This window comes from Diadema antillarum, unplaced genomic scaffold (assembly GCF_040938485.1).
Source record: "Diadema antillarum isolate AM-2024a unplaced genomic scaffold, OU_Dant_1.0 seq00001410_RagTag, whole genome shotgun sequence".
Lineage (NCBI taxonomy): Eukaryota > Metazoa > Echinodermata > Echinoidea > Diadematoida > Diadematidae > Diadema > Diadema antillarum.
Genome location: NW_027272164.1, coordinates 370972 through 431919, shown reverse-complemented (window position 1 = coordinate 431919; position 60948 = coordinate 370972). Strand labels below are relative to the sequence as shown.

The 60948-nt window shown below is 40.2% G+C and overlaps 5 protein-coding genes across 5 annotated transcripts; all 5 read right to left on the bottom strand.

Moving 5' to 3' along the window:
• Positions 1-1261: 1261 nt before the first annotated feature.
• LOC139709138 (tubulin alpha-1 chain-like) lies at positions 1262-7127 on the bottom strand. The gene is made up of 3 exons (XM_071621098.1): positions 7019-7127; positions 3053-3275; positions 1262-2537 (listed from the first exon to the last, which is right to left on the bottom strand). Exons 1-3 carry the CDS (start codon positions 7019-7021, stop codon positions 1405-1407), a joined length of 1359 nt encoding a protein of 452 aa, XP_071477199.1. The 5' UTR covers positions 7022-7127; the 3' UTR covers positions 1262-1404.
• A 3839-nt stretch (positions 7128-10966) lies between these two features.
• LOC139709152 (tubulin alpha-1 chain-like) lies at positions 10967-13334 on the bottom strand. Its single transcript, XM_071621110.1, has 2 exons — positions 13094-13334; positions 10967-12099 (listed from the first exon to the last, which is right to left on the bottom strand). Exons 1-2 carry the CDS (start codon positions 13332-13334, stop codon positions 10967-10969), a joined length of 1374 nt encoding a protein of 457 aa, XP_071477211.1.
• Positions 13335-24581: 11247 nt separating this feature from the next.
• Positions 24582-27731, bottom strand: LOC139709136 (tubulin alpha-1 chain-like). Its single transcript, XM_071621097.1, has 3 exons — positions 27628-27731; positions 26290-26512; positions 24582-25958 (listed from the first exon to the last, which is right to left on the bottom strand). Exons 1-3 carry the CDS (start codon positions 27628-27630, stop codon positions 24826-24828), a joined length of 1359 nt encoding a protein of 452 aa, XP_071477198.1. The 5' UTR covers positions 27631-27731; the 3' UTR covers positions 24582-24825.
• Positions 27732-36318: 8587 nt separating this feature from the next.
• Positions 36319-39214, bottom strand: LOC139709135 (tubulin alpha-1 chain-like). The gene is made up of 3 exons (XM_071621096.1): positions 39009-39214; positions 38275-38423; positions 36319-37903 (listed from the first exon to the last, which is right to left on the bottom strand). Exons 1-3 carry the CDS (start codon positions 39127-39129, stop codon positions 36920-36922), a joined length of 1254 nt encoding a protein of 417 aa, XP_071477197.1. The 5' UTR covers positions 39130-39214; the 3' UTR covers positions 36319-36919.
• A 12555-nt stretch (positions 39215-51769) lies between these two features.
• LOC139709134 (tubulin alpha-1D chain) lies at positions 51770-56200 on the bottom strand. Its single transcript, XM_071621095.1, has 3 exons — positions 56123-56200; positions 54095-54317; positions 51770-53702 (listed from the first exon to the last, which is right to left on the bottom strand). Exons 1-3 carry the CDS (start codon positions 56123-56125, stop codon positions 52570-52572), a joined length of 1359 nt encoding a protein of 452 aa, XP_071477196.1. The 5' UTR covers positions 56126-56200; the 3' UTR covers positions 51770-52569.
• Between the last annotated feature and the right edge of the window lie 4748 nt (positions 56201-60948).

The following is a 60948-nucleotide window of genomic DNA, read 5'->3' as shown; positions in this document are numbered from 1 at the left end:
TTTTTTTGGAGGGGGGAGGGGAAGGAAATCTACACATTCCTGCTCCTTGTTAGAGACATACGTTGAGGGTAACATGCCCCCTGTTCCTGAAAGAGGCAAGTCAAGTGCTCTCCTATCATGCTGGGAAAGCAAAAACGTGATGAATTTACTTCATGTTTTCTTTTTATCGTTTTCCATACGTGTAAGAAAAAACCCTTTTTACTTTTTTTAATATAAAATTGCACATTTTATGAATTATCTGTCAAACTTGACGAAATACTCGAGTCAGGACCGGCAACATGACCTCATCTTATTTGCATATACGTCATTGCTACAGTTATATCATTAGTTCGAGAATTCATTCAAAACTTGAGAATTTCCTAACTTGTATAGTTTTAGGGTTACTTTCATGAAAAATTGAGTATTTGTTCAAATGATCTAACACTTTGAAAGCCACCATTAACATGGTATGGAATGACATTTTAGTTGTAATATTTGTATATGCATATATGTGTGTGTGTGCTCAATTGTGTTTTTACAACTCCTTTAGCTGGTTGTATTCTGAGCAATTAGCAGTTTCACTGTCTGTATGATTTTACCGAATTGTCAATGTTTTGTCACCAGTAACACCATCAGTTGAGTTGAGATTGCTTTTTGGTATAATGAAAAGTATATCGAACTAATTTGTCCTAATGAATCGCCACATCAAAAGTGCAACATCGAACATCGTTGGATTTACTAGTGACCTTTTACAAATGGAATGAATTGCGCTAAAATCCAAGAAGGGGTATCATGTCCCCAAACTACTACACAGTCACACACACGGCTTCATTTTCCTTTGTTGTGAACACGTTTGAATGAAATTGAATTTGTCATGGACATAAAGAAATTTGAAATGTACAATCTTTCTATGTAGGCAATTATTGTGTCAATTCTTGAAATCCTGAAAAGTGCTTTTAGATGTGACCGCTGAGCAGCAGTATCTGAACGGAGCAAGATTACTTGGCACCGATGGATTTTAATGCCTTTCTAAGGGCTAATCTAATTAGAAATGAACACCGCAAACACACATGAACACACACACGCGCGCGCGCACACGCACACACACACACCCATACACTATCATACAAACGTACGGTCATGCACGATATGCGCGTAAACTATCATTTCCTGCAATTTCATACGAATGACAAATCCACTTTAAATGCTGCTAAACAGGAAAACACATTGGAAGTTGGAACAAATATTGATTACACTTGCGTAACTTTATTTTCTTCTCGGTCGTAGAATCATTGTTTACGTACGCGACCACCTCCGTATTTTTTATTTTTCAGTTTATGGAAAGATTTCTGCCTCTGTTTTGTAGTCATCATATTTGTGATGAGTTCTGGTTGAACTTGAAGGGCTGTGGAATTCAGCTGTCGTCTAATACTCGTCACCCTCTTCCTCCTCGCCCTCGGCATCGACGGAGTCGACACCGACCTCCTCGTAGTCCTTCTCCAGGGCAGCCAGATCCTCACGAGCCTCGGAGAACTCTCCCTCCTCCATACCCTCTCCCACGTACCAGTGGACGAAGGCACGCTTGGCGTACATCAGATCGAACTTGTGGTCCAGACGAGCCCAGGCCTCGGCGATGGCTGTGGTGTTGCTCAACATGCACACGGCACGCTGGACCTTGGCCAGATCGCCACCGGGTACGACGGTTGGTGGCTGGTAGTTGATGCCGACCTTGAAACCAGTTGGGCACCAGTCGACGAACTGGATGGTGCGCTTGGTCTTGATGGTAGCGATGGCAGCGTTGACATCCTTGGGGACGACGTCACCACGGTACAGCAGGCAGCAGGCCATGTACTTGCCGTGACGAGGATCGCACTTCACCAACTGATTGGCAGGCTCGAAGCAGGCGTTGGTGATCTCGGCAACGGTCAGCTGCTCATGGTAGGCCTTCTCAGCGGAGATGACGGGAGCGTAGGTGGCCAGAGGGAAGTGGATACGAGGGTAGGGCACCAAGTTGGTCTGGAACTCCGTCAGATCGACGTTGAGGGCACCATCGAATCGCAGAGAGGCTGTGATGGACGAAACGATCTGGCCGATGAGACGGTTCAAGTTGGTGTAGGTGGGACGCTCGATGTCGAGGTTGCGCCGACAGATGTCGTAGATGGCCTCGTTGTCGACCATGAAGGCACAGTCGGAGTGCTCAAGAGTGGTGTGAGTGGTCAGGATGGAGTTGTATGGCTCGACAACAGCCGTGGAGACCTGAGGGGCGGGGTAGATGGCGAACTCGAGCTTGGACTTCTTTCCGTAGTCGACGGAGAGACGCTCCATGAGCAGAGAAGTGAAACCAGATCCGGTGCCACCGCCGAAGCTGTGGAAGATGAGGAATCCCTGAAGACCGGTGCACTGGTCAGCCAGCTTCCTGATCCTGTCGAGGACCATATCGATGAGCTCCTTGCCGACGGTGTAGTGACCACGGGCGTAGTTGTTGGCGGCATCCTCCTTGCCAGAAATAAGCTGCTCAGGGTGGAACAGCTGGCGGTAGGTTCCGGTACGGACCTCATCTGCATATTAGAGGAAAAAAATAGGAGTGTGCCCCTGCTGGATTACCATTTGTATAAACTTGTTTCTCATTTGCAACTCATTTGTGAAATTTTTTGATGCCTCTGCCAATTGCATCACGGACGACTGTTGAAATTGTACAAAATGGACTTTAATTGCACATAAATAAAATCTTTAAATATTTTCAAGTTGCCTGATGAATGATTCTGAAATGACACCAATTTGACATTCAATTCCACTAATGAAATGATACGCAATGAAACACCAATTTTTCTCTGTGACCATATAAAATTAAATGAAAACGATGTATTCACAAATGTAGGGTACATACGACCACGAGGTTAATTTTGGCCCTTCTTCATATCGACATTGGCATAAACAAAAATACCGAAAATACAGGTACAAGAGACATGCCACATGGTACACCAGTTCAATCAGTTGTATTGTCATCCTCAAGATACAAGCGGTACTCCACCACTCCCTCCCCAATGACAATGATTCAATGGAAAGGTCTTACCGACTACGGTCGGCTCGAGGTCGACGAAGACGGCACGGGGAACGTGCTTGCCGGCTCCAGTCTCGCTGAAGAAGGTGTTGAAGGAGTCGTCACCTCCTCCGATGGTCTTGTCCGAAGGCATCTGACCATCGGGCTGGATGCCGTGCTCCAGACAGTACAACTCCCAGCATGCATTGCCGATCTGGACACCGGCTTGTCCGACGTGGATAGAAATACATTCACGCTGGAGGGAGAAATTTGATAATAAAAAAATTGGCATTTTAAGGAAATGAATAAAAAGCAATGTTGATAAACGACTGTCTTGTGCAAAATGTAAAAATGAGAAGGCAAAAGTTTTGTAATTTACACTGTACATGTCGTAAATTTTTCTGACTTTCTAATTTAGATCTCAATGACCTGGATGACACTAGCTGGAGCGCTCCCTAAAAGAAATTCCGACTCGTCTTGCCTTGCCATGCCTTGTGGTTGGAAGCAACTCGTATTACGTAGATCCTTCGTTATTCTTTTTTTAACATCCTACATCTTATCCTCCCTAGACTCGAATGAGTTGGCCTATTTGTTTCAGAAAAAAAAAACAACCCGGAAACGATGGAGCCACTTAACTTCCTTGTCAAAAGAGGTGACAGGAATACCACTCCCAAGTATCGGTCAAACCCAATACTGAACTGGAGCATCTTAAGGCAGTAATGATCCATAGGTCATACCTGGTTTGACATCTTTATTCAAAAGATTGTTTTTGTGGGTAATGGGAAGCGATCAATATTGCATACATAGTTGCCTCAATGGACATGTATTCAACTTGTAGTTTGGGGATCGCCTACTTCATTGTTTTTCTTTCAAAGGGTCAATGTACGCATGAAAGTGACTTGCGGAATTAATTGTAAATACACATAACATGCGTCCACGGCCGAGATTTTGCCCTACGACCTGTTCAAATGAGGATTGCAATATGCGAAGCATCCTCGATTACGCTGCATGGTTTTGAGGAAGGCGGTATATCACACACGCGATACCACCTTGGTTCGAGTCCCACACCCCCGCAGTGATCTCCCAATAGTTTACACTTGCCGTTTAATTACGAGCCCCTTTCTTCGCTCCTATCCAGATATAATTCAACTCGCTTCGAGACGAAGCTTACATTAAATTACCTTTTGCATCTGAGACAAAAACACGCATAAAGGGACTGTACAATACTGGTTGAAGTAGGGATCCATGTTTCGAACATTCCTAAGTGAAATAATGAAAAGTCTCTTATGAAATATGAAAGAGCATGTAATTTTAAGAAGAATTCAACGTTTATTTGATGAAAATTGGTTTTCAAATGGCTGAGATATCCCCCCAAAAGTGCAAATAATAAAACGCGACATGCCACAACTTTATTAGGATCTCTTTGTTTCACCTAAAGTTATTTTTGGATATCTCAGCCATTTCAAAACCGATTTTCATCGAATAAACTTTTGATACCCCTTAGAAGTGCATGCTCTTTTGACATCTAATGGTTTCTGAATATCTCGCAAAACGTTAAAAGCTAAATCTTTACCTCGACCAGAACTGTACACACCCTTTAACATTGAGGAAGAGTTTCTCTGATATCAAGAGTAAAATGCAATTGGACTTTTAGTTTTTGTGTGCGTTCCACGTGTGCGTCGTGGGGTAGGAGACTTCCGGATGTTTTCTAGACTTGAGCATTTCAACGTCTATAAATCGGTCTTACTATACTGGCTATATATTCACACATCTGAATTTGTAGATCTAGTCTAGTGATTGGGGTGACGAACTAGAATGGTTTCATTACAAATAGTTATGAACGAGGATGACATAGCAGCTTCACATAATGTCATAAGAATGCAAATTGGGCCTTCAAGGAAGCAGAAAAGAAAGCGTGCATGAATTCTACACCAGTGAAACTGTTTTAGGAACTACGAAAGTGGTATTTTAACAGTAATGGAATTGCCTTGCCAAGAATATGTGAGCCTCCTAGTCCTATGTCACCATCCTTGTTCAGTGTATCGTTAATATTTTTTTCCCAGAGTATCGGTTTAACTGCTGTAGGACCACAGCATATTTCACAAATGTATAAACTATAAATTTTACATGGCACCATCGATTTATGTAGTAGGGTCTACATGATAATTATGTTATTTAAAAAAAAAAAATCGTCTGGAATGTCCCTTTAATACGTCGAGCGGGCTTACAAATACTCCTTCACATACCAATTAACCTGTCTGTGCCAGCTTGTTCTCTGCCAATCTAAATACACTCCACAAAAGGGTGGGGGAAAACATAAAAGAAATCCGAGTGCTCCAGGCAAACAATACTTTTAACGCTAGACATTTTCTCACACTCAGAAAGAAGGCAAATATTTTCATACCGGTAACTGGAAACTTGTGGTAAATGTAGCACACTTTTTATGATTCAGATTTAGCGGAGGTATCTCCTGCAAAGAATTTTCTTTTCTGGGATGAATTACCTCTGCCAAATATAAAATATATAAAACATGAGCTACATTTAAACTTCCGTTTCCTACAAATTTTCAGTTAATAAAATTGAATTTGAATTACTGGTAAATTTATAACTTTATTTTAAGGGTGGTTGATAGGACTATGATAAAAATAATCAAAGAAGTTATCTGTAAAGCTTTTGAGATAATCTTCATTTTTTCCAACAAATTCATACCAAGAAGCTGGAAAGCAAAACTTAAGCTTCAATTAGTCCATGGGCCAGGCCAGATATTGGTACCACCCGAGGTGGCAAAACCTTTTTGCCTTTAGTGTCATTTTGTTTGTCGGGCATAGATATGCTTATCAAGCTATGATAGCATTTCCAAATGAGTAGCTTAGTCATAATAAATGAATTTTAACCAATTTGGTCTCGTTGTTATATCCCTATACTTCTGAATCGAGACTAACCGGTATACAAAGAAGAGCACTGTCAGCAGGTATTCTGTTGTAAACGCCGTGCGCTTATTCTTTATTCAACTTCAAGGCAGAGAAGGGAATATCTAAAGGTTATGATGTCCACAGCGTTTAGACTTTATTCAAGACGGCGAAGGGAATATTCAAAGCTTATGATACAGTGTAGACTATATCCCTTCATCTGAAATAATAAAAAGCAATTCCTCGTGAATTTTACCGTATTTTTCAATTATTTATCATTTTCCGGAGAAAACGCTACGGTGAAAACGCTAATACCACGCCAGTACGTGGAATGTCGCTTTATTTCCATCCAACAATGAAAGATAATGCAAAAACAATGTACCGGTACACTACAATACATTAATTATAATAAATAATATTGTTAATGAACAGAGTGATTTTTGTTTAAAACTGATGTATTTGTTTAGAGGGTAGTATAAAGAACAGTATAGTTAATCCCTTTTATTATTAACTTTAGATATGATAACGGTACATTGTTCTAGATAAAGACTAGGTCTAAGCGGACCGCGTGACAGCTGTGGACATCATAACCCTTTGGATATTTCCTTCGCTGCCTTGAAAGATTAAGAGCACAACGTTTACGGGTACAGAACACATGTGAACATACAGAAGACTGTGCTCTTTGTTGTTGTTATTTTAATTTTTTTGGCGTGTATCACTCATTTATGAATACATGTGTATTTACGCCTTCTTCTTTGTATAGCGAATAGTCTCGATTCAGAAATATAGGGATATAACAACGAGACTAAATTGGTTGAAAATTCGTTTATTATGACTAAGCTACTCATTTGGAAAAGCTATTCATCGCTTGATAAGCATATCTATACCCGACAAACAAAATGACACCAAAAAGATTTTGCCATCTCAGGTGGTACCAATAACCCATTTTCGGGTCTTGGCCCATGCCATGGTCATGGACTAAATGTAGTATAAGAGGACACATGGACTTCAAAAATATCTTTCATAATCCCAATTTTCGTAATGCATACTTTCTATTCCCTTTCGCAAAATAACTGACAGTCAAACTTACCATTTTGGTTGCTTATGCTGTAGAAAAGCGTCGAGATATGTTGAAGTGAAAGGCAGCAAAGTCCACGAGAGAGCTCTTCTGCTCCTATGTCGATGGTAGGGCCGAAAAGAACCTCAGTGGGTTTCTACCTAGAAACCGTCTGGCTTATATCCGTTGAGCTTGTCGTCTCGCATTACAAAGAAAGCCATATGCCCCAGCGCGCCAATCTGAATGAGAATGAGTTGTGCGTGCCAGGAAAGGGTGTGTCCATAGGTTTCTACAACGTGCTCGCTGCTCAGTACATGCGTTTGATTTCGTACAGGTGGCTTCGCGGTCAAGAGCGCCGGATTGATTTTTTAAAAAATACCGCTGGTATCGATGGTTGCTGTTTATTCTTTATTGCCGACATACATTCCATTCTACAAATTCTTCTTTGAATATGCAAGCAAGGCCGCCAATCTTCCTGGGCCTTGCCCAACTCATGAGGCTCCTCCCACTATAGGCGGGATTGCCTATATAATTATGCAAATTCAAATTTATAGATGGGTGCTATTTTAGCGAATTAGTCGGGTGCACGAGTTTCTAATGAATAGAGTATTGTGAATCAAGCGTGTATACACGAGTCGTTGCTGTGACTACCAAAGCAAAACAAATAAACAAACAAACAAGCAACAACTTGGCGCGAAACAGGTGAATTCATGATTTGAAAGCACAGACAGACATGCAGTGAGGAATGCAAGGGGGAAATAAGGAAACAATTCAGAGTTTACCAACGGTGATGTTACATAACCTGTAATGATTTATCCAGTAGTTAAAGGGGCCCTGAAATCCAAATGCATGTTGATCTGTGTTGATTCATAATACCCTCAACATCACTTTTGCGTTGAAACGAATATCTAGAAACATTCCATATATTTTTAATGATTTTTTTCTTCTATTTTTCTTCAGATTACTTGGGAACGCCCATAAAAAGAATCCTTTCAAACCAATCGATATTCATATTCTTGAGATGACATCATTTGTCAATCATTGCTAAAGTGTTGAAATGTTTAACAAAAGCCATTGGAATGCACCTTCCCCTCGACTCAGCATAACTTGCATGTTTCAGTCGTATTAATGTGACGAACAAAAGACATTGCGAGGGAACATGTGCACATGGACTTATCCCAAGCTCGCTTTATTTGAGATGTACATTTATAGCCTACATAGTTTTGCCTGCTGCACAGGCTAAATGGGCCTAATCTGACAAAACTACATTACTTTACTAACGTACTTCTGTCTAAAAAAAAAAAAAAAATCCGAATGGTCACCGAACAACGTATGTCAAGTTACGAAGTTTTTTCCTGCCTAATGACCTCATAATTTTCTTTAGGTAGGCCTAGATAGAAATTTACGAGTCTTTTAATCTACAAAAGTTACTACACTAAACTACTACACTATATTTGGACATTCTTGACACCACGTTTTGTAAAACATCAATGATAAGAAGAAAATGTCAAAACTCGAAACGTGCAGTGCTCTCCTAACATTGTCCCGACATTGTCTGGGTAAGGTCTTTTAAAACATGGCTTTGAATAACAAATACTAGTAATATTCGCATAGCATGAAGCATACAATTATCTATTACAAAACTATCATTTCAATTGAATGTAGCTATACAGCACCTCAACTTGCGCCTAAGTTTCCCTATATCTTCATTTTTAGTTGCTCTTCTCTGCTAAAAACAAACCTGTGTATGTATACTAGTAATTGAAAATGGGTTTATTGTTTACACAAGACTCTATCATCGCAATGCTCTTTCCCGTTGACGTCCCCCCCCCCCCTTATCACAAACTCAGTGCCGTTTCATTCGTTTTTCGTTGTTATTGCCCCTTTCTCAGATGTAGTCATACAAGTGTGTAATTGTTATATATTTGTTTGATCTCTTTATACGAAGGCATGTTCCAACTGTACAATTGTTTTCTTTCTTTATGATAATGGGAAATAAACTTGAATCTTCGTATTGTATTTGGGCAACTGCAAATTCAATCGCCGTTCCAGCAATCTACAATACAAGATCATGATGATTATTGCTTGCATTAATCGTCATTAACGTTTCATATAGCTTGTTGAGCGTTGGTATCGACGTCCAGTTGGCTCTGTTTACTGGCCACCTGGAATCTTCGCTCTTTTTTGTAATGTTTATACTTGTTTAAATGAAATCGGATTTGTCACAAACATGTAGAAATTGTGTTTTTTTACAGTACATAGTTTTTCTGTGCAGGTAATTTTCCCGTCAGTGTTTGAAATCTTGATATTGTGCTTTTATTTAGATTGAGCGCTGATCTGTCGAACTTCTTGCGATAAGAGTATACTTGGCGCCGACCTTCTAAGTACTTATGTCTTAAAGGGATCGTATAGTTTTGGTTGAGACCTAATTTCAGGTTTCTAACATTTTTTGGTGAGATAATGAGAAACCTCTTATGAAATATGAAAGAGCATGTAATTCCATGGGGAATTCAACATTTATTTGATGAAAATTGGTTTGGAAATGGCTGAGATATCCAAAACAGAGCGATTCTAATAAGTGTGGGACCCACACTTTATTACGATCGCTTTGTTTTACTTTGTTTTAGGATGTTTCAGTCATTACAAACCCGATTTTCATCAAATAAACTTTGAATTCCTCTTAAAATGGTATGCTCTGTACTATATCATAAGTGTTTTGTTCGTATCTCACAAAAAGTTAAAAGCCCAATTTTCATCTCTACCAATACTGTACATCCCTTTAACATCACAAATACTAGGTGTTACAAAAACATTTCCAACTTTTGATTCTTGATAGTTCAAAGACTATATATCAGATAAAACTGTCATTGATATGAGTTACAGCTGAATGGTGTACAATTTAGTTGGAGGTGATATGAATATGAAAACCTATATTAGTTTCATGAAATCAATGATTTATTTCAATGTTAGGTTCCAGATTTTGAGCAAATTTTAACCCTCTGTACAAAACTGGAACTTTACACAGGAAACAATGATGTGTACATGTATGTGAGTGTGTGTTTACAATGACCCTGAACAATGGACATGGCTCTCATACCACCTGTTCAGAGCTCTGCTGCAAGCCACATGAATACTTTATTAATGATTCATGTGGATTACCCCGAGCACCGCTAGTCTGAATTTATGACACAGGGTGAAAAGCATGCACATAAGAAAAATGAGCATAATATGTTTCCATGTGCTTGCATACACCGCATTTGGTTGAAAATAGAGCAAAATCTGAAACCTAACTGAAAAATTACTGTTGAATTTTACGAGACTGAATCATTCTTTTATTTTCAAATTACCTCCAACAAAATTGTACACTATTCAGCTTATTGTTCATATCAATGTTAGTGTTATCTGATATATAGTTTTTGAACTATAAAGGATCGAAAGTGGGAAATATTTTTGTAACACCTAGTACAAACCGCACAAATATACAATCAGGCATACACGCAATTGCAACCCAAACTCATACATACGTTTACTCATGTACACACACATTAACCCACACCTTGTGTTTGCAAAGGCACGTGAATGATGGATGTGTAGATGTTTAAAATCCGTTTGAACTAATCCTAACCAGGACAGGCATTCAAAACTTGGAAAACAACCATACTGAAAGAGAAAAGAATAGAATAAAAACAATTTGACACACTTCCACGTCGCAAGACCCCTTTTTCATAATCAAACTCAATGACTCTCTGTAGAATGACGGTCTTAGTTGTTTATAAAATATAAGGAAACAAAATGTGACTAACACAACGACACACTTTTGAACAATTATTGATATATAGCACTTGAGTGGATTTATTTTTTTTCCGGTTCTTTCGATATACTTGAGTTTTTGGAAGCATGTCTGCGTCTGCTTGTGCCATCATGATTATTTCAAGACACCTAGGTCGTCAACAATCAGCGCTGTGGAAAGTCGGTCGTCCCCTAATACTCGTCACCCTCTTCCTCCTCGCCTTCAGCATCGGCGGAGTCGACACCGACCTCCTCGTAGTCCTTCTCCAGGGCAGCCAGATCCTCACGAGCCTCGGAGAACTCTCCCTCCTCCATACCCTCTCCCACGTACCAGTGGACGAAGGCACGCTTGGCGTACATCAGGTCGAACTTATGGTCTAGACGAGCCCAGGCCTCGGCGATGGCCGTGGTGTTACTCAGCATGCACACAGCACGCTGGACCTTGGCCAGATCGCCACCGGGCACCACGGTTGGTGGCTGGTAGTTGATGCCGACCTTGAAACCAGTTGGGCACCAGTCGACGAACTGGATGGTGCGTTTGGTTTTGATGGTAGCGATGGCGGCATTGACATCCTTGGGGACGACATCACCACGGAACAGCAGACAGCAGGCCATGTATTTGCCGTGACGAGGATCGCACTTCACCATCTGGTTGGCGGGCTCGAAGCAGGCGTTGGTGATCTCGGCAACAGTCAGCTGCTCATGGTAGGCCTTCTCGGCGGAGATGACGGGAGCGTAGGTGGCCAGAGGGAAGTGGATACGAGGGTAAGGCACCAAGTTGGTCTGGAATTCTGTCAGGTCGACGTTGAGGGCACCATCGAATCGGAGGGAAGCGGTGATGGATGAAACGATCTGGCCGATGAGACGGTTCAGGTTGGTGTAGGTGGGACGCTCGATGTCGAGGTTGCGACGGCAGATGTCGTAGATGGCCTCGTTGTCGACCATGAAGGCACAGTCGGAGTGCTCAAGAGTGGTGTGAGTGGTCAGGATGGAGTTGTATGGCTCGACAACAGCTGTGGAGACCTGAGGGGCAGGGTAGATGGCGAACTCGAGCTTGGACTTCTTTCCGTAGTCCACGGAGAGACGCTCCATGAGAAGGGATGAGAAGCCGGAGCCGGTGCCACCGCCGAAGCTGTGGAAGATGAGGAATCCCTGAAGACCGGTGCACTGGTCAGCCAGCTTCCTGATCCTGTCGAGGACCATATCGATGAGCTCCTTGCCGACGGTGTAGTGACCACGGGCGTAGTTGTTGGCGGCATCCTCCTTGCCAGTGATCAGCTGCTCAGGGTGGAACAGCTGGCGGTAAGTTCCAGTACGGACTTCATCTGTCAAAAGAGGTAAGCATTAAACATTGAAGTGAAGTGAACATTTTAATTCTGAAATCCACGTTACTATAAGAGCATCAATGACAGCCGTTAGTGTTCAATTTAGAAAACGAAATATTTTTAATCATATGAACATTTCATCGGCCAATCATTGCATAGTCGAGGACAATTAAAAATGATTTATGATACTGCAAAAGATACATATAAGACTTCAGCGGTTACAGGGAAATGAAGAAGTCAGTGATACACCAAGGGAGATGGGTGGGGAGGAGGTTTTTTTTTTCCCTTCTAGAATATTAGACATTCAAAACAATTTCGTTCACTGTAAGTGCAATTTTCACAATTATTATGTCACAGTTGGTGTTAAGAGATAAATGTAAATATAGTTCGATTTCATGTAAACTGAACGTGATTGTAAGGTCGCAGAATTTCACATTTTAATTATTTTCAGCAAGAAATAGTGTTATTGTTCCAAACCCCTCACAAACTCGAAGTTTCAACGTCATCACTCACTTCCTTGTACAGTGTGTGTGTGTGTGTGTGTGTGTGTTTGTATATATATATATATATATATATGTATATATGTGTGTGCTTCGATCATCAAATAGATACAACTCCTTCTATGATCAATGTCTCAAGGTTATTTCAGTTGTACAACATGACTTCAAGGATACAACTTGTTCATTCTGATTTCATACAAAAGAAAAAAAAAATCTAAATGTACGGGTCAACTTTAGATTTGAGATAATTGCATTATCGCTAAAAGGCAACCGTTGTTGCTAGACTAAGATCACTGGTTTGTAGTAGCATGTGTGACCTGGGAAACTTCCATAATTTCTTGAAGTGTAAATTTGTTGATACATCTACACTTACAGATCTGCTAATCACTAAAGTCTTATAGAAGCCAAATTTATCATGTGGGATTGCACTTCTGAGTTTAAGACTTTAGCCTCGGATGTTACAAAAATGATTATGATAGCTGTCGACTTCTTACCGACAACAGTAGGTTCGAGATCGACGAAGACGGCACGGGGAACGTGCTTGCCGGCTCCAGTCTCGCTGAAGAAGGTGTTAAAGGAGTCGTCACCTCCTCCGATGGTCTTGTCAGAAGGCATCTGACCATCGGGCTGGATGCCGTGCTCCAGACAGTATAACTCCCAGCATGCATTGCCGATCTGGACACCAGCTTGTCCGACGTGGATTGAGATACATTCACGCTGTAAAGAGGAAAACATTGATATTGTTAATTGCTGATAGAGAGGAGAACACGAGTAGTAGGCATAAGCTCACAGTCTTATTAAAAAAATATCAAATTTATTCATGAGTCTAAGTTTTGACTGTCTGATATAATCTTTACATCTTGTCACAGGCTAATTCATAGGCATAGCTACCGGGTAACAATGTTCTTTCCTGGATGCCCTGCTCCAGATAGTACTGACCAAGCATGCATTGTTTGTAAATTATTTGGACATTTTTTTTTTGTCCGAGGTAGGTTGGTCAAAAACGGGACGTCACTCTCAAGAAAATTAATAAAAAAAACAAAATAATTCAATCGTCGAAACCTGTCTTTGGTGCGAAGTACTTAATTTTAAAAAGGCATGGTTTTTCACGGTACATGCTTTTTGAGGTAGGTTTCATTCTCCTGAAACTCGCACGAGCTTTACAATCTGAACTCAGATTTTGAATAAAACGAAACAAGCCCCTAGTAAAACTAGATAGTCAAAAATATAATTACGAAGTTTCTCCGATAAATATTTACCTAACAAAACAAAGATGGACGCAATTGGAAGGCATGCATGATTTTCTTTTTCTTTTACTTACTTCAGAAAGAAGAACAATTCTTTTACAGGATACAATAACGTGAGCAATTTCTTCTTCTCAAATTGAAATTGAAATTAATCTACATTTTCTGCACATGTAATTTAAATATTTGAATACATAATCACCGTCCTGTAAAATTATGTTACAGTTTCCGAGTATCCCAGTATCATGCTTCATGAGGCATTGTCCAATGGCTAGTCCTTCATAAATAAATTACAGCAATGGGGAAAACGTGATTTTTAGAGTGAACGAGTATAAGTGAAATTCAGCAAAAATTGAAAATGTGAAGGGTATCCAACGAACAAAATGCGTTCCTCTTCCAAGTCCTTTTTATTAATAGACTCTAGATTACCCATGGGCGTCACCAGGGGGGGTGCGTTGGGTGCGAACGCACCCCCCTTCAGATCCTTTAAAAAAAAAAAAAAAAAAAAAAAAAAATCAGTCTGCGAGCGACCTCAACGCCGGACGCTAAATAATTATTCTTTTCTATTTTAAAAAAATATATATTTTGCACCAGGGACACACACACACACACACACACACACAAAATCGTCGGCAAAAGCAATTCGCACCCCTGGTTCTGGCAGCACTAATTTTATACAATATCTATTAGTATTCTACAGTGTTTACTATTTATCGACCGTACTGTACATCCGTACGATACGGAGCACTTATACACGTTTGCATGTACGTATGCTACTTACAAGTATGTAGGGTCTATGTACGTTACTTCTGACCAATCCATATTGCCAGCCCAAGAGCAAGCCTTAGCCTCATTAAAAAAAAGAAAAAAACATGGAGGGGCAAGCATATTTTAGTTTCCCCCCCCCCCCCCCATAATTGATAATTCCCGAAATGAGAAGATTTTCTTGCTTTTGAAAGAAAACAAATGTTGCCCCCATAAAAATATTGGAAGGCAAGCGCACCATTTGCCCCAACCCACATAATCATAATTCCCGCGATGAAAAGATTTTCTTGCTTTTTGTTAGAATTCAAGAAATCTGTCCAATTATTTCACCCAAAAGCAGTGGCGTAACTACGGAGGGGGGGGGGGGGGGGGGGGGTGCGCCCCCTCCCAATCCGCTGGTAAAAAAAAAAAGATTTACCGAAATAGTAGTTCAAGTGTTAGTAAACTGCTTTTGAATGAAAGGGTAATCCAGAAATAAGATATTTTTCTATGATTTCTTTTAACCATAATTAAATAGGTATATAGTGTGAAACATTGTTCAAAAAGCCCGGACCCGACAAAAGATTGTGATTCCTGGTTGGCATTCTGCATAATATAAGCAGGATGTGTGCAGTGTACTCAGTACATCCGAACGAAGAGTCGCTACAATGTTGCGCAATGTGATGTAGAATGTACACCTTTGTACCTTACGCTTCGTTATATCAAAGCTAGATCATTGATTTTGCAGTGTTGCTTTACATACTAGTCTATATGAAAATGTCTTGCATTGCCAATAAAAAGACTTGACATGGGCTAATTCCTAACTTTTCCATGTATACAATACACACACACTAACAAACACGCACAATTAGTTTAGGGGATGCTCTAAAGTGCAGATTTTGGACATCCTTTCCCCGCTTGGTCACTTCGACGCCACCTCGCTGGTCATACCTCCCCCAGTCATGAACATAAACCCACACCCTTGACTACCAGTGGCGGATCCAGGGGGAGGGGCGCACCGGGCGTTCCCCCCCCCCCCTTTAATTTCCAAAGCGAAAAAAAAAAAATAATATAGCTGCAAACGGCAGTTTTTGGACAGTAAAATGTCAAAATTTTCAAGCTCGCTCGCTCCTCTCGCTTGCATTTAGTCGTAATGCCATTCTCCCTGAAGTTGCCGCCAGTAATTGCCGGCAGTTGCGCCTGGTGCGCCCCCCCCCCCTTAATTTCCAAAGCGAAAAAATATAGCTACAAACGGCAGTTTGGGGACTGTAAAATGTCAAAATTTTCAAGCTCGCTCGCTCCGTTCGCTCGCATTTAATCTTTATGCCATTCTTCTGATGTTGCTGCCAGTAATTGCCTGCAGTTGCGCCCGGTGCGCCCTCCCCCTCCCCCCCCCTTAATTTCCAAAGCGGAAAAATATGGCTAAGAACGGCAATTTTTGGACTGTAAAATGTAAAATTTTCAAGCTCGCTCTCTTCGCTCGCTCGCATTTAATTGTTATGCAATTCACCTGATGTTGCTGCCAGTAATTGCCAGCAGTTCCGCCCGGTGCCCCTCCCCCCTTAATTTCCAAAGCGAAAAAAAATATGGCTAAGAAAGGCAGTTTTTGGATTGTAAAATGTAAAATATTCAAGCTCGCTCGTTCCGCTCGCTCGAATGTAATCATTATGCTCTCCTGATATTGCTGCCAGTATTTGCCAGCAGTTGCGCCCGATGCGCCCCCTTAAATTCTAAAGCGAAGAAATATAGCTACAAACGGCAGTTTGTTTGTTTTTTACTGTAAAATGTCAAAATTTTCAAGCTCGCTCGCTCGCTCGCTCGCTCGCATTTAATTGTTACGCAATTCTCCTGATGTTGCTGCCAGTAATTGCCGGCAGTTGCGCCCGGTGCGCCCCCCCCCCCCCCTCCTTTATTTCCAAAGCGAAAAAATATGGCTCCAAATGGCAGTTTCTGGACTGTAAAATGTCAAAATTTTCAAGCTCGCTCTCTTCGCTCGCTCGCATTTAATTGCTATGCCATTCACCTGATGTCGCTGCCAGTAATTGCCAGCAGTTGCGCCCGGTGCGCCCCCCTTAATTTCCAAAGCAAATAAATATGGCTAAGAACGGCAGTTTTTGGACTGTAAAATGTAAAATTTTCAAGCTCGCTCGTTCCGCTCGCTCGAATGTAATCATTATGCTCTCCTGATATTGCTGCCAGTATTTGCCAGCAGTTGCGCCCGATGCGCCCCCTTAAATTCTAAAGCGAAGAAATATAGCTACAAACGGCAGTTTGTTTGTTTTTTACTGTAAAATGTCAAAATTTTCAAGCTCGCTCGCTCGCTCGCTCGCATTTAATTGTTACGCAATTCTCCTGATGTTGCTGCCAGTAATTGCCGGCAGTTGCGCCCGGTGCGCCCCCCCCCCCCTCCTTTATTTCCAAAGCGAAAAAATATGGCTCCAAATGGCAGTTTCTGGACTGTAAATGTCAAAATTTTCAAGCTCGCTCTCTTCGCTCGCTCGCATTTAATTGCTATGCCATTCACCTGATGTTGCTGCCAGTAATTTAGTGTCAAAACGCACCCCCCTTGAAAAAAAGCTGGTGACGCCCCTGTTACCGGATGATTCATGCCTTCTCCAATAAGTCCAAGAAGGGGTACATTATCGACATTATAAAAACAGTTGAAGAGTTCAAAAATTGAGAACGTAGAAGTCTAGATCTGCATTTCAAAAGCTATAAACACGTGGACTTTTGAGTAAATTAAATTATCTTTCATGCCTGCTGTTTTCGTAGCAGTGATAATGGCTGCTATCTACACCGTTTCACAAAAACAAGTAATAGGCCTAGGCTGTACTAAAAGTCGACAGTCAAACTTACCATTTTGGCTGTGGGAAAGTGTCGAAATTTGCTGAAACGAAAGGTGAGTTTGTCAAGGGTGTTCTTCTTATCCTACGTTGATGGTAGGGCCGAAAAGATCCTATGTGATGTTTGCTACGGAAATCACCTGTCTTTATAAGTCAGGCGCATATCGACTGATGTTATTGGTCGATGGAGAACCCGAACAAAGCACATGCCGGAGAGCGCCAATCTGAATAATTATGCAAAGAGCGTGCTTGCATTTCAAGGGTGTGCCTGTACAGCTTTCAGCAACGCGCTGGTTTGTGGGGCATATCATAAATGTTTGATCTTAAATGTCTCCGCGGACAAGAGCGCTCAATTGATTATGGTGATTGATTATGAAAATCACCACTTCAACAATTTATTTTTTTTTTCTATATTTCAACTTTGCTGTCTGCAGTTTATTCTATCTTGACGAAATACCTTTGCTTCTTCAAACGCTTGTATTGGGCATATCTATAAATGCACTGACACAGAGTATAATGGGGGGAAATCAACGTTAATGCTAATCATTGCTCATTTTACATCGCATATTATGCATCTTTCTCTTAAACCGGGCGGGTTTAATTGCGAAGTAAATTCGAATTTGTTGGCATGTGAACATTTCTCCGATGAATTGTTAGCGAACAGACAATTTCTGTAATGTATTACACTTCATGGATGTTTCTTTTCCTGCAGCAGTCTATAATAAGCCAGTTCAGTTAGCTCATGGGCACATTGGTACAAAGATCTTTATTTTTTCTCAATTGGTTAGGCACTTCACTCGTTGATAAAGCAGCGTGATGCATAAGCATGCTCACAATTTATGGAATTCACATTCAAACAAAGAATGAATTTACGCAGAGCAGGTGACAAGAATATGGTCTGTCAATTGTCACTTCGGCAGGCATTCATTTTATTATTTTGTGTTTAATGCAACAAACTTTTTTTACCAACATTGCTAAATACCAGGCTTGCTGTAAGGTGGATGTTCTCGTAAGCACCATTTATAAGGGTTACAAGAATAATCATTACATCAGGGATGCTTATCTCAGTGAATTAAAAAAAAACAACCCCAACGTACCTGATTGTACAAAGGACATTTTTCTGCTCATGCGCAAAGTGGAACTGTAAACTGACTTAGGCTGCGTTCACATAGAAGTATACTATTCGGGTATTCGGGCTCATTTTTCGAGGGCACGAGAATAGCTTGAATCGAACGATAGGATTTCCTCACACCGGTTCACATAGGAGGGCACGATTCGAAAGTACCGAATAGCTGCGAAAAGTATAGCAAAGTGGGAATCGAGCTTGTTCGATTTTTTTGCAGCGTATACCGTCTCTCGTTTATGAAATAATGACAATTTTGGTCTGGATTTGCCCTTTAGCAAAAATAAGCATGTAGACTGACATTCTGATGCAGTTTAAAAATTGTTAATAAGATTTGCTGGGATGTAAGAGGAAGAAATCCTCACTGCATGGGATGGTGAGTTGACGGTGCGGGTGATGGTGTATTCGGTGCCCGAATAGCGAATAGCGAATAGCGAATAGCGAATACCGAATACTTCATGTGAACGAAACCTTAGGAAATCCTATCGTTCGATTCAACATGATTCAAGCTATTCGCGTGCCCTAGAAAACGAGTCCCGAATACCCGAATAGTATACTTCTATGTGAACGCAGCCTGACTTGAGGAAGAGTACAGGCCAACAAATCTCATTTTTTTTTTGACCTGTTCGATCCAAATAATTATATAAGCTCCGGTTACGTTATCATTTTGCTTTTGTTTTTTGTTCTGGTCTCACTATTAAAACCCCATCCCTGTTTATAAACTCTCCTAACTGTCATCAGTCATTGTACAAGTCATCAAGAGGAAATTCATCTGAAATAAGCATCAAAATTCCAACGGGTATGCACCTTGCTTTGACTAATTTGCAGTAGTATAGGCGTAACAGAACTAGTTACATTTCAGAGAGTATACATATAATCATGATGACAGTCATTGCTGATGGCATGCGTCAGGAAAAGATATTAAATTGTGTTGCATGACCCCGGCCTTGCTAAAGTATTGCATAATCAAATGATCAAGATTCTGATACATATTTCGAGCAAATAAATCATAAGTAAAATCACCATGGACAACGTGAGGAATTGGACATCAGGGGGCATTTACTTTTGAAACAAGAACACAGGTTGGGAGAATATTCATGAAAAATAATGAAAATCGATAATGAAAGTCAACCTTCACATGAAAGAGTGGTATAAACCATGATCAAATTAGATATAAGCATAGGTGATCGTAATAGTGTATAAGCTTCCCAGAGGCCTGGATACAAAATCTCTACCGAAGTTCCTATTGTCGTTGCTGTTGCAGTTAAAATGGATCAAAAGCAATTAATTTATCATATCAAAAGATTGTGGAGTTGCGATGAATTATCAATTGTGACTTTTGAGAGGAGAGGGTCGTCGTTACTCAATCACAGAGGCATATACTGTAATTATTATTTCTACGGTCTGTGGAAACCAGAGGGCAAACAATAATTCATAGGACATAGGTGGTGATGACGTCATCACGTGATATAGTTGTCAATGCAGACTTTAATTGTCTCTAACAACTCTTCAGTGAAAATATGTGAAACTTTGGATTTTCGTAACGTTCTTATCTTTAATGCAAATGTAACACAGCAGGTTTGAGACAAATGACACTGGACTCCATCATTTGTTCAGTATAGTGGCAGACTTTAATTGAGGGTGGCTTAACCCTGAAAAGAACAACAACAACAAAGAACAAACCATGACTTACACAATGGCCATGTAACATACCTACAAACTGCATATTGTTGTAACATACTTCACAACTGATGCTTAAGTTTTGTTCATTCATGCTTTTCAGCATTCCAATCCATGTGAACTGTAATGGAAGCATCAATATCACGTTTTATGATTTTCCATCCATATCGTTTTCATTACCATACACCATTGTACAAATATGATTTTATACCATTGTCACTGAAGATTATCTACACTGATAATCATCTTTATTCTTTAAATTCACAATATACAATGTACTCCCTTCTGATTTATTTCAGCCACATGCATATAGTTGCCCCCCCTTTTTTTGTTGTTTATTTTGCTTTGTATTGTTTTGGACTCAGTGTATATGTCCCAACATCTGCTTTCATAATATGCAAAATAACTCACAGCCTGCTATATGTACTACAAACAGCACAAATTTAATGATATTACCTTGTCAGCAAACAGGCTTGTAGGACTATCAACACCAATATACTGTATCGTACAACATCAACTCTGAAATGTATTAAACAAAGCATATTTCAACTGACCAAAAACTTCCTGAAACAAGTTTCCTTTCAACAACAACCTATGTACAAATTAAGCAGTGTTGAGCTTGCTAGCCTATATGCTTATCACTGCCCTACTACAACTCACCCCTCTTGAGCTCTCTCGAGACTCGACTCCGTGCAGTGACTTCCAAGCCACTCAGTGAACTTGAACGCTGTAGTATCAACATTACATAAAAATAACATGAATGTCTTAGTGTCTTGTTGTACCTAACGGCACTATGATTTGAGTCACAGACTCTATTTGTCATAACAGATAACTCCTATCAAACACCTAGCCAGCGTCATCCGTATTATACATTCCAGGGAGTATGGTAACATATCCCATCTGGCACACTCTCCATAGAGAAGAATATACAACACATTGATGCTACAGTAACATAGGTGTATGTTATAGCCGATACAGCATACTTCTCGAATTTTAGTACACTGCACCACTACACCTAGATACAACTAGTTCATCATCTCTCTGGGTGATGGATCGATACCATGTATCTAAGGCTACCTTATACCCCATGTAGAGTGCTATGACGTACCATCATTCAATGCCTGAATGGTAAAGCTAATACCGTTTCCATCGTACGGTGTACCTCATACAGGATACTTGTCATACCTTCTATTTCCATCATTCTCATTAAACTATGAACACAGCATGAAGTGACTCTTGAAATATGGCATTCTCACTCACACTGCAACCTATGCCATAAAACTACAACCTTATCCCTAGGGAAAGGAATGAAACAGCATACCCTGTCTTCCTTCATCTCTCTTATTTCTTACTACACAATCACTCCGGATCACTTATCACCTAAAATCAGTCACCTTTCAAAGTTTCAGTGATTACACAGTGACTATTTATACTTGCATAGCATCAAACTTCCAATGGAAACACTATGCATAAACATGAACGGCTTGCCTGCATTGGAGCATACATTACTGTGTCACCCAAAAGTAATCACACAAGCTCCCTCTAATATCATGAAGCCAACCAGTATCCTTCATATATAACATAGCATTGTGACAAGTTACTCTCTAGTTTGCCAGGTATAACACACACATTTATCTGCACCATCGGTACCATATCTTAGCTTATGCAGTAACTCTGCGTAATGCAGCTGCCCTCAGCAGCACTGACTACAACCTTTCTTTACACAACTTGACAAATCATGCTTCAAACTCACACTTGTCACTTATTGTACAACTATATAATAACAAAGTTGTCATTTTCATAGTCCAGGCATTGTAACCCAGGTTTCTCACCAAGTTCAGGCCTCTTGTTTCTCCACAACTTTGTTGAAACTTCTGGAACCTTTGAGCTAAGACATGCTAGCTTTCATCCATCATCCTGCTCCAGAATGTTTCACTGGTCCCCCAGCCACATTTTGATGACTGCACACAACCCTGAACACAGTATGGTCAATGCTGCATGCTTTCACTAAAACAATAGGGTGTGTGAGCCACACACACAATAGGGTTTTGTACCTCAGCAAAAAGAAGAAGAAGTGAGAGCGTAGTCTACACCTCTCAGACTCACAAGATTAGTCTCAAAACTAGACTCAAGTAAGGCACTATTGCCAATTCAAATTGTACATTGCTTAGTTGCAGAGATTAACATAACTGGTCTGTTACACAAAGTTTAATGCAGCTTATACCATTCACTTTCTTAGTGAGTTTATACTCCACTGACCAGTCATCTGTTATCAACGTGAAACTGAAATAGCGTTGCATTTGAACCATTCGGCAAGAGAGCTCGATCAGCCATGCTAGCTTCAATGTAGGTAAAAATAAGATTATACCGGTCATTTTACTGTAGTCATTAGTATCATTATTATAGATGTGGCTGTTTTATCTCAGTCCTTCTCAAACCAGTCTGACTATACCCTCTTCTTCTCGTCTGCCACTTTCGCGTCTGTATAAACGGAGGGTATAACATCAAAAACACCATTGAAGGCTGCCAACAGACATAATAGTTATCATTGTACAATACGATGTATCATGTACTTTTACAACATTTCACACGGCAAGTAAACGATAATGCAATGAACATTTCAGATTTGGCACATTATCGCTAAAATAATCTCAAAATCAGATTTACAACTCATCTTGAGACCATTTCCTCTCATTTTTTTAAATGAATTCAAAGAGAGAGAGAGAAAAAAAATCCTTAGAATCAAATTCAATTCTAGGGCATTGATTGTTAGATTATTGACAAAGAATGATTTGAAAGTATAACTTTCTGATTAATAAACTAAGAATACATTTGTTATAGGGCGATGATGACATAACCTTATTCGATGGGATTTTGTAAAGTTCATTCATTTGCAGACTGTATCAGTAATGAAGAAAAACATGCAAAAAATGCGCATGTTGAAATATTCCCCATATTTGCCAAGTCTATCGTACGTGTTATCTTTTTTATTTTACTTGATTTGCTCTTTACCATGTGCATGTCCATCGAAAATGAGACCGAGTTCCCTTTTCACAGGAATGTTCAATACTGTATACATGTACATGTAGGCTTACCTGGGCCCCGTCTTATAAAGCCTTCAAATCAATCACAAGTCCCCAAAATCAATCGCAACTTGCATTGCAGCTCACAAGAAACTTGTGATTGATTTCTATCACAAGTCTTTATAAGACAGGCCCCTGTAGAGTTGTTTTTTTTTTACTCCATTTGTAAAAGGGCATACTACATTTTTAGTGGACTAGCGCCCTCTTTGTCGAACTTTTTTCACCTCTCCTCTCTCTCTCTCTCTCCATTTGTCTAAAGAATACAGTCACACACACACACACACACACACATAATGCACTGATATGTCATGACTTGTATCGTACATTGTACAAACGTATCAAAATCTTTATTTCAGTTTGTTTTTTATTTCCCCTACCTTGACCTTCTTACTAGGGTTTTCTTTCTTTTCTTTTCTTTTTTTTAAAAATATTTTCGAGAAAAGAAGGGTGTTCCTTGGCACATATTTATTTTGTCGTTTATGACCACAAGAGCAGTTTGCCAAAATCTAATAGAAAAAAAAGCAAAAACACACGCGTTTTCTTGTACAATGTACAAGTACGAGACAGTAGGACGAATTCCGCACACATGAAGGCCAAGATGATTTATTTTTTCAGTGAATCTAAACAGAGTGGTGAAGAGTTTTAAGTTTAAAACAGTTATCCAAACTACATGTATTAGGAGTTATCCAAACTATTAGGTAACCATCACATACAGGTGTATTGTTGGACATGTATTATGCAAATTAGACAAGGGCACATTAATGTGTCTATGTCATTTTTTTTTTTTTTGTGTCAATGTAAATGTTTACGGTGTTTGTACATGTATCCCTGTACAAGTGTGCCAAAATGTATATTCATTGTACCCGTCATGTACAGACTATGTCTGTCAGGATGGCTAGTGTACGTGTCGTGGTCATGCATCTACAAGTCTGTTGTGTTTGAGCTGATATTGACTTGATTAGCGTAGCCATTTCCTTGTGGAATTAGGCACAAGTAATAAACGTTCTATACAAGTACCATTCCCGGAAAAAAAACCAAACAGCAACAACAACACACACACTCACATGTACAAACACAAGAAGTTTTTAAGTTTGTTTGTTTTTTCTTAAGATTTTTGTAAGCAACCTCTCTGAAGCTGACACAAACAGACACGGTAAACACCACGCAAGTACTTATATATTCTCACCTCTCAAAGCCACAACCTACGTCCAACACAGCACTCCCCCACCATAACTCGGATAAGATATTGCGCAGGAAACCGTAAGTTTATGAGATATCAAAGCTTTAAACTTTATTGGAACTTTGCTCCAAAAAAGGCAAGGTGATTGATTGTGCTTTCAAGTGACTGAATGAGAGTTTATTTTTTCGGCATCCTTGGGATTTTGCTGCAGTTATGGAAATTTCAACAAAGTCTTGTTCCGAGGGAATTGTCATTGATGTGGAATGGTTCACGAAGGAATCTGGTCAGCGTTCAAACTGAATGCGCTGTGGAATGACACATGTTGTCATCTAATACTCTTCGCCCTCTTCCTCCTCTCCCTCAGCGTCGACGGAGTCGACACCGACCTCCTCGTAGTCCTTCTCCAGGGCAGCCAGATCCTCACGAGCCTCGGAGAACTCTCCCTCCTCCATACCCTCTCCCACGTACCAGTGGACGAAGGCACGCTTGGCGTACATCAGATCGAACTTGTGGTCCAGACGAGCCCAGGCCTCGGCGATGGCCGTGGTGTTGCTCAGCATGCACACGGCACGCTGGACCTTGGCCAGATCGCCACCGGGCACGACGGTTGGTGGCTGGTAGTTGATGCCGACCTTGAAACCAGTTGGGCACCAGTCGACGAACTGGATGGTGCGCTTTGTCTTGATGGTAGCGATGGCGGCGTTGACATCCTTGGGGACGACGTCACCACGGTACAGCAGACAGCAGGCCATGTACTTGCCGTGACGGGGATCGCACTTCACCATCTGGTTGGCGGGCTCGAAGCAGGCGTTGGTGATCTCGGCAACGGTCAGCTGCTCATGGTAGGCCTTCTCGGCGGAGATGACGGGAGCGTAGGTGGCCAGAGGGAAGTGAATACGTGGGTAGGGCACCAAGTTGGTCTGGAACTCGGTCAGATCGACGTTCAGGGCACCATCGAATCGGAGGGAAGCAGTGATGGATGAAACGATCTGGCCGATGAGACGGTTCAGGTTGGTGTAGGTGGGACGCTCGATGTCGAGGTTGCGACGGCAGATGTCGTAGATGGCCTCGTTGTCGACCATGAAGGCACAGTCGGAGTGCTCAAGAGTGGTGTGAGTGGTCAGGATGGAGTTGTATGGCTCGACAACAGCTGTGGAGACCTGAGGGGCAGGGTAGATGGCGAACTCGAGCTTGGACTTCTTTCCGTAGTCGACGGAGAGACGCTCCATGAGCAGAGAGGTGAATCCAGATCCGGTGCCACCGCCGAAGCTGTGGAAGATGAGGAATCCCTGAAGACCGGTGCACTGGTCAGCCAGCTTCCTGATCCTGTCGAGGACGAGATCGATCAGCTCCTTGCCGACGGTGTAGTGACCACGGGCGTAGTTGTTGGCGGCATCCTCCTTGCCAGTGATCAGCTGCTCAGGGTGGAACAGCTGACGGTAGGTTCCAGTGCGGACCTCGTCTGTTAAAAGAAGGCAAAGAAAGATTGTTATTAAACAACTGATGCTGCATAAAAAAGGATTTGAAATCTGGCAAAATAAGAACGGAATACTAGTACATGTACATGTACCACCCTTAATATGTTTAAATCAATACAGCTGTAACTGCTTATTTTGCGTTCTATGGTTTTCAAGTCTGAAATTAATTAGGAAGTTACATCAAATATGACTGCCATTGATTTGAACTGAATGTGTCAGTCACTATACAATGCACATTTAATCATTTTAATTATTTTAAACAATTTAAAACATACACAATTAGTTACATTCAAATGGCAAAGTTTTGGTGCTTACCGACAACAGTGGGCTCAAGATCGACGAAGACGGCACGGGGAACGTGCTTGCCGGCTCCAGTCTCGCTGAAGAAGGTGTTGAAGGAGTCGTCACCTCCTCCGATGGTCTTGTCAGAAGGCATCTGACCATCGGGCTGGATGCCGTGCTCCAGACAGTACAACTCCCAGCAGGCATTGCCGATCTGGACACCAGCTTGTCCGACGTGGATAGAGATACATTCACGCTGTAAGGTGGAAAAGCGAACAGAGAGGTTTGATTAAGTACGTGTTTATTTGTAGCTTTATAATGAGTGGACTTGTTTGAAAAATTCAGAATGGCACCATCCAGAACCCAAGAATTATGTCCCATTGGAAAGAGAGAAAAAATGGAGAGGTTCAATGCTCATCCCTCCGCCCCCCCCCCCCCCGTCCCAGCCCCCGCAGCATAATCTTCTCTCAAGGTGACAATGGCACCTGCAGTGCCGCTAAGTAAAACTCATGAACCATCGCATGGCTAAAAAAGGAACAATTGATTGATGGATGGTTCGTTCGTTCGTATTTACTTTATGCCGACTTCAAGTATGTTGATAGAACAAAGTCCAAATTCTGGTATCACCCACCCATCACATGAAAAGCGGTTGGATTATTCCGGATTGTTCCGGCGTCAATTAAGTCAACATCCAAGAAGACGAAGAGTAAACACGTGCTCAGCTCAGCTAACATGGGTGTGCGCACCGCACCGCAAGAGCGATTTTTACAGCCCTTATCAAACCTCCTCAAACCATGATGAAAAGTCGATGAAACATGAATAACATTTTGACGAGCTACGAGGGATATCTGACACTGCTATAATGAACAAGACTTTATCTGTGCACGCGAGACTCAAGAGTTATAAGAAGTCCACTGAGAGTAAAAATCAAACCAACGGAAGGTATAATGACAATCTTGCTGTAAGGTCTTGCTGTACACCATACAGTGAATTCAGCTCCTACAGAGGGCAGTTAGACTGACAGTACTCTTGGAAGCCAATAACGCAACTCGAAAAGGTGAAGACAAAATTTATGCTGAAATATTCCTTGTCCTCACAACCCGTAATGGTACAAAATACATGGAAATATATGGTAACAGCATGAACCATGGTTAACATATCAGTAAATAGAAATTCAAGAAAGCGATACGATTTTTTTAAAGAATACTAAACCAGGGAGGTGATCTCTCGCCATGGCACCAGTCCATGTATATTCACACAATCTCAAACCAACCCAGAATTTGACGAAAGAGGAGGAGAAAATATTGCTAAATTTGGACACCCATTTTTGATGGAGAAATGAGGGAAACTATCAATGATTTTTCCACTTACCATGATTGCAGATTATGTCGTCAAAACAACGAATGAATACAAAGAGGTAATGGCTTGATGAAGGCACTTTTCTCGTCCCAAGTCGATGGTAGGGTTTCGAAAAGATATACTGACGTTGCCACGACCGCGCCGAGGCTTATATAGCCTTCTACGAGTCGTCTTTTGATTGGTCCAAATAACGGTTACCAAGGAATGCCAGCAACGGCAACCCGCCTGTTGCTTTGAGGTTGCCATAAGAGACGGCGAACGGTCTTTCAAACATATCTGACCTATGATCCCTATTAGTCGTCTATTCAGACCCTTTGCAAGAGCCGTTCTTGCTGTGGGAAGTAGTTTTGGGAATGTCACATATATAACTATATAATGTTTGTCTGTTTTAACTGCCCATTTTGCATACAGAGATGAAGGTTTATTGATATATTTAACAGCAGAATATGAAGAGACTAAATTCCGCACAAATTCATGGCGCGCATGAGGTCGAATGGTAGCTGCAATATGTGATGTGTTTCTACAGCTGTATATCGTGCTTTCAAGCACGGAGGTGATCTCCCTGTTACAAGTATCACACGTTGGGTTTCCCCAAAGATTTTAATATACTGTACATATATTTTCTGGTTTCTCCTCCTGAAGTGTATACTTCTTTGTGTTTATTGATGATAAAGTGTACAAGATTTATTATATATAACATACCAGCATAGTGGCAGAGAGAGATATATGTAGCTACCATAGCAAGCTCTAGCCTTCAGGCTTCACACGCTGCTTCTGGCGCGTGTTGCTCAGAGAACACGGACATTATCGTCCTCGTGTTATTGGAACCGTGGTTTCGGCAACGTGTCGCATTCCAGAGAGGCTTTATCATAAATGCCAGAATAATATAACAGCATGTTCCTTGATTACTGTATAGTGATTGTCCCGTAAAGTGTTCAGTCCTTATTTATGGAAGAGCTTCATTGCAATATTGTCCATGTACAGTATTGCTGCCATTTCTAACGATTATGTTCGTTGGCAGCGGTAAAAAGCCCTGAAATATGAAAATGAGACGAAACTACAGAATATCATCGGGCACTATTATCACCTAAAACTAAAAAGGTCATTGTGGTATATGTTCACCAATCTTTTCTTCATTAATCACGTTGGTAGAGAATGATATGTGAGAGCAAATTATATATATACATATATACGATATGTCCTGTCAACCTATTTCAGATGTAGGCCCCTAATACATGACATTTTATATAATCCATCGTCGTCCGTAGCATAATAGTGAATACGAGAAGCTGTGTCTCTTTCCACCTCCCTGATCTCTGTGCTTTTATTCACGTAGTACAAACAGTAATTATGATAGAACCAACGGCAAGGCTGATTGCCACCCTGCTCTAGTCCTCTACGTCATTGGTGAGGAATGCGGAAGTTGAAGATGTCTGGGAATAGATACAGCGATATTAGTATAAATTAAATGATACATCTTGAAATACAATTTGTCTCTTGGGTCCTGCAAAACGGGCTTGCGGATTTAGAGCTGTCGCTGAAATATCGAATCCATGATCCAGCAGACCTATAGCTGAACAGGGTTCTTAAAATCGAAGACTAGGTGAAATTACGTAATAAGTACTTAACGACCGTTTCACGCAGGCTCCAATCCTGGTCTATACAATCATGTTGACCTTACCAACGGCTGGAGCTTGACCGTGGCAACAAGGACATAGAATTGGCGTATCGATAACACGCGGAACCTCCCCATCGAATTTCACACTGTACATATTCGTTATCTATGGTCTAGTAATATGAAGATGGTATTGTAAGAAGTGTTGTCACTTCTTAAGGACAAGTTCACCTTCATAGACATGTGGATTGAGGGAATGCAACAATATTAGTAGAACACATCAGAGAAAGTCTGGGGAAAATCAGACAATCTGTTCAAAAGTTATGAATGTTTAAAGTATCTGCACAGTCACTGCTGGATGAGAAGACTACTACAGTGTATGATATCATATGCGTACAACGATATAAAGAAAATAAAAAGAGAATTTCACAAAACTTCACTTTCTGAATAAAGTGCACATTTCTTCGACTTGTTACTGACATATGTTAAGGGCAATATTATTCCCCCTGCCTTCTGAAAGAGAGAAATCAAGTGTTCTTTTGTTATGCGAGAAAAATGGAAATATGTTGAATTTTCTTTATTCTTTATTTATATCGTTGTACTCATGTGACATCACAAGCTATAGTAGTCTTCTCATCGAGCCTTGAGTGAGGAGAAACTTCAAAAATTCAAACTTTTGAACGGGTTGTCCAATTCTCCTCAAACTCTCACTGATGTGTTCTACTAATATTGCTCCATGCACTCACTCAACCCACATGTCTATGAAGGTGAACTTGTCCTTTATTAACAAGTGACAGACGACTGTATTAAGAGAATAATTATATCATCATCATCTTTTTTTCCTTCCATCCACCTACAGATTTCCTCTTTGTGTATAGCAAGCAATTAGTTCATATCTCCTCTTTTTGTCATAATGCACAAAACCACAGTCAAGCACTTTCTCAACCAAATTCATATTTATATATCACCCGTAAAAACAAAATGTATTTAGGCCTACATGTTTTGTAGGAGATGGAAATATAAAGGCATGTATGAATGAATGATTGAATGAAGAACGATGACTATTGATAACGAAAAACAAATTCTTATTCTACACCTTTATATAATTACTATGACTCTCAGATTTCAGACCCCATGTCCTTATTATGAATGTGTAAAATACAAGGTAGTATCGCTTAGATGACTGTACTGTTTACTTAGAGTGATTTTCAACATTGATAGCAAATGCGATTCTTTTTTATGTTTATATGGAAGAAAAGCATAACGTACAAACAAGAACAAAACGATACATGGGTTATAATTTGATACAATCAAACAAAGTATTACACATTATACATGAACTTATTAAAATAGATGCCAAGATTACAATTTTTAAAGACAATGTTATAGGCCTACTCTGTTTTTCGTTTAGTATTTCGCATGACTTTAGAGATCTCTGATAAAGTGGCCTGTAATCTCGCCAAATATAAGTGTATGTACATATCATATATTTTATATCATATTTTCTGATGATTAAGCCTTACTCTTATCGACAAAGAATGTATAGTTATTTCAATTATGGGCGTATGAATGGTCAAGAATTAGCTGTCTATAGATGGAAAAATCCTACATGCTCTAGAAGTAACAATCGAACGTATGTAGATATTTTGTTCATTCAAAGATACAGCCCATAAGATTTTAAATGCCCATTACATCTTTCCAAGTTATAGGTTATACTGTACTTCATTTCCTATTAAATATCTTGAATGTGTCTCTATACTTATGTGTGCAGTGTTTGTCCTGTACTATAATTGGAATATGTACTATATTGGAAATAAGCGTTTGCGTATTCACCTTTTATAGATAATCGCCAAGTAGAACTAGCTAAAAAACAAAACAAAAGAAAACACGCATTCCAGTAAATTATGTGCGGAAAAAAATAAAAATGTCGCATTTGTTGGGGGTAAGGAGACAGGGAATGAGTCTACTTGAAGAGTTTGTTTGCAAAAACCGATAAGTCCACAGTTGCCAAATGGAGATATTTGCGATTAAAGGTCAAGAAAAATAAAGAGAATAATGAGAAAAATTTTGCTTCTTTTGACCGTAACTTCAAAAATATACCTTTATAAAATATTTAGTGACCAATATGTCATTTAAAGGGATAGTACAGTATTGGTGGAGATGAGAATTGGGCTTTTAACTTTTTGCGAGATACCAAGAAAACACTTATGAAATAGTACAGAGCATACCATTTTAAGAGGAATTCAAAGTTTATTTGATGAAAATCGGGTTTGGAATGACTGAAAAATCCAAAAACAAAGTAAAACAAAGCGATCGTAATAAAGTGTGGGTCCCACACTTATTAGAATCACTCTGTTTTGGATATCTCAGCCATTTCAAAACCAATTTTCATCAAATAAATGTTGAATTCCTCATGGAATTACATGCTCTTTCATATTTCATAAGAGGTTTCTTATTTTCTCACCAAAAATGTTAGAAACCTGAAATTAGGTCTCAACCAAAACTATACGATCCCTTTAAAAGGTATCATTTTGTACTTTATGACAGAGATCGTACTTCAAAATCTTCAAAAATGGACTTGTCAGATTTTGCGAACAAACTCTTCAGTCCTATTTTTATCGGTTGCGTTTTTGCCTCTGTAATTCTGATTTCTGCTTCATTCTGCATGAGTGTGCTGTAACTGAATGTGTCTATCACGTGTGCGATTTTGTCTGTTTGTGCCGTGAGTGTCTTGTGTTATTTCTAAACTGTTTTTCCTAATCAGAATAACAAAGTGCAGCCTCGTGATGTTCAACCTCCAATTACGCACTCCGTATTTTAGTTTCTCGATAAGTTATGATCAGGGGGTACCACTGGGGAGTTGTTCACACTCCCAAGCTGTTAAATTACTGGCATGACTGGATTGACCTGGTGACTGTGCGAAATATGGATCCAGCTATAGAACGGAATCGACTTCTTTACTGACGAAGAAACCGACGGGCTGTGTATCACGCTAGGTGTGTGTAATAATTAACCCACTGAAACAGTATTCTTGAAGAGAGCTAGGGGTTATTACTCAAGGATCGAGTGTGTGATAACTCCTTGATATAACCATAGTTGTATATTACAACATACAACAAGTTCTATATTGGTTGATCAGGTCAGGAAGGTGTACTCGGCTGCGTTATAACGCCTACATCCCGATTTGCAATAGTCCTTGAATCTATCCTATGCAAGAATGCGATGGCTGGATAATGTGCTAAAGGACTGCCCTATTGCCTAGTGTAACGCATGGACCTAGGTATATCCATGGTGTTGATTTGATGTAATGCGCTGTGGGTAAATTCAATGGATTTTGATATTGAAGTTTATGCTTAGGAAGAGAAGATTGTGAGAAAATATTTTTTGAATCAAACTGATTATTTTTGTTGTGTAAAATGTGTTTATTTGAGCTGTATAACAACATATGTATTAATAAGTATACTAGTAAGTGGCCGGCATACACAATTAACATAAACTCAATTTATTTTCTGATAATTATTGAGAATAGTGATATGTGATATTGTATTTGTAATATTTGTTTTTGTTTTGTATTATAGGTTGATCTCATTGTGCAATGGTCAAGATGAATAAGATTGACCCTTTGTTGTTCTATGCATTTTTTTTTCTTCATTGCTACACTGTATTTTGTGGGTATTTTTAATGTATTCATGACCCTTTGTTAACAATGTCTGTAATTCAGCCTCCCGGCTGCGATAGATATTGATGAATAAAACACCTTTTCAATTCAATTCAAATTCTGCCAACGTAGAGTGCAGTGGTGCTCAGAATAGGCAAACCATGACAACAACAAAATAAATGGCTTTTATACGCTATTCAGATTTTTTATTTATTTATTTATTTATTATTATTTTTTTTTTTTTGGGGGGGGTCTTTGAATTTCTGTGGAGGGAAGCACTATGGAAAGGAATGTCTCATTTTCACAATACATGTATTATTGTCTGTGCTGTTGGTTAGGACAGGGAGGTGACACTTCTCTCACCTATCTGGTTATTATATAGGACAACCAATAACCTCTTTCGCTTTATCTTGCTCCGTAGGCAACCTTTGTAACTTAATGCAGCACATGCAGCACTAAAACAAGTTTGTGACAAATCCGTTTTGATTGAACGCACAGAGTGAACCAAGGAGGTATCGATGCAACCAAAAGATCGATCATACAAATATATGTGTGCGCCCTCTTGGGCTCACACCTGGCCAGCTGTGTTAATACACTACGTAATTACCCAAAGCTGGACACACGGCAAATAGTTTGATAAGCGAGAGATTCAATGTCTCTTATGTTTCATTAACAAATTGTTTCACTTTGACAAGTATTAATGTTCGATCTTGGTTTAGAATAGAAAAAAAAACAACAATGTATCGTAAGTAAAACATGTGCTTTAGAAGCTTATGTATTCTTATGCTATCGAACATTGATGAAAAATTAATGTTCATACCATGCATTGTTTCAAAGTATGTTCGCAGGTGCTCTTTTTTGCCATTTATATGCGTTAGATATTCACAGTAGTTAAATGGAAACAGTAAGACAGACTGATTAAACCCCCACGTTAATGGTGTCTAAGAAATTTGTGAAGAATCAAAATATGTGAACGGTATCCTCGCTGAGTAAGTATATACACTTTGATTCTAGAAAATATTTCGATGACTGGGCATTGCTGGGATAAATTATATTCTATTGCATAATTATCAGAAGATGAATGTTGTTCCATTGCAGTGTAATGAGAGCTGGAGCGAGACAGCTTTCTCGAAGAGCCGACGAATGTAATCCTTGGCTTGAGTCATACTGTACAGACTTGACTTCTTAAGATGAAGTAATAGAACTTCTTCTACACAGGCATTATAAAGGAGGTAATGATATTCATACCTGAAAACTCTTATTTGCTAGATACTCAGCGTACAAGCATTTTCTCGCTTGCCACGATTGTCAGTGGTTTGATCTTCTGGCGCAGAATTCATGTGAATAACTTTTGAAAGAGGAAATTCATCCAAAAAATAAATATACTTTAAAAGAAGAGAAAAAAGGTTCCCAACAAGAACGTTCCCCCCCCCCCCAAAAAAAAAACCGACAAAAATCTGAGAGGACGTAAATGCATTGTTAGACGTATTAATGTGTCAATGTCGTTAGCTTACTAGAGTTGTAGAAAGTGATACGTGTATTACATGGTGATTTACATAAAAAATTAATGTATGTTGTTGAGTTTATTTTTCTATACTGGAGGCTCTTTTTAGAATGATTTCTTTATTATATTCATGTATTAGATTGTTGCAAATTCTGTACACGAATTAGGGCAGTGGTATCTATGATATTTGTTGGCATTCGTTAACCAGTTTTGTGCGTTGAGTGTTGATTGGCACAGGAAACTCCAGAGGGATGTTCACACTATCCAAACCCCCTGGGAAGGAAAGGGTTAAAATTCCATCATCAGCTTTGTCTAATTGACACGGGAGTACTTCCGCTGGATTCAGATAAAAAGATGTAACAAAATGTTACTACATAGCAGGTTATATGGGAACAATATCATAACAAATAACATCTTGTAAAAGTGTGTTGAAGTTATACAATAATCATCATAATTATTATCTATTCACGGATTATTTTCTTTTTCAACTGCAGAGAGTTTTTTCTATCGCTATTACATTTCATTTATTTTTATTTATACTCTCTCTTAATGCAAAATACAATCTTATTGTCTTTTTAGAGACCATCCAGCCTTTTTCCACATATTTTCAACTCGGAAGTGCAGGACTGAATAAGTTAAAACCCCCTTGTATCATCAGCGTATGCAGAAACTTTTCATTCTATCGATAGGGGGCGCTGTTCTGTTTTTTGTATTCGCCTGACTTGGAAGATTGACGACTGGCCGCGCTCACCGTTTTTATTTTGCTCTCGAAAAACTATGAATACAAATTTGCATAAGTGTTATGAAAAGAACACCTCCTTCTGCTGGAAAAGTGTGAAATTGTGATGTCACCAGGAGCATTAACAGAACAACAGCATTGGGCAAAAGGCATCTATTTCAGCACCTCCCTTTGCAGTACTCATTGAGTTTTTATTTACTATCATGCATTTTGTATAACCTTCACGAAAAAGGAGGCCTAGTAGACAACACCACCTTTATTTACACAAGTTATGAATGGTACCCCATTGACTTGCCAGACCTGACAACAGCCAACGTAAAGCGACGAGTCTCTTTGATATGTTTACATTGATCTTGATAAGTTAAAAGTGGGATAAAAACCCCGAGAACAAACAATTTTTGCAATTTCGAAGATTAACCTATTTCGCACGTGATGTGCAAAAAAAAAAAAAAAAATGTACGTATGACTTAATTTAACAAGGTGTTAACGTCATTGTCTACGGACTCTTTGTTTGAAAAGAATCACCCTTTATAATCCTTTCTAAGTAACAAGATACTTCACAATAACTTGACTGAAGGATTTACTTTCTTATTCATAAAATTCACTGCTGTGCTTGTAACGTATTATTCTTACTCCTTATCCTCAGACTAACTTGAATAGTTGGCCTGGAATTCTCCTCTAGACATCAGTATTCGCCGTAACCTGTTTGTGAGTATGAACTCTGATTGTATAATATGCACTGTATAATATGTAAATCTATGTATATGTATAGATTATGTTTACTTCATATACATACATAATATGTATATAAATAAATAAATAAATAAATAAATGATATATATATATATATATATATATATATATATATATTAATATCTATAATGCAGATATTCTATATCATATATATATATCTTATATATATTCCTCCCCCTCTTCCTCTCTCTTTCTCCACGGTAACAACGAATCCAAATCCAAAAGTCTAATGGAAGAAAATGAAAGTCACACTACAAGTAGACATCAGTGACTACACTGTGCTCTTGTCCACTCGACACAATGACAGTACTTGTCTCTCAATTCTCTGTAAAGTTCGCACTTTTTCCCTAACCCGGCTAAGTAAAGAGGAATGAACGAGAGCGATACAGATTTCATCTTGATTATAGATTATTTATTTTTTTCCATTTCACCTTTTTCGATTCTCTACCGCTACATGAGATGTGTAGAAAAAGCAAAATAAACCATAAATTGTCAATATACTTCTCATAATAAATAGTCTAGTGTGTTCGTCTAGGGATTAAATTGATTGCGAAATTATTAATTTGATCGATTAACTAGTGAAAGTATAGAGTAATTGCAAACCCATGAATTAATTATAATCAGTACATCAAACTACGGTGGAATGAGCAACTAGGATAGCAAGACGAGGAAATATATCTTGCCATGTTTCGACTTCTAATGAAACCTTTCATTCAGCGCAATTTGTGTTGTGTAGATTAAAGGCAATTTGTGCAATAATGATCACAACGAGCTGTGTAGGACATGACATGAGATCGGTTGTACGCTACGCCTTACTGAAGAGCACTTCACATCTTTCGTATTGCTTGGCAGCCAGTAAACGGGTTTCACGCATTTACTATAAAACTGTAGTTGTCCCGTTGCATATGGAACACCCTGTAATTGATGTGGTAGGAATTCATCTTCGTATCTTCACCTACAGAGTCATGACCTAAGGTATGATAAAAATGAAATATGATTATCGTATTGCGGGTAGCTCTTGGTTTCAAGTATCGTCTAGTACTCGTCTTCGCCTTCGCCTTCCTCCTCATCGGCGGCAGAGTCGACACCGACCTCCTCGTAGTCCTTCTCCAGGGCAGCCAGATCCTCACGAGCCTCGGAGAACTCTCCCTCCTCCATACCCTCTCCCACGTACCAGTGAACGAAGGCACGCTTGGCGTACATCAGATCGAACTTGTGGTCCAGACGAGCCCAGGCCTCGGCGATGGCCGTGGTGTTGCTCAGCATGCACACGGCGCGCTGAACCTTGGCCAGATCGCCACCAGGCACAACGGTCGGTGGCTGGTAGTTGATGCCGACCTTGAAACCAGTTGGGCACCAATCGACGAACTGGATGGAGCGCTTGGTCTTGATGGTAGCGATGGCGGCGTTGACATCCTTGGGGACGACATCACCCCGGAAAAGCAGACAGCAGGCCATGTACTTGCCGTGACGAGGATCGCACTTCACCATCTGGTTGGCGGGCTCGAAGCAGGCGTTGGTGATCTCGGCAACAGTCAGCTGTTCATGGTAGGCCTTTTCGGCAGAGATGACGGGAGCGTAGGTTGCCAGAGGGAAGTGGATACGAGGGTAGGGCACCAAATTGGTCTGGAACTCCGTCAGGTCGACGTTGAGAGCACCATCGAATCGCAGAGAGGCGGTGATGGAGGACACAATCTGGCCGATGAGACGGTTCAGGTTGGTGTAGGTGGGACGCTCAATGTCGAGGTTGCGCCGACAGATGTCGTAGATGGCCTCATTGTCGACCATGAAGGCACAGTCGGAGTGCTCAAGAGTAGTATGTGTCGTTAGGATTGCATTGTAAGGCTCGACTACAGCGGTAGCGATTTGTGGAGCGGGGTAGATGGAGAATTCGAGCTTGGACTTCTTTCCGTAGTCGACGGAGAGACGCTCCATGAGAAGGGATGAGAAGCCGGAGCCGGTGCCACCGCCGAAGCTGTGGAAGATGAGGAATCCCTGAAGACCGGTGCATTGGTCAGCCTGAATGAGACAAAAACAAAAATGTACATTCTTGAACTGAAGGCTTTCATAATGGGTGCGGAAGTTGAGTTACTGCGACGACTCGCCTCTATTTTGAATTCGTACTGGGACTTTCTTAAAATGAATGCACGTAAACGATTATGAGTATGTCATGGACTCAAACAGACGAGCAAACAACAACACACGCAAACAAAGAAAATACTGTAAGACATATTCGGTGACACGAGAGCCTTTTGGCGCCTATTTGATTCGGAACGTTACAAAGGCTAAGAATGTCGACAATGTCTTGAAAAAGAACGATCTAACATTCATGACATTAATTGGAATATCTCCCGACGTATTGTGGTTGTTGTTTCTTTCTTTTCTCTCACCAATTTGCGTATTCTGTCGAGAACCATGTCGATGAGTTCTCTTCCGATTGTGTAGTGACCACGGGCGTAGTTGTTGGCGGCATCCTCCTTGCCAGTGATTAGCTGCTCAGGGTGGAACAGCTGGCGGTAGGTTCCGGTACGGACTTCATCTGCAAAGGTAAATCGGAGAAAAAATGAAATGACATTTCATCCCCTTGAGATCGTGTTAACTTAATGGGCAATTAACCCCAAATATATGATTATAAGTGCAGTATATCCACATTTACATATTTTAGGTATTTTCCCCATTTACCTTCTCTGAGATGAATAATGTTCTCGAATGCTCTCGAATGTATGCAGCGCCCATGAGAATTAGCACACATAAAATATATATATATTTTTTTATGTGGGAAGGGGAATTTTAACAGTTTTAAAAGTGTGCATCAGGTATAAAGTTAGCTCAACCCATCTCCTTGACACATATGCTGGAGGTAAAATAATACAGTAGTCGACTTCCATGCTCGGAAAATGTAGAAACAAAAACGGAGCTGAGCAATCACTCTTGATTCTGCAAACTATTCAGCGCAGTATAACATTTTAAGTATACCTTGTTATGATAACTGCGAACGAACGCCGTTACCGTTTTGAGAGTTGATAATTATATTGTAATGTATTGTACCTTTCTTTTTAAAGTCTGTATGAAGAAGGAACTGAAAAAAAAATGACGCTCCCGAAATTTCTATAGCACTTCTTACCGACAACAGTAGGTTCGAGATCGACGAAGACGGCACGGGGAACGTGCTTGCCGGCTCCAGTCTCGCTGAAGAAGGTGTTGAAGGAGTCGTCACCTCCTCCGATGGTCTTGTCAGAAGGCATCTGACCATCGGGCTGGATGCCGTGCTCCAGACAGTACAACTCCCAGCATGCATTGCCGATCTGGACACCGGCCTGACCGACGTGGACTGAGATACATTCACGCTGGAAGAGGGATGAGAATGATGACGATCATTGAATGCATCAATTACTCTATGTGGAGCATGAGGCTGTCTTATTATGACTTGGGACAATATGCGAGAATGAAGGCTCAAGGAAAAAGGTTTGCACACAAACGTCATCTGACATTTCTTGGTTTCAAGTGATTGTGTACAATTTATCATGTGACCGCATGCTCAATATTGAGGCTGTCACTATGGAAACGGCGTTTTGTTTTGTTTTGTTTTTTTGATACAGAAAAAGTAAATGAATTGTGTCTATTTCGCGAAAAGCTGCAGTTCAAAGTAATCACGTCGCTGCCATTTATTATTTTATTTGCAGCCTTTAAGTACCCCGAAACTGCTTTGGATTTATAAAAGGGCGGGTAGGCCTAAAAAAAGTGTTCGACCAGTAGACCCGGTTTATGCTCTGTGTTAATTGACGTCACAGTGAGTTGCGGCAACTGCACAGAACCAGTAATCTCTCTCACGAGAAAGAATCCGCAGAACTTTATATGACATTTCTGCTTTCAGCAGATTTCTTCAGGTAGCCTCTCACCAAAGTATGAAGAAAAGGACAGTTTGCTTCATCAACAATGTTATCGATATAATCATGATGATGATCATCATCATCATCATTATCATCATCACTATCTTATTATCACTTCTATGATTATTTTCATCATGGTAATTATCTTAATAATTTTGTCAATATCGTTACCGCAATTAATTAACTTGGTCTAGAAGGGATGGATTGAATCTTGTCTGATTTACTACTTTCGGGGCAAGTCTATCACATAATAAGATTCAACGAGCTATCCTGAAGTGACTGGTTTCAGAAATCCGCCTCAAAGATCGCATCTTCAGACAGACGCGTTGCACAGGTATCCGCTGAATGGAAGACAAGTCACTCCTGCTCCTGCATTGCATGATTATCCCGCCATCCCACATCGTGCGATTATCATAAGATCGTTCGAGACAGACTGGTCACGGTGGCTGTGGAGAACATTACGCATGGGGGATCCCTGGTCGATCGAAGCAAACACATTCGCTGGATGGAAACCAACAGCACATTTTGCTCGTCGGTGTGCTTCTGTGTATCAGCTAAGGGATGACTCATTGTGTGTCATCCTCTTAGACTAACATCGAGTCGCTTACTTCAGGCAGACGACACCGAGATTTTCCATAGAAATTCAACGTATCAACAGTGCCATATTCCAGGAAAGGAGGGACGCAGTTGTTTCACCTGTTCTCGTCTTTAAGAGCCGCCCATTGTATGCCAGACCCTCACCATTACTTTGAACTACATTATGATGATTGACATGACAATAATATATTAGCATCTTTCATATTCTGGTCGAAATTAATCTCGATCTTGCCATGAGAAAAGACAGGCTGTCGTGTATCTTTACTTGACAGCTTTCAAGTTGTTTTCTAGGTCTTGCAAGACCTCGGATATGTTTTTTCTCCTTCACGGTGGATCTGGGAAAGACCCCTTTGCATCTATATAGGTGGAAAGTGTCGGTATTTAATGCGCGTTGGAAAAGTTGAAATTTGCGATAATTCACTGCAATGCCTGGCAGTCTTCTCATTTACGGAAAATTTATCACATTTAGCAAATGCTACATCATGTTCATTGATTATCAAGACGATGTGTGACAATTACTGCCAGGATCATGTCACGCTCGCATGCGTCTCTACGAACTAATCCATCCCATACCTCATCGCATCCCGCCAACACTCACAAAAAATAGACACCTTGTGAAAACGTCTGGATTACATCTCAAACGACACTGATTGGCATTTAGCAGCCACAAACGCAGGATACCGAAAGTGTCTATTCTTGTTCACACCCTCCACGCCCTCCATTCACTTCATTCACACTCCGTCCTTTCACACCTTGTTTATGTTTGCTTGTTCTTGCGTTGTTGTTTTTTATTTCAGTCTTAACAATTTGGTAAGGCACGTCATTCATCAGCCCATAATTTTTATTACGCTATTCAAAGTTTGCGACTTATACTCGAGAGAGAACAGTCCAACTCCCAGTATACTATATTGACAGATATTGGCAGTCTAATCTGATAATTGGATGGTGGCATTGTCATTGACGTAAAAAAACAACAACAGCAAACAAACAAACAAACAAACAAGGAACATCAACACCGCTCCCAGTCAATTATTCAAATTAACTTTTACAGGGAGATTGCTCAGTCTCTGATTGAATCAACCTCGAAAGTGGCGGCATAACGATGTATCTTGCATTAATCAGATCTGCTGACCCTGAACACCGATCAGAGGACTAATATCCGGACTGTTGTTCGTGGATCGATAGCGTCGCTAATTAATCCCATGCACCGATGCATAGAGGGCGTTTTCAATTTAATTTCTCTGCTTTTCTTTCAGACGAGAGCTGCGTATTACCATGATTATTAATTCGGCCTTGTGCTCCCTGAATAGAAGTGGCAGCATCTCACGTATTCACATATTAGATGTGCGACAGTGAGTCACGGTGAGGTGTATGGACGGAAAGTGCACGTGGGGAAAGTCATCTTCATCACAAAGTCAGCACAATGTCAAAACTCTGTTATTTTCCACATCGATCATCCAACACGAGACATTAATGACCCTCAGTCGCTGTTTCAAACGTCGCCTTATTTTACTTTTATGTGGGAAGAACAATGGAACGTCGCTCAGGGACTGTATATTCTTGCTGGTCATTGGAATGTTACTTTTCTTATCGTATGTGATAATACACTGCAGCTCTCTCAGGAATCAAATTGCACTCAGTGGTCTAAGATCTAATGCATATATGCAATCCATCTTTGCATCTACCTTTCATTTTTTTCTCTCTCTACCTTCTTTTTCTCTGCGCACACACGCACGCACACACACACACACACACACACACACATACATACACACACAGACTTACGCACACACACGCAGCTTAGAACATAGTTTGTCATGTGGATTTCTGCCTATAGATGATGGAATATTACGCAGAAAATCTCAGAGGAGCTTTTGCAGGTTTTTGTAAGATGAATGATCGCTCTAAATGGCGCTCGAGTAAAACAATCACATAATAATACGTTCGTCTGCTCCATGCCTATACCAGCAGAATATCCGTTATTCACGCCACCCTTGACTGTACCCCTCGATCTCGATCTCTATACTTCACACTCACAATAATAGCAAGCCAGCGACAAGCGAGTCTGCTCATTAAGCGGCTTGCACAACCTTCAGCCACCCCCCCCCCCATACCCTCCGTCCAATACGTACCCATAGCCGTGTCCATGGCAACCCCTCCGGGAGCTGCGATGGATTTTAGCCGAGCGCCTCCTGCCACACCCGTGCGGTGTCAAATCATACCGTGTGAAGAGTGTGGGGAGTGACGTATTTGTGGGCTCTATTATGGGTGCCCTGTATCATAGCAGTTATTTTCATGGACACAGGCAAAGGAAGTCGAATGCGAGGAACCAATCTTGTATACCGGACCTCTTGGCGATGTCTTGGACGCAATGAGAAATTCTGTTCTAATATCCCGACTCAAATTTAAAACCGTCTCGCTGTCCTTTTGTGATAGGCAACGTTAGCGTCAAATCAAACCTTGCTGAATGCGTGTGAATTAAACACAATGTCATTATGCATGTTTGTCGGTTTGGTATACATATATGACATTTCATATAAATACCACGCTGTCGTTAGGAGGTTTTGGCGTACGGAAATGATTTGCAGCATCATTGGCCAGGCAATGAGGCCATTCGTAAAAATTTTTATTTCTAGAGTAATCACCTGATATTTTTGTAGGCTTTATTTCATGTTTGTTTTAACCTATATTACAAAAGAGGAAAACGACAACCACTACAACGCCAAACGTGAGATTTATGCAGTTTTGGAATAAGAAACATCAGAAATACAAAACAAATTTCGAGATGAAAAATATTAATCAAATAACGAGATAAATGCTGCAAATTCCGTACTGACAGATTGGTCCACTAGTGCATAACACTACGAGAAAGATGATCAATGATGCACCAAAACATAAGTTGATGCGGATCATATCAGATTAATCCCAGTCATATAGCATACAACCTCATTACCGTATTCACAAATGGTATACAGCCATCAAGCACAAAGAGTGGTAGCGTAGGGTTGTATTGCACGGCAGCTGGATTATTCAGTCGATAATAACTGTTATCATTTGGAATTTGTTTCACAAAATTGTCAGGCATAAATCGATAATGGCATTGGAAAACATGTGCTTACAAAAATGAGTGAAGATTAGACCCTGGAATTCGCGCACTGCGCATCGCTTTTGCGCAGGACCAACGCCCTTTTTTCTATCTTTCATGTACGATATCACCATCATCATTATCTCTCTGGCCTTCTCTCCCTCTCCCTCTCCCTCTCTCTATCTCTTTCTATCTTTTCCTCCCCCAGACACTACCCTAATCAAGAGAACACTCGCTCTCTTGTATGGCGCGAAAATGGCATCGCTGGGTCGTGGCACTGTCCAGCTTTGCACTGCACGCACCATCTACAGTATCAGAACAGGAATATGCCTCCCGCTCTATCGCCTGCACTTAATGAGATGCTTCTCCACGCTTGACAGTGGAGGGTTAAAAGGAAAATAAAGTCATCAAATGAATCGGAAAACAGAATGCAAATCGAAACTGTGTAATATATTGCCATGATCGCATATATACAATTATATGTAATCATATTGTCATTTTGCGATGTACTTTTATCTCAAAATCTATCTATATCTGTCCACATAATTTTATTGTATCATCTCAGTTATTTATCTTTCTATCTGTTTCATAGCAGTACCATCATTATGCACAAACAAACAAGCCAGAACTTACACCAATTGATAAACAGACAAATTGTTGAATCATAATAACATGATATTTATGCACCTCTTTTTTTTTGTTCCCCAAGAAATTTAATTACATAAAAGCAAATTCAGTCTTCTGATATCTCAAGTTAGGGATGCCAGTCCTTTACGATACAATAATTGCACTTTTATGTGCCGGTCATAACATTATGTCCCCTGTCTGAACTATACACTGCAAGCTGCAGTGGCAAGTCCTGCCAGTAAAACTACAACTACAGAATACACGTCTGTGTTTCAAGGGTAATAATGAAGCTTCTATGCCTAACACTCATCCTTCATTGCACTTCCCTGTAATTCTATCTACGTAAAAATCACGAGAAACTCAAGTCATCAATATTTTTTTTTCTTGGTCGGCATACGTCATGCGTGTAAACACAATCATTGTTCCAGCGTCCTTATTCCAGCTCTGAGGTAAGAAAGTTAAATAAGTTAGCACATATTAGCATGCTTTTTTATTCACAATGACAATCTGGAATCGAGTCATAAATACTTGAAAGATTTAGGATATTAGTTGCCGCACCTTACTTTGTCGCTATACAGCTTAATCAATGATAACTATGAGAGCATTACGTAACTGTGGTCCCAACGCAACGATGATCATAGTATTTGCTTTGTACGTCTTAGCAAACGACTGTCAAATATGGCCTATATCCTAGATACACAAAGCGTGCAAGTTTACGCGTTTTTGAGGAACAGTTTGCTAAAGGATGGCTTACTAATAACAAATCCGAGTATATCAATACTGAAGCATACGCGTGTTTCTTCAAGATAAAATACACTGGCCAAAAACATCGACATAGATATGTTTAATGGAATACTGTTATACAGACATACAAATCGAAAGTAAAACCTTTAAGAGAAGGGGGAGGACAAGAACAAAGGTCAATGTTATGAGTATGTACTGAGATGGACTTACCATCTTGGCAAGATAACTGGATTGATACCTAGAGCTGCGAAGCGTCGCGAAGTGAGCTTTGAGCAGACGTTTGGTTATCAACTGATGAAAACGCACTCTCGTTCGCGGTTTTTTATGCCGCCGCCACACCAGCGCCTGTGGGGGGCATGCGCAGTCGAACAGTTGTGCGTCCTTTTTCTCCTCATCTGCTCAATTGTCCCCAAAATGGTGAAAGTGTTTCTGGCATTCCCGTTCTCATCCGATGCTGACTCACTGAAAATGCGCACAGGTGTCACTTATTCGGATATTGTTGCTCATCCTGAATGAGTTTACTGAACGCTTTACCCTTAAAAACCAACAACAAACAAACCTAATGTATCTAGAGTAAAATTCATCATAATGTCTGTTGTCTTTATTCCTCAGAGAAAGCAGTGATTTCAACCCACGGTGTTTCGTTGGAAATGTGCCACATTGGTCAACTCATATCTATGAGACTTTTAATGTTGATTTTTTTTTGATGATCCATGGTTCCCATGCTATCTGATATACCGTATTGTCCTACCATGTACCCTACCATATTATAGGTATTGTTAAATACACAAAATGTGAACAATAGTTTTATCGAAATTGTTTCAAGAATAAACCGTCTGCGGTTATGGTTTATTGAAAAAGTTAGTGATATCTCATAATATTTGTGACTTTATTGCAAATTTTTTATAGGGTAGGATACTTTATGATGCATATCACCAAATGTGGTAAATCGAACATTCTTTTAATCACTGCTCCCAATGGTAAACAGTGGCTTTAATGTCTTCGAATACATCGCTCCTTCCCTCTCTCTCCCTCTCCATCTATTCTCCCATTTCCTCTGTCTAAAATATTCATATCTGGCTCCATCTACATGTGCATTGCATTACACGTGCCTTCACAGAATAGATAACATGTTCCGCTATCAGCAATATTCCATACAATTGTATATATCACTTTCTCGTCGCTTTCAACGCTCTACACTTCTAATATGGCTAATAGTCTCTGTTGGTTTGATCTTGAATGTATCGATTGATCTAGGCTTTTTGTTTTTAGTTGTCTCGTCTCTTTACTTCTATTTCTGTTTCCTCCCTTTCCCCTCTTCCACTTCTTTTTTTTTCATCCCGCACACTTGTAGTTAAATTTCCACCTATCTTTTTTTCTCCTGTGAGGTTCCCACATTGTACAAGCATAGTCTTTTGAGTGGGTACCTCCACTTTTTTTCGCAGAATGTATAAATATGTTTGTATGAAAAATGCCTCATTTTGTAATGACTACTGACAAATGTTATTTTTTGCTATCTACGTATCATTCCTTCAAACGCATGTCGAATTTGTACTTTTTGTACATTCTGTTGAAAGAAGTGAAAATAAGACCTTTGAATTGAATTGAATTGTATGTGCAAAAGTCCACACGCTATAGCTAACTTCATCTCCATGTGATAATAATAATAATAATAATAATAATAATAATCTGTTATCTTTGAATTTAAATTTGAAATCAAATTTGAATTTGAATTGAATTTGGAATTATGATTTGTTTTACGTGGCCGGTGAGGGAGACATCAATACCTATATACTTGCTGAATAGACTTCCATTTCTCTATCTTTCTGTCTCCCTTTTTATTATCTCTCGTATTTTCTCTTTTTTCAGTCAATATCCGGCCCAATCGAGTCCCCCTCTGTCCCCCTCTCTCACTCTACTCACGGTGATAGCAGCAGACCGTACTATGGGACTAATGGAGGTGAGATATTCGTGTAGCGGTAATGACATGTTTTATTCAGTACACGCTTTATTCGCCTCCCAAACGAGGAATATTTAATGAGGCATAGATGGCCTGACATATGCATCACATTGTACTGATAATCGTCGTGTTTGTACACGGGAAATATGTGGACATGTCACAGAATTCAATGATATCGTGTATTGGCAATTGGATGGCAGTGCTTGTTAATTCTTATAAGTCCATAATATGGACATTCACTATCAAAATATTATACAATACATAAATGTATATATATATATATATATATATATGTATATACATATATATATATATATATACACACACACACATATATATATATATATATATATATATATATATATATATATATGTGTGTGTGTGTGTACATACTGATGTACAAAGAAGTAGGTCGTAAAGAATAAAAAAAAAAACAGCTACAAACTGTTTAGGAATATTACTTATCAGTAGTATTCGACCAGTGCATACATGTATATGCTGCTCGAATGCGCGTGATAGATTGGGAACAGGCTAAACTTTTTCTGCATACTCATGTCGATAAACAACGGCATTCATTCACGAAATTACTAGTCAAGAAGTGTATTTCTTTGTATTGTTTCACCTGTAACACACACTTCACGACATGTCACGAGGGTACCATTATAACACCCCTCCCCCTTTCAAGGAAAAAATGACGGGTACTAGGAAAGAATGTAATTTTTTCAATGTTAAGAATCAGAACCTGACGTAATCCTACAACATTATTATTACTTTTTTTTGGCTTGTTTTTTTCTTGGGGGGGGGCGCTGGGGAATTCAGCTACCATAATTTCAAAGGTATTTCCATAATTTGCGCACATTTCATGGTAGCTACACAAGTTAAACTTGAATTATGCGGTGATGTTTCTCTTGAATGAAAACTCTCCTGGAATTCTTTCGTGATTCTTAGCCAAAACATGTGCTTCACATGAGTTGCTGTTGTGCATCTGCTTGCCAAACGCCACACCGCATCCTCCGCAGATGTCACGTGTGGTTTCACATGACACTGATACCTAAGATTTGCCATCATTTTTTTTTTTTTGGTAATGAAACTTGTGCTATTTTGTTTGTGCTTACTCTAGTCTCCACATTGACAATCAACTTGAAAACGGAGTGTCGACTTTCCCTTCAAGAACAAAGGACGGATACACTGATGGGTAACAAAAATTAACAACCGGCAAGTCGTAAACTTGTATATAGGATGTATGCAGACACGCATGGACTAGAATGCCTTATAACATATAGAGAAGTGTTCTTTCGTGAGCACTGTAATACATACGGACACAAGATGTGGAATATCATTATGTATGTTGCATGTGCTGTCGCTCAAGCCAATGAAGTATAGGTGTTGAAATGTTCGTGTGTCACGCACGAATCGCGTCGTAATATCATGGTACGAAGGTCGCACGCAGCAGGGGCAGTTACCCCCCCCCCCCCCCTCCACCCTCCCTTGCTCTTATCACTAGTATGAATTAATACTAGACCCTTTTTGAAAGTAAAACAGAAGTGTGATATAAAGGCCATCTTGAATAATGAAATATTAATGAAGAAGCCGTCATCAAAATCAAGCTTCCGCTTAAAGGCATTATTTACCATTTGCAGATGAAAAAAAAAAATCTAGCTTGTATAATGCTTGAAAATAGCTCTAAAAACAAATGTGAGTTAGGGATAGAAATAACCAATGTAACATGTTTATAAGTATAATCAATGTTAAGTATTGTTAAACATGCAAAATGTGAACATGAGTTGTAATAAAATTGTTTCTAGAATAAACCGTCTACAGTTATGGTTTATCGAGAAAAATAGTGATATCTCCATATATTTTAGACTTTATAGCAAAATTCATATACAGTATGTAGGTTGTTTTATGATATAACTGACCTACACATATGCATCAAATGTGATAACTCGAACGTCTATTAAATAAGTACTCCCTATGGTAGACAGTACCTTTAATAGAGATGACGGTCTCCCGCATTTTGTTCGTAATAGTTTGACTGAAGAATCAACGATTTTAGAATTGTTCGAACAAATTATTCTAACGTTTAATTTACTTTTTTGATTCACTTTGTAAAAAATGCAGAAATCAATTCAAACTAGATCTGTCGTCCTTAGGACATGATACATATATGGTATAAGTTTGATATTGATAGTTGAAGGATTTTTTTTTTTTAGTTAACCTCTGCACAAGATTTGAGGAGAAAGAAATAAAGAAGAAGAAGACTAAAGACAAGATAATTCGTACAGATACAGAAGGTGATCCGAGAGGACACTCGGATCACCTAATCAAATAGGCCTATACTATAATGAAAGACTGCGAAAATATGAGGTATAGTGAGGATAAAGGGAAAAACTTTTGATCCCCCCCCCCCCCACCAAGATATCATGGTCATAATACCACAGCACCCACCTCCCATGATTTCGTATATATCAGTGCCTCTTCAACTCTGCGCTTTTGTAAGTTGGAATAGAAGTCGACATGCTCACTCCATTTCTTTTGTAATCAGCAAAGTTTTATTTCACAGCGCGGTTGAAGTTCACCCTTCACTTTAAGCGCGATCAGAGTCAAAGCCGGCGCGCTCCTTATGTCGCAAATTACTGTGATAATGAAGTCGATGGATATTCCAGGCACATTGACTCTCAGTATAAAAACAAGTCTGTCGCGGCTGGTTCATGAACTATACATTAATTTGTTAAAAACGTCAGGTCTAAAGACCACGGATCTAATTTCTTACCCATGCACGTCTTATCATTGTCATGTGTCTGTGTATGTCAAAGTTTACCTGCTACAGAAGACAACGTTGATTGAGGTGATAAGCTCGAGGTCAAATATGTGACACGTCTTCTACCACAACAAACAATTGCAGCAAAATATGCTTTAAATAAATAATCCTACTAATTATTTCTTATACTAACCTACTAATCATATCCCAACATTACGGACCCATTTGTACTGCGAATTGTACTGATGCATCATTTCCCATTACATTTTTTTTTTCCATAAAAAAGGTTTAGGAACAATTCCCTAGTCTTTACAGATTAAACACGAACCAGGCTATACATCACTTACTGCATGTGTATGGCCATAGGAAGTAATATGTACGGAGTAACATTCATGACAGCCTGGTAGCAAGGCTAAAATATTCATATTTGCCATGCACACATCAATGCCATGTACGACCGCAGAGCAGTCCGTGTCTTGTGAATTTCACACTGCTGTTGGCTTAAAGGCATAACAAACGATAAAGCAAGCGACGAAGGGGCGCACTCGACGACATACTAGTACACAGAGAGTGAGGGCAGCGCCCATATCAGACGACGTCGTGTCGGAGCTATGAGTCATCGTCGCTGGTCACGTGACGTCTGAGAGCGAAACGTGACGGGTTAGATAGTCTGAGCGGCAGGGCTTCGTAGTCATGACAACCAGCTGCTCCCTTCATCGCAGGGAAGTACATCAGATAATGAATAGTTATGTGTGACATACATTTGTGGGTAGATTTGCTATGGTATGAAATCATGCGATGTCATGACAAGGTTTGATATGATTCACTGTGATCCGACATGGTTTGATACGACAATGCTTATTATCAGTTTTTTTATTCTTTTTAATGAGATTTCCGTGTGCATTCTTTAAAACCTTGTCAAGAAATTTAGTAATTTCTTTCCGCGAGTGTTGACATCACGTAATGAGCGACTCAAGCATGAGGGAGCTAGAAACCAACTGCATGCTATCGCTCGGTGGTTAGTCAGAGAGATAGGTATATACCTTCAAACCTGCCTTAGCGGCCACCTGTCTGTAGCGGCCACTGAAAAAATCCCCCCGAGAGAAAAGCCCTGTTAAAGACCCTGTGTGTAGCGGCCACCTGTCTAACGCGGTAGATTTTGACCTGTCTACAGCGGCCACAGACCCGATGGAGACTGTACACATGGGTGTCCGTGCTACTGAGCAACCGGTGATAAAGACCAACATAGGTTACATTGTCCAATGCATGAAACACGCGGGGCATACGCATACATGTACATGTAATTACTTTCAGATGTATACAACGATGATACACGTACATATAGGCAATGCAAACAAAGTTGGATTACCTGTCTATAGCGGCCACCTGTCTATAACGGTCATTTTTTCCGTTTCCCTTGGGTTGCCGCTATAGACAGGTTTGACTGTACGTGGACATAGTGTAATGCGCAGACAGATGGACAACAAGAGAAAGAAATGGTGGGAAGAATAAGAGAGGGAGAGAAAGAAGGCGAGAGAATTGAAGACTCATCTTTCATGCTTCTCCGTATATTGTTGTGTATGTGGAATACGAAAAATAAAATTCTTTAAAAAAAAAACGGTAGAAAAAAAATTGCCTCTGACGAAGATTCTTCAGATAGCTAATACTCAGACTCAGAAAAAAAAAAGATTTGAAACACAAAAAGAAAAACTATCGGTTTTAAAACTAATCAATATCATAACTGGCATCATCCAGCTAATATTCATATACACTGAGACTCGGAGTTTTCTGTGGTATGGGAGTGATTTAATTAGTCTGGTACATAGTTGCTGGTCGATGAGGCGTGTTGAACTCTACCTGACGAAAATCTGTCTTGTTGTCACAATATCACAATGCAAAATTTGTTTCCTTATACATTGTACTGACTTTTGCATCAGAAGAAAGTCCCGTTGCACTAATGTATAATGATTGCGGAATCATAGTCTTAAAACCATACCGCTTACATGCCATTTCAATTCATTTATTGTTCTGTTTGTATCAAACAGGCCAACATGCACATTCGTCACCACTACACGTGTTGACCAATTTACCCATTTATCCAGTCATTCATTCGGCCTGCGTGTACGTTCATCTCAACACAATTCTCTCAATTCTCTCACTCGTTTGTGTCCTGTCAATCTCACTTTTTTTTTTTCTGTTAAGGACATTTTCTTGAAGGCTTGTGTCCACGGGTACGTCATCACTCACAATCGGTCTTGTCTTATGATAGTTTCGCCACTCCTCTGGTGTACACGTAGTCATCATGCACACAATAGATTCCCTCCACGGCTCACCACGCAGTTGCGTTGAAAAGAGGCATGATTTACCACACCTTTTCCAATCTTCACTAGCACAGCGCACTCCACCAACCAGCGGATAATGAAGACTCTTGAACAAGAGGCACACTCTAGCTACAATGACTATTTATAGAGATAGCTTTGGAAAGTGGTAAAAGATGCAATGACAAAACGACATCATGAAAGGTGTGCAAGCAAGGTACTGTGTATGTATTTCAGGTAGTCTCGATAAAAGAAGGCATACTACATTTTGTGTATAATGAACGTGATGAGCCTTGATGAAACAATTGCATCTGCATCCTTACAGCGCTTGACGGTAGATAGCAACTTCGTCGAACGATAACGCTGGAGACAACGTCCATGTCTTAAACGTGGAATTTTATTGATATTTGCTACTTAGATGTAAGAAATTATTGTCACTAAGATCAAATTATGACTATTGTTTTACCATTATATTAGAGACAGAGAAGGCAAATAGGCTTTATGACTCATCTCATGAAGTTGCACTTGAGGATATCTCTATAGATACTTGCTTTATTGCGATGAGGTGTTCTTTTGAAAGATGTGAGAATCTTTTGATTGCAAGTTCTCACTACAATGACGTGTTACGACTGACTTAGGACAGCAAAGGAGATTCTAGCGAGTTGTCTGGTTACGAGACCATAATCACGACATTTGAGTTGGTCTAATATTCGTCGCCCTCCTCCTCCTCTCCCTCACCCTCGACGGAGTCGACACCGACCTCCTCATAGTCCTTCTCCAGGGCAGCCAGATCCTCACGAGCCTCGGAGAACTCTCCCTCCTCCATACCCTCTCCCACGTACCAGTGGACGAAGGCACGCTTGGCGTACATCAGATCGAATTTGTGGTCCAGACGAGCCCAGGCCTCGGCGATGGCCGTGGTGTTGCTCAGCATGCACACGGCACGTTGAACTTTGGCCAGATCGCCACCAGGTACAACGGTCGGTGGCTGGTAGTTGATGCCGACCTTGAAACCAGTTGGGCACCAGTCGACGAACTGGATGGTGCGCTTGGTCTTGATGGTAGCGATGGCAGCGTTGACATCCTTGGGGACGACGTCACCACGGTACAGCAGACAGCAGGCCATGTACTTGCCGTGACGAGGATCGCACTTCACCATCTGATTGGCGGGCTCGAAGCAGGCGTTGGTGATCTCTGCAACGGTCAGCTGCTCATGGTAGGCCTTCTCGGCGGAGATGACGGGAGCGTAGGTGGCCAGAGGGAAGTGGATACGAGGGTAGGGCACCAAATTGGTCTGGAACTCCGTCAGGTCGACGTTGAGGGCACCATCGAATCGCAGGGAGGCGGTGATGGAGGACACAATCTGACCGATGAGACGGTTCAGGTTGGTGTAGGTTGGACGCTCGATGTCGAGGTTGCGCCGACAGATGTCGTAGATGGCCTCGTTGTCGACCATGAAGGCACAGTCGGAGTGCTCAAGAGTGGTGTGAGTGGTCAGGATGGAGTTGTATGGCTCGACAACAGCAGTGGAAACCTGAGGCGCAGGGTAGATGGCGAACTCGAGCTTGGACTTCTTTCCGTAGTCGACGGAGAGACGCTCCATGAGCAGTGAGGTGAAACCAGATCCGGTACCACCGCCGAAGCTGTGGAAGATGAGGAAGCCCTGAAGACCGGTGCACTGGTCAGCCAGCTTCCTGATCCTGTCGAGGACGAGATCGATGAGCTCTTTGCCGACGGTGTAGTGACCACGGGCGTAGTTGTTGGCGGCATCCTCTTTGCCAGTGATCAGCTGCTCAGGGTGGAACAGCTGGCGGTAGGTTCCGGTACGGACCTCATCTGCGAAGGCAATGGAAAAAAATAGACGAACCTTGTATCATTACAGTTTTCTATTAGAGACAGTAGACAACGTAGACGATTCACATACAACGTCTATTTCCGGAAATCAATGCTCATTCTTTGCCCACGAGAGGTGGTACTGAGGTAAGGTTAGATATTATTTGGTTTATTTTTCTTGACATTAGACCATTTCCGCTATTTGAAATACATACTTTGGTACTAGCTAAAATGAACAATTTAAATTTGAATTATGATAATATCATTATTACAAATGATATTTAAAAAAGGTCTATACCACCGACTACTATCGACTATCGAATGAACAATTTGAGAAATCATAGTAAATTTTGGTTATATCATAGTCTCAAAATATGTTTGAAATAAGTCCTTACCGACTACGGTTGGCTCGAGATCAACAAAGACAGCACGGGGAACGTGCTTGCCGGCTCCAGTCTCGCTGAAGAAGGTGTTGAAGGAGTCGTCACCTCCTCCGATGGTCTTGTCAGAAGGCATCTGACCATCGGGCTGGATGCCGTGCTCCAGACAGTACAACTCCCAGCATGCATTGCCGATCTGGACACCGGCTTGTCCGACGTGGATAGAAATACATTCACGCTGTAGGAAGAAAAGTCAGTGATATAAACGATTGTAATCGATGTCGACTTTGAGCAGTGTACAGGTAAAGACAAAAAGACATATCAAAATATCAGTATCAACTGGCAACTGAGGATTTTCAGCAGTTTCTTTAAGAACATCATTTCTGGTCCGGTTCTAAACCTTTAATAACCCTTCTTGGTATATCAGCTAAGCGTAATCATTGATGGTGTAAGGACCTTGCAGTATGTAATCCGAACCTGTAGAATTAATATTCCCTGACTGCAAGAAATTATTCATGCAGAGGAGGTAGTTGGGAAGATGTAGTGGTCCAACATATCAGTCATCATATGGCGCCCTCTATATTTGTGAGATAATAGGGAGGTGTCAATTCATAAAATCTGCTACTATAGCCTCCTTGTTTGAAACTAATAAAGAAAAGTGTCTTTCACAATACAAATCTAATACTTGTTTGCAACAAATTTTCTTTTCTACTCTTTTCACTTTCTGTACTCTAAGCTTTCATTTCTTTGTATCACTTTCTCTCATTCTCATACACTATCGCAATTGCACTCTACAAAACCCGAGTATTGTTAGAATTGCCATTTTATTTTCTTTCAAGTATCCTTCGTGGAGGTTCTCTGTTAATCTATTTGGGGAAAAAAAGAAATGAGGCTAATTACCTACACGTCAATATTCAAATATCTGACAATGACAAAAAGCACATGGCCCAAAATAGAAATGTTTCTTGTTTTCCTAGATATGACATCGCAATTACGAATCATAAGCGTTGCCTAGGAATAAAAAGAAAATAATTCAATTTTGATTTGATTTTAATGATTTTGTTGGAGTTATGTAAGGGTTTCAACCGTTATCAACGTCTTTCAAGTTTAAGAAAAAATGAACAAAGAACAAAACATCAGCAACATAAATGTTTATGACAATAGTCAGAAGAGCTTACTGAAGTTTAGCGATGCGCTCGAGCTGATTAATTAGCAGATGATAATAATGTTTTGAAGCTCGGCTACAAAGGTTGATGTGACTTTCTGCAATTTTCTACACTCACACACACACACATACACACACACACACACACACAGAACTTAAGAAGCACACACACACACACACACACCCACACACACACTGACACACACAGAACTTAAGCTTACACAATCACCAGTGATCACAAGTATCGTAATGTAAAAGGGTTGCTACCCAACGACATTGACGTACGTGAGGAGAACGCAAATGGAAGCCTGAAAATGAACTCTGGTTGTCATGACAACAATGAAGCAGTATGTGAAATATTCATTAAGCAGCTACTGTGCGTTCAAGCCAATTGGTTATTGTGTAAGCTGGTTCACAGAGGCTCGTTGACAGATATGCCAAAAAAAAAAAAAAATCTCGAAATTTTGAAAATACATATACAGGACCATCACTTGTCTATTAACTGTCAGACGTGTGTGTCCATCGTTACAATTTTTATCCTCATCTGTTTCACCCTTGGTTGCCTGTAGTATTGATACCTCTCCTCCTCCCCAACCCCACCCCCATGGATTGTTCAGTCTTCACCATCTCCATGCAGAAGAACATTCAAGCAAAAAAACTTCACATCAGTGACATCACATCACATCATTCACATCGACACCAATTCATCCTCAAAATTCATCAACATATTCATCAACGCAAATATGAAATCAAACATTTTGAAAATGATTAATAAAAAATCTCTTGAAATTTCGCGTTTCAAGTGCAATGAAGTAACGGGCAGACAACACAAAAGAAAATGGAAAAGCTTTCTGAAATTCATCACAGGCGGCACTTACCATTTTGGCTAGTTAAGGCAAGGGTGGTTCACAAAACTGCTCGCAACGTGCGATGAGCTGTAAGCAATCCGTGGTAAGTGGCGCATCCAGCTCTCGACTCGCTGGTATATCACCTGGCTCGACGGCAGTGCCTTCCCTGCCAGCGGCAGCCCCCGTTGTCAATAAAAACAGACGACCGACATGGGGCGTATCCAGGGAAGGCAACCAATGGCGGCGCGAGCTTTCGTGTTTGCGCCGGATTCGATCCATTGTCTGTGCTCCTGCCTCACAGGGAGGTTGCCAGGTGAACAGAGCTATTTTGAGGTCAATTCTTGTCATTCATTGCCAATGTCATAGATTGATGCGTTTATTGATCACCATCCAATCAATAGAAAAGTCGACATGGATGTCTGTTGATATGAATGTTCCTGTCGTCAAGTGATCATGGAAGATATGAAGAGGGAGAGAGAGGGAGAGAGAGAGGAATAAAAGAATCCATTCATGGATAGATTGGTAGAGAGAGACACAAGGAGATAGAAAATCATCTTTTCTTTAAAGGGGAACTCCAGACGATTTTCATAATTTCACATCATATATTATGTAGTACATAAGCCGACAGGGACATGTATAGATTTGTGAAATTTATCGTTGTCCTTGATCAAAGAACAAATACAAAACAAGACAAAACAAAATGAAACCAAAAAAACAAAAAAAAACACAAATTGCTCTGAACAAGGTTTTTGACATAGGAGCCTCACGAATTCCTGAGAAATAAAGTAATTTCATTAAACAAGTTCGCCTGTGTAGAATCTATGCATGCTTTCTTCTTATGTTCTGCTTCCTTGACCTCCGCTCACGTATTTGTAACATGAGGCTACTATGCCATCATTATTGTTCATTGTGATTTGTTATGAATTTTACAAAACATTCTTAATCCTCGTCCAAATTATTATAAAATTTACAACTCTGTACCCAGTATATAACCAATTCATGTCGTTGTTTAAATGTAAAAATATGAAAATCATCCAGAGTTCTCCTTAAAGCGTCATGACGACAAGAAAGCACCACGCCTTTTCTTATTGCCAGCAGATTTGATGATACGGGAATCAATCCGCGCCCTTAGCGGAACACAACAGAACAAATTAAAGCAGGCAATCAAAGAATGCACAGAGATATGTGACACCAGGTTTTCTACATGGCTTCCTTGTTTGTATCAGGGAGGTGAGACCTCTCACCTCCCTGTTTGTATACAAGAATAAAAACAGAGATAAGATCTGATAATGCAATCAATCGGTCACTGTTAAATGATTAACAGAAAATTAGTTACCCGCTGCGAATAATATCGAAATGTATGTGAACCGGAAGCAGAACATAACAGGACAAAGATAGACAGTCAAAGAGAACACAAGACTATAAAAAAAAATGACACTGGGTATACTATTTCTCTTCATTTTCTGTACACTAGTGAAAATGGAGAAAAGATCTGAGACTAATCGGTTACTGATGAACGTGTTTAATAGCAAATTAGTGGTCCGCTGTGTATCCAGAACTCAAACAGCGATTTTACCGAGTTCAGATCTGGACTAACTGTTACCAACGGCATCATTCAAGCACATATTTATCAGACAAGTGATGTTTGTTATTCCGAAGGTTCGTTAACCCGGAAGTGAAATGAGGTTCGTTATTCTGAAGGATCGTTATTTTGAAAGACACAAATTCCCTACTCCATGTAAAGAGGTTCGTTAATCAGAACATTATACAAGGGACTCATTAATCAAAACATTTGTGGCGTTATTCGAAAGGTTCGTTATTCCGAAGGTTCATTGATCCGAAAACGAAATAACGTTAGTTATTCTGAAGGTTCGTCAATTAAGAAATGAAATAGGTTCGTTATCAACGGTTTATTACGGACAAAACCGAGAGTGAAAAGAAGGTGCCTGAAAACGAAATACGAACCTAATTCCGTTTTCGGATTTGATAACGAACCTCCGAAATAACAACCTTCGGAATAACGACCTAAAACTGTGTCAGACATAGGGGCGCAGCTCCCCCTTTCCTTCCCCACGTCCCACCCCTTTTGCTTCCGTCGGCACTTCATCGTGCTCTCCTTTGCGAATTCCACGAATTCTTCCTCGTACATCCAATGTTGGAAGTGGATTTTTTTTTTCTTCAGTGCACACCCTGAAAACATTATAGGGGAAAAAAAAGCAGAAATCGCCTCACACACAGATTCCAAGAACCTTAAATAGACAGTTCTCAAATGATACACATGCGCGCTTCATGTTTCGTACATTTTATACGTCAAGTTTATTACCATCTGCTGAAGGGATGATACACCCCAAGTTGCGTGTAGTCACATGGATGTGCTCACCATGAGCAGAGGAAACGATTCATTTTCAATTTATATCGATAAGTTGCGGAGGCAATTATTTTCTATTGAACAAAATGAAATAAAACAACTGCGGAATTATGATTTGAAAATTACATACTACAATAATGTACTCTCAGACTTTATCCTAAAAGAGAGTACAAAACGACTTTAAGTGTCAAAATTGATTCTCCACTTGAAAATGAAAAACTAATTTGTCTCTTTACTGATCTGATTAAAATATTACTAATGACATCGTCCCGCAGGCCGCCCCCCCCCCCGAAAAAACAAACAAACAAACAAAAGACCACGCATTCCGCTTCTCTTGGTGTTGGTATCTGTGTCTGTCTGTCTGTCTGTCTGTATATCGTGTTAATCACAGCGAAAAAAAAAAAAAGTATCCATAGATATTGCAAGCCTAATACATCTTCAAGCAAGGGCAGCTGGCCAGATTACGGTATATTGGAATCAGCCGGAGGTCTATTCGTTTATATTCTATGCTTTTCGCAGGGTAATGGTACTTTTTGTTGCTTTGTTTCAATCAAGGACTTGGCGTCTACACTCATTACAAAATAAATCGTCACCTGTCTCTATTCTCAATCAAATGACGATATACCTTTACATTAAAGGCTTATGACTTTCAACGTTAAAATGGCATACTATACCATACACTGCATGCACTGTATGTATGCATGCATGTGTGTGTGAGTGTGTGTGTGTGTGTGTGTGTGTGTGCGAGTACAAACATTACATTCTGACATTAGATAGAAATATAGTTATGATATGCTTTCATCTCTCACCAGTTAAAAAGCATGAACGATTTCACGTGAAAATTGTCATGTTCTTCTGATATAATAAGACATGTTCATAATCATTACATGCTGTGTGCGTCTATTTGTGGGCGTGCGTGTGTGTATATTTGTGTGCTACTTGTAGGCTACCTATTCAGATAAACACTGCAAAGAAAGTTATAAGATTCATCTTAACAGACCCCCTAACATCCACTTCTGGTTCTGTGTCCATGATGATCACTGTTAATGTGAATTAGGTCTTGAGTCAGGAATTCTTTTTAGGTGACGTAATCAGAAATAAATTAAGTCAGCTGAAATAAGCATTTTAAGAATAACTTATGCAAGGTACGCATCGTGCAATAAGCAGGTGCACCGGCTCACTATAATTTATAACAAGATTCGCACAGAGTATACACTCCCATTTTAACGCAGACCTCGGGACCAGCTGCTTTATTATTATTATTATTATTATTATTATTATTATTATTACTATTATTATTATTATTATTATTATTATTATTATTATTATCATCATCATCATTTTTGTCATTGTTATAGCCTAACAAGTAAAGTACATAAATGTATAGGCCTATAGATAATATTCTTTTGACCCAAATTTTTACTTCGTTGAAACGAATATGTCGTTACAACCGTGCTCGTTACAACGGGAGCGAACTGTGCAGTATAGGGGCCTATACTGGCACACCTGTTCATTCCTGGGACATGGCCTACAATGGTACATAACAATGACAGTGGGCCGAATGCATAAAACAAGCAATTGCTTGTAAGCAATTGCTTCAAGCAGAAGCACAAGCTCGTCTAGCAAAAGGTCTAGCTCAAGCAATTGCTTAACTCCATATGCATAACCTGTTATTTGTGCCCATACCTTTTGCTTGTCCCGCACAAGCAATTGCTTGCGTTTTCAACAAAAGGAACGTCACGCCTGTGCGAGCACAAGAACAAAGGCGAGTGTGACAGCATGTATTTGAAAGGATGTGTGTGTGCGAAACATTTCCCGACATAGCAATAGAGCTATGAAATGGCACTCATAAATGCGCACACAGACGCACACACACATCTATACACATACACGTACTGGCTGATTCCAATCACTGCATAATAAATAGAGATAGCCCGGATCTGCCAGATCTCAAGTGGAGAGAGGTCTCCTTGCTCTCCACCGAAGTCAGACATCTACCTGTTTTTCATCACATTTTGCGTGCACCACTGGACATCCCCGTTGTTGAAATGAAAAAGTTTCTAACACTGCTAAAGAGTAATTTCTTGTAGATTTATACCACTACTGCACAAGTGTGGTCTTTCTTGTATGAATGTGAAAATGGTACTTAAAAGGGAACGTACAAGTTAAGCAAAAGCTCAAGTTCATTTTACAGAGCTTGGAAAATCGTAAGCAATTGCTAGCAAGAACAAGCAAAAGGTATGTTTTATGCATACGTTTTTAAGCAAACACTTGGTCTCTAAGCAATTGCTTGCGGGCAGCAAGCAATTGCTTGTGCTTGCTGGCAAAAGCTTCTGCTTGCAAGCAATTGCTTGTTTTTATGCATATACGGATTCGAGTAAAAGGCTAGCACAAGCAATTGCTAGCGTTTATGCATCCGGCCCATGACCGTCATAATTGAAAGGTTCTAAGGTGTTATTCTATGAACCCAGGCCTGTCCTGCAATTTC

Bases quoted from the DNA above. Each gene is read 5' to 3' on its own strand.
- LOC139709152 (XM_071621110.1), bottom strand. From the start codon at position 13,334: ATGTTTTCCTCTTTACAGCGTGAATGTATCTCAATCCACGTCGGACAA. The intron at 12,100-13,093 runs GTAAGAAGTCGA...CTCTTTTGACAG, and splicing joins TCTCGAACCTACTGTTGTCG to ATGAAGTCCGTACTGGAACT.
- LOC139709135 (XM_071621096.1), bottom strand. From the start codon at position 39,129: ATGCCTTCTGACAAGACCATCGGAGGAGGTGACGACTCCTTCAACACC. The intron at 38,424-39,008 runs GTAAGAAGTGCT...TTACCTTTGCAG, and splicing joins TCTCGAACCTACTGTTGTCG to ATGAAGTCCGTACCGGAACC. The intron at 37,904-38,274 runs GTGAGAGAAAAG...TGTCTCATTCAG, and splicing joins TCGACAGAATACGCAAATTG to GCTGACCAATGCACCGGTCT.
- LOC139709134 (XM_071621095.1), bottom strand. The intron at 53,703-54,094 runs GTAAGGACTTAT...TTGCCTTCGCAG, and splicing joins TCTCGAGCCAACCGTAGTCG to ATGAGGTCCGTACCGGAACC.
- LOC139709138 (XM_071621098.1), bottom strand. The intron at 2,538-3,052 runs GTAAGACCTTTC...TCTAATATGCAG, and splicing joins CCTCGAGCCGACCGTAGTCG to ATGAGGTCCGTACCGGAACC.
- LOC139709136 (XM_071621097.1), bottom strand. The intron at 25,959-26,289 runs GTAAGCACCAAA...TTCTTTTAACAG, and splicing joins TCTTGAGCCCACTGTTGTCG to ACGAGGTCCGCACTGGAACC.